Source organism: Solanum dulcamara, chromosome 10, assembly GCF_947179165.1.
Source record: "Solanum dulcamara chromosome 10, daSolDulc1.2, whole genome shotgun sequence".
NCBI lineage: Eukaryota > Viridiplantae > Streptophyta > Magnoliopsida > Solanales > Solanaceae > Solanum > Solanum dulcamara.
Genome location: NC_077246.1, coordinates 25,348,399 through 25,420,487, shown reverse-complemented (window position 1 = coordinate 25,420,487; position 72,089 = coordinate 25,348,399). Strand labels below are relative to the sequence as shown.

Genomic DNA, 72,089 nt, shown 5'->3' with positions numbered 1-72,089 from the left:
AAAAAATGGGATAATTTCCTCTTACTAAACTCTTCTCTTTTTGGTAATTTTTCTTCTTTTTTTCCAGTTTTTTTGTATTTATAATTAAAAAAAATAATTGGTATTCGGTATTTTCAGAATACCGAAACCGAAATACCAAATTTTATATTTCAGTACCGAATATCAAACCGAATTACCAAATTATCGAATACCGAAATAGCCGGTTCGATTCGATAATTTGGTTTTGTTATTTTATGCCCAGTCCTAGATGTATGTACTAGCCTCTAGATGCAGCAATAGCTACAATAGACCTGACTGTAACCATATTTGCTACAAGACTGAATGTCTCACTATAATCAAGTCCCTCTTTTTGACTGAAGCCCTTGGCTACCAACTTGACCTTGAATCTCTCAACCTCTCTTGTGGCTAAGTATTTGATCTTATAAATCCACTTACACCCTAAGGGTTTCTTGCCAGGTGGTAAGTCTACAATGCTCTAAGTATGATTGCTCTCTAGTGCATCAATTTCTAACTACGTAGCTTTTACCCAAGCAGGATCAGTAGTTGCCTCTTTATAAGACACAAGCTCGGAAAGAATAGAGTAAGCTTGCAGTAATTGTCTATATGTAGGAGATAAGTGAGAATATAGATAGTTGTACAGCAAAGGGATATGCACATGTACTACTTTTAGTCTTAGTGACAAAGTCCTGCAACCATAGAGGTGGTCTAAGGTGCCTGCTGGATCTTCTAGATGATTCAGTTACTGAGGATACAGATAGAGAAGGCAGATTAGGTGAAAATGAAGTAGGAATGATGGGAGCTTCTTCAATAGGCTCAGAAATAGTAGTAGGTGTGACAGAAGTAGAAAAGTGGGACAATGTATCAGTACTTGGTGGCACTAAGTCAAGTACAGGAAAGATAGGATTAGAAGAAGCCTGCATAGTTTTGAAGGGAAATATATTCTCTTGGAGCACCACATGCCTATTCACAAAGAATGACTAAGCATAAATATCATAAACTATACATCCCTTTTGTGTGGATGAATAGCCCATAAATGCTGTAGGAATACTCTGGATGAGAACTTATCCAATACTTTAGGACAAGCAGCATAACATAAACATCTAAACACCTTGAGATGTGATAGAGAAGGAGGATGCAAATACAGCATTTCAAATGGAGATTTGAAACCAAGAACCTTGGAAGGTAGTCTATTGATAAGATATACAGCAGTGGAGACATACTCTCCCTAGTACCTTAGTGGTATGGATGCTTAAAACCTTATAGACCTGGCCATGTTCAAAATAGTCCTGTGTTTTCTTTCAGCAACCCTATTTTGTTGTGAGGTGTACACACAAGTTCTTTGATGAATAATACCAAGTTCACACAATAGATCCGAGAAGGCATGGCCAAAAAACTCACATCCATTATCAGTTCTCATAGTTTTAACACTAGTAGAGAATACATTTCTTACTTGTGTAAGGAGATTTTTTATTACTACTACAGTATCAGCCTTGGAAGCAATTAAGAAAACCCATGTGTACCTGCTGTAGTCATCCACAATAGTCACAAAGAACCTCTTTCCATTATAGGTAGGAAACTTATAGGGTCACTAAATATCACAATGTAGCAATTCAAAGACAGTGTGCGATACATGTGTGCTCACAGGGAAAGAAAGTTTTGTATGCTTGGCTAGAGGACATATAGTGCAATGGGAATGATTTTTACTTAGTGAGCTAAGGGAGTCATATCTTTTTATTATATCTATAGGAGCATGACCTAATCTTCTATGCCATATATCTATTGATTCAGAAGTAGACATAAAATTAACAGACTGAATATTAACAGACTCAGACTGAACATGACTTTTACTACTATTGACCAACTTCTTTAGAGCTTGATTGGGTCATCCTTGTAGTATATAGAGTCCAAGTTCCTCCTTGCCAATCCCCTTCATCTGACTAGTGTAGAGGTCCTGGAAAATACAAAGTCAGGGAAGAAACCTACCATACACTATAATTCTTTACTTATCTTGGATATTGACGATAAGTATACTTTAAATTAGATAAGTATAGGACATTAGAAATATTTTGGTTTGGAAGTATGCAGGTACTTCCAATATGTGAGACTGAAACAACTTTTCCATTTGGTAATGCACCTTAGTTCTTGCATTATCAGGTGTTTCTTTAACTCTATCTAATAGTTCAAATTTAGTTATAACATGATGAGTAGATCCAGTATCTACTATCCACTCATCACCTTCATATTTACATAAGAAGGCTTGAAGAGAACTACCTGCATCGGCAGCAGCTACCTTGGCTGGTAGTTCTGCTTCACTCACTCCACCAATTTTGGACAACAACTAAAGGATTTATTGATATTGGTCCTGGGTGAAGAAGGCTCCAGGATATAAATTTGACACTGATTTTCCTTGATTGGTGTTTGCCCTCAGCTCTTGACCAATGTTTTGTGAAAGTTCAACAAGATTTGCATAGTGCAAAGATTTCTTCTTAGACTTGAAATCTGGGGGATAACCAACAATTTTGTAGCATTGATCTTTGGAATGACCCTTGCATCCACAATGTTCACATTGTAGAAATGTCTTTCTGGATTTGTAGCCTCCTCCAGAGGAATTTACATTACCACCATAACTTCTCCTAGAACCACCACCTGAGTAGGAACCAAGAAATATCCCTTTGGATGTATCTACTCCACTGTTGTAGTGTGATCTTTTATGACTGTAGAGTGTTGTGCCTTCTATCACCTCTGAGCTAGATGACTTTACTAGGTTTGTCTGACTCTCTTGATCAATTAAGAGAGCATAATCTTTGTTTAATGTGGGAATAGGATTCATCATGAGAATTTGACTCCTAGGAGAAGAATAAGACTCATTTAACCCCATTAGAAATTATAGTAACCTCTGATACTGATACTCACTGTATTCACTAAACTTTTTTGATTCAGGACATAGACACCCAGGGCAAGGCATGAGTGCATCATACTCATCCAAGAGATCCCTTAACTCAGAGAAGTAATTAGCAATTAACATTGTACCTTGTGTGAGAGTGTGAATTTTCCTATGTAAATGAAATATTCTAGATCCATTTATCTTATCAAACCTATCTCTCAGATTAAGCAACACCTTTCGTGCATCAGATGGATAGACAACTGAACTAAGAAGACTAAGTCGAACAATATTCAAAATCCGTGATAACACTACTGCATTACATTTTTTCTATTGATCATGTAGTTCTGGCTCAAACTTATACTGAGGAAACCTACCATCTACAAATCCTAGCTTACTTCGACCTACCAAACCAATCCTAAACAATCTACTCCATAGAGCATAGTTCTCTGATTCTATCAATTGCAGAGAAATTAGGGAGCTACCTGGAGTATCTGTTGACTAGAGAAAGAGAAGGTGATTGTGATCAATCACAGGAAATGCAGTTGTGTGTGTGCTCCTAACATCATTACCAGATTCTTCAGCTGCAATATTATCTGCCATTGTTGTGAATTTGAACTTCTTTTTTTGCTTTTGTTTACATATTTACTTGCGATGCTTCCTTTCGATTCACTTTTTTTCTCCTTACTAAGAGAATCTGAGCATCAAGTAGTCATTTCTAAATGCGAAGCCACCTAGGATCGGAAGTTATGATACCATGTTAATTTAGGCCATATACCTAACTCACACCTGTAAAGCTGGCTCAAAGGGGGGGAGGATTGTCCAAGCCTTATAAGAGTCCACTCATCTCATTAACCGCCAATGTGGGACTTTTGTCATTCTTCAACACCCCACCTCACGGCTAGTGCTTAGCATCTGGTGCATGGAAAATTTTAATTTTGAGGGGCCCAATATTGGGTGAGATGGGTCCTGCTCTAATATCATGATAACTCCATTGATGGAGGTTTAGCTTGACAGATTTACATAGAAAGGAAGAAGAGAAAAGAAAGAACGAGCAGAAAGAGAGAAACGAAACTGAGAGCTTTGAGCTAATCAGTGTTACATTGGTTATGATTACTTGCTTATCACATAATGCTACATCATATATATATATATATATATACACACACATATTTCTACTAACAGATTTATGTCAACTAGCTTGTAACTAACTTGTGCCAACTCAGTGTAATTAATTTCTTAGCTCTAACAAATTAATCATTATAGACACATGATTTTTGACCGAACTTAAGGTGTTACACCATTTTTAGTTTTTAATATTTTTTTAAAATCTAAATTAAACATTTTGATTTTTTATCTTATTTTAGTAAGTTTATTTTAAAAAATTCAAAAACTATAAAAATTAAGTCATATTTTAGAGTAAGTTTTGTTTTTCAATTTTATTATTATTTTTTTTCAAAAGAAACAAAATTTTAAAAAATATTTTTATTTTAATTTAGATTTTGTAAATGAGCTAGTGTTTATTAATTATATTTTTAGATTAGCTATTTAGCTTTTTTATATTTTTATTAGTTCCAAATAGTTAGCTAATATTTTTATTATTATAATTTTTATATATTTTTAATTTTAAAAATTAACTAACCCATACTACCCACTCACCCACATTCCACTCCACACTACCCCAACTCTTTCCACTCACCTGCACACAAAAAGATACACTCCTCACATGATCCTCTCCATTACTCCCTGCACACCCCACACAAACCAAAAAAAGACACCCACTCACGTATAACAGAAAAAAAAGAAGAAAAAAATACACACACAAAACACAACTCCCTATGTCAATCCCCATAAATACACACTCAAGCAGAAAGAGCACAAAAAAGAAAAATGGATTGGGCACAATTGGAAAAAATCCATTCACCTACACACTTAAAACATTTTTTTGCTTTTCCAGCCACATACCAAAAGAAACAACAACACAACATTTATATATCCAGACCCACAAAAAAAAAACTCACGCACAAAGTGAGCTAAAAAAAATTACACAGGTTGAATTTTAGGTTTGCTTTCGTGATTTCTGATAGTAGTCTTGTTTTCTTGTGAATTTAGTTTCACAAAACGTAACACTTGATCCTCATTATATGACTTATTTCACAATTATATAAGACCTGATTATAATGTTATGAAGTTGTTTAGATTCTATTGTTTAACTTTGGCACTATAATATTAAAATATATTTGAATGGTTGCATCATTGATTTTTCAATAATGGATTTAAATTTCTAAATAATTTGTTATTATTTTTTTATTTTAATCGGGTTATTCGGAGCATGTTTAGTCTATTAAAAATCATAAGCAAACATTAGGATAAATCAAATGTTAGGAAGATTTTAAGCATGTCTTATATTCGTAAACTAAGATCATGGTTATGTGTTTTAGATAAGGATTTAAAAAAATGAATGGCAAGGTCGTTACGTCTCGGCCTAAATATTTTTTTTCAAATAATACTTTTCGGTTTAAGCAAACAACTAATTGCCTTTAGCATTAGAAGAATCTAGGTCTTTTCTTAAAAAATGATGGTGATGGTGATGGTGATGGTGATGGTGATGGTGATGGTGATGATGATGATGATTAGGTGTTGTTTGATTAGCTCCGATAATATTTTCACTTTCAGCCACATCCCAAATATATATAGTGTATGTTAACATAATAAACATGCACATATAGTGTTTAAGAAAAAAAAAGATTTTTAAAACTTATGATTTAAGCCGGGAAGGGGCTGAGACTTAGGATTCGAAGACCAAAGGAGGTGGATAGGGTCAGCGAATCTTTAGATATTTTGTCACTATAAATCATGTTATTAAGGATAAAAGAAAATTTGTAAAGTTAACTTGTTTTTAATTATTAGTAAGGTAACATTTCTTTTTAGGCAAACTAAAATAAAGATTGACACATAAAATGAGACGGAGGGAGTATAAGTAGTTTTTTTTATAAGTTTTATGCCCAAAGCTATGGAAGACAGGATTCTTTGTTAAAAAGACAACATGTGTTGGGAAAAAGCACTGACTAATTTTCATTCATTTCGGACGACCTTAAAGCAGAAAAATAATAACAGAGAAATTAAAGAGAATAAAAATAACACAAGATATAACGTGGAAACCCAATGCGGGAAAAACCATAGACTACCCAGAAAAATAGTCACTATATGAAAATTATTACATCATATATTACACAATATTTTTTTTCACACATCCTAATTCCTAAAATACTATTCCCAAAGAGATTTTCAAGAGAATTATCTCTAAACCTCTCCTCTGATATATGAAATTGAATTTTTGGTGATGATCTAAACCAAATGAGCAAATCTCATTTTATAAGTACAAAAATAATGACCCATTTTTCTTTTTCCGGTGTGGGATTCTATTGCTTCAACTTTTCTTTGGCTTTTCTTCTTTTCAAAACCAACATCAACAAATCTCCACCTTTTGAAGAGAATAAAATGTAATCCGTTTGCCTTTTACAGTTGTCTAGCTACACATAATAGAATTATTTCTCCACCTAACTCTAAATTTGGCCAACCATATGCAATTGCAACTTTCACATTGTCTGCTACTGACAATCATAATTCTAAATTCAAGAATTATCATACCCCACCCACCCACCATAAAGAGTACATCCACTCAGATTAAAAAACCAATCCAAGAATTTTCATTTGAAATCACTTTTCAATTTCAAGATTTTCAATTTCGACTCATGTTGAAAAAACATTTGCTAATAACTTATGGTGCAACCCTATTGTTAATTTCTTGAGAGTTCATTAGCCATCAACATCTTTTCCATCACACACCTTGGCATCACCAATCAACCAATGCCCATGTGCAAATCGTGGACACACTAGAATTATTCCATCATTTATCATGACGACCTTGGAGAACATATCATAAGAATATCTATTCCAGTGTACAGTTGGAGCCTTTGTCGAACAACTCCTTACAATCCTACCTTGTTCGAGTCTACTAGTTGTTGACCAAAATTTTCAGTCCATGAAGATTTCAAAATTTCACTAGTCAAATCCTCAATTTTATTTTTACCATTTGACCAAACTTGAATCTCTGACCACCTCTTTAGATTCTTCCCTGCTTTAACAGAGAATCACAAAAGTCTAAAAGCTACATCCCACTGCAACCATATATGTCATAAATCACAACCGTCATAGTTTGAGAACCATCGCTGAAGCTTCTTCATCTCTTAGTTAATGCATACCAATTTTTGATAACACTTGCGGATAATTTTTCATCAGCTTTGACTTTATCTTCTCATGCAACCAGCTTCAAAACTCATTCTCTAATCAAACTTCTCAAATTTTGTCCCTACATGCTTAACGTATGCTAATAAATGAACAATAAAAATGAAAAATATCCACTAAATTAGTTATCGGGAAAAGAGTCCAAAAAGCGATAGAACAAAAAGCGACAGATCAAAAAGCGAAGGACAGTGTCGCAAATAAACTGTGATGGATAAAACGACGTTGTCCGTCATTTTTATTTATTTTTATTATTTTTTAAATAAAAGCAACAGACAGGAACGCCTAGTCTGTCGCTTATTTTGGCAATTTTTTGCGCTAAAAATAAATATTATTTTTATATAAATATTTTATATATTTTAATAAAAAATAATTATTTATAAATTAAATATCACAACGCCATCCATCGTAAGCATTTATTTTTTATTTATTAATTTTTGTTTGACATAGCGATGGACAGGGTCGCTATTGGTCAAAAGATTTGGTCAACAAATTTAAAATAGCGGCGGACTGGGTCGCTTTGTCCATCGCATTTTGGTCAAAATGGCAGTCAAATAGTTTTTAAAAAGTGACGGACTTAGAGATGTTGTTCGTCGCTTTTATTAAAATATGTGGGAGTTAGATCGTATTTTTCTGTTTTGTCTCTCTCTAAACTCTCTTTCCTTTCTCCCTTCTTTGTACAAATCCACCACCTCCGCCGCCGCACCGCCTCCCACTGTAGTCCCCCCACCCCCGTTGTATCTCCCGTCAGTCCCCCGCCTCCGCCGCAGTGTCGCCGTCGTCTTGTGTGTTATGACCCGTATTTTTAACATTAGAACATTTTGAGAATAACTGTAACAAGTCTAGGGAAAGATTATATTTGATTTTATTGGATACAAAAAATTTATGACTAAATTAGGATGTGGAAATATTGGAAAAGTTAAAGGGTAAAATTGGAATTTCACATGTGGAAATACCATAAAAGGCTAAGGACAAAATTGGAATTTCAACTTGGGAATATTAGAAAAGGTGAGAGGCAAAATGGTAATTTCACCTAGGGGTCTTATATCTTCCAACTCCTAGAATGTTCAAGAGAATTGGAAGAAGATAGAGGAGCCAAAAACACTAAGGAAAAATAAGAGAGAGTTCGGCCAAGGCAAGGAAAACATAACTTCTTGAAATTTCATCCCAAAAATTACTTTCTCTTAGTATTCCTACTATATCAAGGGTCCTTCATAACATGGTAAATTTATTTTGGAAGATAGAAGGCTTGTTTGGTTGATTTGGAGCTTTGGTTAAGTGAAGAAGTTAGAAGGAAAATGTAAGAATTAATCCAATTTCTTTGTGTTATGAAGTTTGTTGATGTTGTAGTAAGTAGGGGTGTGTAGAATTTAAGGAAATATAAAAGTTTGTATGGTAATATGGTGCCATGTATACATGTTCTTATATGAGTAAGATTTACTCAATTTTTGTGTAGTATTTTTGTGTAGTATTTTTGGTGTAGTATTTGAATAGTAGTATGATAAATATTTGATGTTGAAAATGGAAGTTGGATGAAATTAATTGAAGTTGGAAATATGGGTTTGGTGATGAGATGGGAAAAATTAAGGTTGTATAGCTTGTTAATTATTGTTGTGATTCTTGAAACAAAAGGAAAGCTTAAATGGTTTAAGTTGGTATTAAAATGGATTGTAGGGAATTATGTATTTTTAGTATGATTTTATAATATTATGGAAGTAAAGTTGTTCAAGTATGGATTGTTGTTGTTGATTATGTAGTTGAAAGAAGGAAATGAATTTGAGTATGAAGTTGAAAGAAGAAAATGAATTATAATTTTATAAAATTTTTGAGTGAAATATGAAATTGATGAAAATTGGATAGCTTACTTGGAATATTTTTCACCTATGTTGGAATGAGTTGAAATTAATTATGGACATGAAATATTCATATTTACTTGGAAATGCAAAGTTTGGTTGAAAGTTGTTGCACTAGTTGGAAGGAAACCAATTTATGTTATAGTGTGTTTAAATTGATTATTGATGGTATTGGTGTTATTGTTGGCTTGGTTGTTGATATTGTGGCCGAGTTGTAATCTCGGGGTTGTCATATATATAGGGGAGATGCTGCCGAAATTTTTGTAGACAAGTATTGGAAAAATTGAATTCTTAATGTCTTATGAATAGTAATAAGTAAATGTGACCAATTGTAGATTTTGGTGGAAACGGGAATTGAAGTTGGACAATCGTAAAAAGCCAATAAGGTATATAAAGCTTTACCTTTTCTTCACTTGGCATGTCCTAGATGTTATAGGAGTGGATACGAGCCTCGGGGATCACTCTATTCTTCGGAATCAACGCTCAAAATATCCCCTTTTCTATTCAGTGGAATTGAATTAGGCATTTATGAATATTTTTGGAAAATTTTTCTAAACTTCTAGATTTAGCATAAATGAATTCCGACTACCTTGAAACTCTTATAAAGAACGTTATGAAGTTTAACGCACATAATTTGTATACGCCACCTCATTTGACCGAGGTGGGCCCTACTATTCTGAATTTTTCTTTGTTATTCCGTTTGGTTTATGTTAGATAGTATTTGAGAGAAATTCTTTGCTACTCTTCCGAATATTATATGACTAATTATTACGTTAAGTCCCATAATATATTTTGAAATATGGAGACGATTCCAGAAAACTATTTTGACATAGACTATCATGAGGTTGATAAGATTTGCGCTATTATTATTATTCAAGTTCTTTTTATATATGATTTGTTATCAAAATCATGCTATCGAGTCTGTATAAGTATTTTAAATTTTAAATTGCATTTAGTTTCTCACTACTCTACTCGTGTATACTGTAACCACTCTTTCACTGAGCCTGGGTCAGGATATATTTTCGTACGTATTTCTCTGCATTGTTCGCCGTGTCCCGATGTGAGGGGGCAGGTATGACATGTACATGGGGTGGTGTATGTTATGTCACGGGGTTATGTTGTGCCATGTACACCTATGTTTGGGATATGATATGATCCGATATGATATGATCTGATATGATTAGCTATGATTTGATATGGCCATCTGATATGATATGATTTATTACGAAGATATTTTTTACTCTGGTGTTATACTGTGCCATGGCGCCGACGATGGGAGGGCGACCATATTTTGTTCACCGAGTCCCATAATGGGGCCGGATATGGCATATGTTTTTGCATATATAATTTGAGATTATGATAAGCATATTGAAATACTGAATATTTATTTTGTATTCTGTACATACTATTCAGATTATGATTTTATCTAGTACAGTTCATGCTTTACAAATTCGGTACATTTTTCGTACTGACCCCCTTTCTTCGGGGGTTGCGTTACATGTCCGCAGGTACCGAAGTTTGATTTGTTGATCCACCTGTTTAGGACATCTGCTGTGTTATTGACAGTGCTCTCTTGTTCGGAGCTTGTATTTTGGTACTGACTTTATCTTTGTATATTTGGATATGTTGGTCAGGGGTACGACGGGGCCCTATCCCGTCTTATGACTATGCTATCATCTGTAGAGGTCTGTAGACAGAGTTGTGTTGTGGGTTTTATATATATGGTTTGGGTTTTGTGTGTTTTGTGACGGTCTATCAACCCTCGTGCCTATATCTACTTTTATGATATATTTAGCAATTTCTACTAATCACCACATATGTTTATTCGGTTAAAAAGGCTAATTTGGGATTAGGGTACGTTTGGGTGCCCAACTCGGGCACTAGTCGCGGCCTACGGGGTTGGGTCATGACACTGTGGTTCTTTAGAAGTATTTATTCATCTTTAAGAGGTTAGGGCTTTAACCTTATAAAATATTTTAATTTTTTTATTTGTCATTTGTTAGTTAGTTAATTAGTTGATTACATTTAGTTTGTCGTAGTTCATTTGTATATTGGATTGATTTTAGGGCTTAAGTTAGATTTGGATTGTTGAATTAGATTTTAAATGTTTTAGTAATTTGTGATGTTAGTTAGCTAATTAGTTTATGCCATTTAGTTTGTTGTAGTTTATTTGTATATTGGATTGTAAAATTAGTGAATCTAGTTATAGTTTTGATTTTAAGCTTTAAATTAGATTTGGGATTTAATTAGATTGTAAATTGGATAGTAATTTGTGACTTATTAGTTAGTTAATTAGTTTATTCCATTTAGTTTGTTGTAGTTTGTTTATATTGGATTGTAACTTAGAAAGTTTTGAAGTTTGAAACTTAGAGGAAAATATTAGAACTTAATTAGAGGCTTGAGTTTTAGGACTTTAGAACTTATAATTAGAATAATTTAGATACTTGAATTTTAGGATACTTAAATTTAGAAGTTGAACTTAATTAGAACTTTGAAGTTGAATTTTTTGTTGACTTTAGAAATCTTGTTGAAGTTAAGCTTCCTTTTGAACTAATTAAGCTAATGTTGAACTTTAGAATAACTTAGATACTTGAATATAGAAAATTTTGAAGTTTGAAACTTAGAAAAATATTGAAAATTGGATACTTGAATTATATGTTTAATTTAGAACTAATAATTAGAATAACTTAGATACTAATTTTGAACTTTAGGATTGTATAATTTTTGAAATCTTTAGACTTTAGAACTAATTAAGCTAAGTAGAGTTAGATATTTAAAGTCATGAAGTTGAACTTTAGGACTTTTGAAGTTAAACTTAGAAATTATTTAGGTTTGTATAAATTTTGAACTTTGTAGACTTTATATCTAATTTGAATAACTTAGATACTTGAATTTTAGGATATTTGATTTTAGAACTTTAACTTGAATGTCATGAGCTTTGAACTTAATTTTTACTTGAATTAATTAGAATATGAACTTAATTATAACTTGAATTAATTAGAAATTGAAATTAATTATAACTTGAATTATTTAGAACATGAAATTAATTATAACTTGAATTAATTAAAATATGAACTTAATGATAACTTGAATTAATTAGAACTTTGAACTTAATTATAACTTGAATTAATTAGGACTTGAACTTAATTATAACTTGAATTAATTATAACTTGAACTTAATTATAACTTGAATTAATTATTATATGAATTAATTAATTATAACTTGAATTAATTATAATTTGAATTAAGTAGAACTTGAATTAATTATAATTTGAATTAAGTAGAACTTGAACTTAATTATTATATGAATTAATTAATTATAATTTGAATTAATTATAACTTGAACTTAATTATTATATGAATTAATTAATTATAACTTGAATTAATGACAGTTATAGTCTCGATGAATTGTAGTCTTTATGAAGTAATTAAGCTTGAATATATATAATTTTATAGATGGATCATCGTTTGTGGATGTATAACATGCATTATTAAGTTGGTGGTAGTTTGAAATCTGAATATATTGACGGTGTAAGAAATTTTATCGATCATGCAATGACACTTGATATTTTTAAGAGAAATGAATTGGTTAGGTGTCCTTGTCGCTAATGTAGGTGCTTGAAATATTTTAATTCAAATATAGTTATGGTTTATTTGTATGGTAAGGGATTTAAACCTAGATATTTTGTATGAATTGATCATGGAGAAATAGATGGATTGAATAATATATTTTATAATTTGCTGCCCGTGGATGAATATAATATGCTTGCACCACATGGTCAAATTAGGATTGAACATGATAGTGTTCTACACGATAGAGTTCAATATGATACATTTCAACATGATATAATTCATGAAATGGTCAATAATGTTTTCGGGGTTCAAGGTGGGATGAAATCCGAACTATATTGTGATGAAACTCCTAATGAAGAAGCAAAACACTTCTATCAACAATTAGAAGAGCCTAATCGTTCACTATGTAAAGGGAGTCCGCATTCTACTTTGTCAGTGGCAGTTAGGTTAATGTCCTGAAAAGTTGCTGGAAAGTACTTTAGACAGGATGGAGGAAAATATTTCTGTTATTATTATAAAGCTGGAGAAGATTTTTCCATGTGGTGTTTTTGATGTGATGGAGCATCTTCCGATTCATCTTTTAAAATAAGCCCGCCTTGGAGGTCCAGTTCAAACAAGGTGGGTGTATCCATTTGAGAGGTAATGTTTTTCTTATATAAGTAATTAAGTTATTTTTCTTATATATACTATAATTATTAGTTAACATATATTGATATATACATTCAGAAAAATTGAAAGATGCAAACAAGCAATTAAACAGAGAGGAAAAATCGAAGGATCAATTGTTCAAGCTCATATTGCGAGACAAACTGGTGACTTTTATTCCTATTACTTTGCGTAAAGATAAGGCTAATTAGTGGGTTGTTATTAAGACAAAGCCTATGGGAAGAACTGAAATTAAAAATGTATTAGATTTGGCATACCAAAATGATGTTGCACTTGTTCAACAACAAGTTGATATTGAGTTGGAAACCACACTAGAACATCTTCAACACATACTAGAAGTGGTTTTTGATGATGAACTTATAATGCCAAATATTGAGGAAGAAGTAAACGAGGAATATGAATTATTTGAGGAGGAGGAATGGGATGACAATGAATATGAAACAACTGAGGAGGAGGGATGGAAGGATGATGAAAATGAAACAAACGAGGAGGAATAAAGTGGTAAATTATAACTAGTATGTGAGTTATTTATTTCGTTAACCCTAAATTTATTTAATTTATGTTTTTTATATATTGTATTGTTACTTTACATACAAATGTCATCTGGTGATGGTGATAAATCCCGGGATCATCTTGGGGTTAGCCATTTTGGTAGGAGTACAAAGAAGTCTAGGAGACCTGTTGATCCTGAAGATATCCCAGGACATATTTCTTCAGCGTCGTTGAGCTAGTCCTACACATATTCTTGTTGTGCCTTTTGGGACTATGGATCTTTTAGTTTACCATAGTCAGTTTCGTAGACCACGCGGGGCTTCTTATTCTTCACATGTACGATATACTTCATATGATCAGACCTATTAGCTACCCATAGAGGTTTAATGCTCGACCCCAGAGAGTAGCATCTTCGTCTACTCCATCTTCCACAATTCCATCTCCCGCATCTCAATCTCCCCACCTATCTACTTTGAGACTTAGAGATTCTAGTGTTGAGATTAACACTCATACAATATTAGCTTCACCTTCTTCTGCTGATAGACCAGTGGCAGCACATGATGTGCCTGGGTTAGTTCCTGGACAGAGGGACAGACTTGGGAGAGTCATGATTGAGCCTCATGAATCCTCGTAAGTTTAATATTTTATTTATTTATTTTTGCTACACATTAATAAATTATTCATGAACTAATTACATGTTTATTATGTGTCTTGCAGGTGACATCCTTTGAAGGAGGCTGCTAGGGCTCATCAGGAGAGTGTTAGGAGGCTATATACTGAGCCCTATCACTCTTAGCGGGAGATTCCAAACAATATCCCCAAGCGATGTTTAATGAATTCAAGGTATATATATGTTTAAATCTATTTTTTTAAGTTAAGTTTAATATTTTTACTATACTTTACTTAACTAAGTATTTAACGTTATTCATTTTCTTCAGACTTTATGTACCTGAGAGTCAAGGTACAATATGGTCATTGCGATCACTTTTGAAAGAAAAGCGAGCGCCAAATTGTCTAGCTGGCTAAAGAAAGCTAAGGATGATTGGGCACCTTCGAGTTGGACGCTGCCTCTTATATTTGAAAAATTATGCCGATATTGGGATACCAAAGAATTCTCGATATTGCATTGTGATATTTAATTTATAAATAATTATTTTTTATCAAAATATATAAAATATTTATATAAAATAATATTTATTTTTAGCGCAAAAAATCGCCAAAATAAGCAACGGACTAGGCGCCCCTGTTCGTCGCTTTTAATTAAAAATAATAAAAATAAATAAAAACGATGGATAACGTCATTTTATCCGTCACAGTTTATTTGCGACGTTGTCCGTCACTTTTTGTTCTGTCTCTTTTTGGACTTCTTTTAGTAGTGTCTCTTTAGATTGTACTTATTCCCACTATTACCAAATATTTAAGTACCCCAAAGCACTCCACTAGAATACCAAATTTCACTAGAATCAAACTCTACTTGTTACTCCACTAGGATGGAACTTCTGCTTGAAAACAATAATTCTAATTCAGAATTTTTTTCTGATGTGGAAGATCAGACAAAGCTGCAACCACAGAGTATACTATAATTTCAAAATAATTATTTCACACCTAAGGCTCTGATACCACTTGTTAGGAAAAAGTACCGATTAATTTCCGTCTCTTCCAGATTGCCTTCAAGTAGAAAATAACAAAAACATTTAAAGAGAATAATAATACAAAAATTTAACGTGAAAAATACCCCAATTGGAGAAAAATCATGGGCCTCCCAGAAAAACATACTATATGAAAATTATTACACCATACAATATACAAACCTTTTTCTCACACACCCCAATTCCTAAAATGCTATTTCCAAGGAGATCTTCAAGAGATTTATTCCTAAAATGCTATTTCCAAGGAGATCTTCAAGAGATTTATCTCTAAACCTCTCATCTAGTATACAGAGAATTGAATATTTGGTGATGATCTAAACCAAATGAACAAATCTCATTTTATAAGTACAAAAGCAATAACCCATTTTTCTTTTTCCGATGTGGGATTCTATTACTTCAACTTTTCTTTGGTTTTTCTTCTTTTCAAAACCAACATCAACAACATGCAGATAAAATAATATGAGAAAATCATTTTTTTTGCTTGCAAACGGGATATTTTATTTAGTTAATAAGGTTTGTCAAAAAATATACAAGTTGGAACTGATCTATGATAAACAGTTCCACAAGCATCTCTATCGAGAATAGTGGTAACAAAAGAGGGAGATGCTTCAAAAACATAAGGTTTGTTGATTTCTAGATCATGTCTTCGCCATTTTCTTCCATAGTTTGTCAGCATATCCGCAACCATATTAGCTTCTCTAGGAACGTGGTCCACCATCGGTTGTTACCTTTTGCTTTCAATTGCCTTAAATATATGTCATATCTTTCAACACAATTTTTGATCTATTTTTTAAATTTAGTGTAGTATTGAACTCTATGCTAAAGTAATATAAAGCCTCCATTTGTAAAAGTAATAAAATTGATTGTGTTAGCAAAGTAACGAAATGAGCGAAACCTTAAGCCAAGCGGTTCTATGTGGGGCGATGCGCTGGTTTAAAATAAAAAGAAAACATACATATACCAGGAGGGTTGAAATTTTTGCGAATTAAGATTCAACCCTCACCGCACCCACTCATTGTCATTCCTAGATGTGGGGTGACCAAGTCAACTACTATTGGCAAACATGGTTACAAAACTTACAAGTTCGTACTATAGTTATTCTTAGGTCCCAACATGTAGAGATAATTACTTGCGATCACATAGACTTGCGTGTCTGTTTGGTAAATTTTTTATATATGGAGCAACGAACAAAACGTATTAGTAAAATTCATCAAAATTTTCCAAATTTTTGTATGACCATCTAAGTCACATTTATCAAATCTATTCTTGGGTCACATATAGGAACGGTTACTACATTTCAAACTAAAACAAAGAGAACCTGCTCTTGACTATTCTTAATACATGTATTACTCTGACAAGTGACAACAACCATTTTAGACATTTCATCGGAAATATTATGAGCATTATTCCTTTTCTCAACTTTCGTGAAAAGTGAAAATAGACACTTGTCTTCTAAAGTATCTAAATCATTCTCAATAAAATCATAATTCACCTTTTGGTATTTTATCAAGAACCTTGTGAGCATTATTCTTGCTCCCATCTTTCATGAAAAGTTCAGCTACGAATGTGTCTTCCAAGGCATTTATGTCATTATAACTCTCACTTTTTTTGTTTGTAAAAAGCAAATTTAAAAACACATGCTCCAAAACATCACGAGGGAAATGATTTGGTTCATACGTAAATGTTTGACTTTGTACCATTTTGTTTTGAAGAATATCGATAGAGAGGCAGAGTATAAATGTCTTTTAGTTAATAAATGAGAGCAAGTGGGTCAGGTAAGGCAAAGTAGTACTAGTAACCCAGAAAGTAATGTCTTTCTAATTCCGACCTCTTACTCCTCTTCACCCAATGTCCATTTGAGGAAAGGTTGGTATTTGGTATCTAATGTAATGAATCATTCCGTAGTCACTGAAATATCTACTTTCAAGGCATAAGAATTTTCATTATAAAACTTTTATCTTATTTACCTTAAATATTTTGCGTGTCTAGTCTCATGATGGTACCGTATGTATTTAAAATAAACTTTTCATATTATTTAGCTTAACTTCCATCTAAAGTTTGTTAGAGTAAAAGAGAATTTATTATTTATATCACTCTATTTAAGCATATATCACTCTTACATTAAAAATTATTAAAATTAATCTTCAGATATATAAAAATACAAGCTTTCAAGTGATTAAAAAAATATATAATTAAAAATATGTAATTCAGTAGTAGATAAATCAAAATATCAATAAACATAAAAATTAGTTAAATAGATTCATAAATAATAATTATATTTACATATTGTAATTTTTAATAGAAAAATATGAAGAATTATCGTAAAAATAAGGAGTAGTGAATGTTATTATACATAATATTTAAAATAATATGAAAATAGTGTGAAATTGATGTATAAAAAGAATTTAAAGAAATATCTTTGTCATTTTAATTATTTTATCTCAGAATAAGTTAATAATTTATCTTGAAATTACTATATGACCTAAAAGGAGGGAGAGAGAGTTTATCTAGATATTAATTATTAATCTCAAAATAAATTATTTTGAATTTATGGATCATAATTTTTATCAAAATAGTCTGAACTCTGAAGTGAGGAAGAAAAAATTGGGACTTGTTTTTTTTTTTTAAAAAAAAGTTGAAGTGCATATACAGCCCCTGAGCTCCATCTTCCACAATCGACCGTTTTCTCCAAGTTCATCATCTCCATCTTGTGCCTAGGGTTCGAATTGGTATTATCTGCACCGTGCGACTGCCTAGGGTTTCTATAGATGCATTTATAAAAAGCCACAAACCCCTTACGTTTGCCTTCTTTTTCCAATCTTAATGTTTGTGTAAAGACATAATTTCCTTTGCCTGTAGTTGAGTCAGTGCTCCCTTGCCTGCGCAGCTTCACCTGAAAACAGTGAGAAAGAGTCTAGAATTGTCAAAAACAGTGGTTTGTATTCTAGTTATACAAGGGCAGCTGGCAAGTACTGCTAATAGGAGAATTGAGCATTTGGTGCTAAATTTCACCTTATCATCTTGTTTTAAAACCAAAAAGATTATCTTTTTGTAAATTTACCTTACCAGCTTGATGGTTCCTGAATTGCATGTACTAATTATAGTGATAAATTATTTTAAGAAAATGCGGGGCGGGTGTGGAGAGGTTTAAAGTTTTTTTGGGAAAATGACATGAATTAACAAACATATACAAGTTAATTAATATACGTAACTATAGTTTAAGTTAATTCCCACTCACGACAAACCTTTTTTAGTAATTAATATGCATAGCTATAGTTATCCAGAATTTGTATAATTAAGCTCCTTGTATAAATTCAGAATTTGTTGGTATATATTCAGAATTTCCTAATTGATAAATTCAGATTTTCTATATGCTTACCCTACCATGTATATAATTATAATATTGATATATTTGATTTGTATAAGTTCTGAAAAATTCCTAAAATGTATAAATACAAAATTTGTATATACTTACCCTGTTTGTATATTGCCAGTGAATTATACAAACAGCTGCTATAACTATAGTTACGAAATGTAATTACCTAAACTGTAGCTATTTCGGCCTGTTAAGATTTTTATAGTAGCTATTTGTGAAATTTTCACTTTCAAGTTTATCTGGGGCGGGTTAAATTTCACGGGTTAAGATAGAACCTGCCCCGCCGCCCCATTGCTAGTTTTTAAAATTTGAAAGCTACTTGTAATGATGTTTACTCGATAGCTTTTTTCTTTATTTAATATGTATTCGAAAAAAATAGTTTTTAAAATTTGAAAGCTACTTGTAATGATGTTTACTCGATAGCTTTTTTCTTTATTTAATATGTATTCGAAAAAAATAGTTGTTATTGATTTAGTTTGGTTGTTGTTGTTGTTGTCTAACTTGTTAATTTAGTTCTTGTTGCCTTGAGGTCACTGTCAACTATAGTAGACTTTTAGCCAGCTTACTCTAATCCTGAATACTGATGTCTACTCTCTTTCAGAAATGTATTCACCAAATGAACATACTCCCATTGACGCACTTGCAGAAAACAATCTTCAGGTTCATAGCAATACTACTTTATCCAATTTCCACTTTTTTGTAGTAAATATTTTGTTTAGAGAATGTAACTGCTTTTGGTTGTTTGCTCCTGGGGAAATTCATAGCCATTCTTCGTGCTGCACAAGGCATCAAAGTCTTCAGAGTCTACTGCAATATCTCCTGGAAAACCCACCAAAAGAAGACTTGACTCTTCACCAAAAGTATCATTAAACAATGAAAACATGAACGACAAAGTGAAAATGGAAGCTTTCCAGTGTGTATGGTCAAAAATTGAATCCAAGATTAAGGTTCTTCTTTCCCAATTTTGTTTCCTGAAATGTTATAGATATTTTCGTTAGTCCAATTGAGTGTAAATTAAGTGATGCTAAATTGTTTGTTTCTTGCTGTTTGAGAATTGAATTTAGGATGTCTTGAGGAGTATAAATGCAGATGTGTTTGGTGAGATAGGACGATGGGTTTGTGAATCTTTTAATGAAATTTGTTCGTGTAGAGGGCCTGTTGATCCATCAAAGTCAAGTCTTCCATACCCTTTTGTTCATAATGGTGGTTTAGTTAAAAAGCTCTTCACTGGTCTGGTCTTCACCAGTAAGTTCATTTTTCCATTTCTTTTGGATGTTTAGATTGCAAATATTAAACTATGCTGATGGTAACCAATATTTGAAATCTTCTATTTTGTTTTCTAAAAATAATTCTTATCTCAATTCATCCCATAAATTTTTCGTGTTTCTTTTCAAGAATGTTGTTTAATTGTGTGAATTATGGCTAGACCATCTAACCCTGATTTCCAATTCCCAACTTTACATGCGCTGTTCTGGTGGATGACAGTTGAGTGTTGATAATATTTTATCAATGGCTAGTGGTTCATGTGAGAAAAAATTTTGGAGAAAAATATTATTGAATTGTTTTGTATTTGCATTATTATATTGAGACCCTACTAATAGATACTACATTACAATCTTTTTCCAAGTAGGATTTTCTATATTATTCCTCTTCCTACTAGGATGCTATATACTATTCCTATTCCTACCAGGATTCTAACCCTCCCCCTTGGCCAGTTAAGGTCTATCACGTTCAAAAGTTGAAAGTTGCCGAGATGAGAATGTTGAGATGGATGTGTGAGCTACCAGGAGCGACAAGATTAGAAATGAGGCTATTCGGAAAAAAGTAGGAGTAGCCTCGGTGGAAGACAAGATGTGGGAAATGCGACTGAGATGGTTTGAGCATGTGAAGAGGAGAGACACAGATGCCCCAGTGCGGAGGTGTGAGAGGTTAACCATGGATGGTTTTAGAAGAGGTAGGGGTAGGTCGAAGAAATATTGGGGAGAGGTGATTAGACAGGACATGACGCACTTACAGCTTACCGAGGACATGACCTTAGATAGGAGGGTGTGGAGGACCCATATTAGGGTAGAAGGCTAGTACATAGTCTCGTTATTCTTTCATATTAGTAGGTGCATTAGCGTACTATAATTTCTTGTGCTATGATTTTTGTTATTATCCATTACTTTCTGTAGTTTGATTACTCTATTTTATCTGTGTCGTTCGTTATTTGCTTTTCCATATCGCTTTGAACTTCTTTGCCTTATCTGACCTCTTTTTATGCTTTTATTGAGCCGAGAGTTTCTCAAAAATAGCCGTCCTATCTTGGTAGGAGTAAGGTTTGCGTACACTTTACCTTCCCCAGACCCCATGTTGTGGGATTTCACTGGGTTGTTGTTGTTGTTGTATTCTGACACACCCCCTCAAGCTGGAGCATTCAAGTCATATGTACCTATCTTGTTACAGATGTAATTAATATGAGGACCGGTGAGGGACTTGGTGAAGATATCTGCAAGTTGTTCACTTGCTTGTTATAGATGTAATAATTAATATGAGGACCGATGAGGGACTTGGTGAAGATATCTGCAAGTTGTTCACTTGACTTTACAAATTTTGTAACATCTCCTGCGAGTATCTTTTCCCTGACAAAGTGACAATCAATCTCAATGTGCTTAGTCCTCTGATGAAATATTGGATTTGATGCGATATGAAGGGCTGCTTGATTATCACACATAAGTTCTATCTGATCGATTTCTCCAAATTTTAGTTCTCCAAGCAACTGTTTGATCCAAACTAGCTCACAAGTTGCTACAACCATTGCTCGATATTCTTCTTCTACACTCGATCGAGCAACCCCATTCTATTTCTTACTTTTTTAGGACACCAAATTACCTCCTACTAAAACACAATATCTGGTTGTAGAACGTTTATCAGAGGGTGATCCTGCCCAATCAATGTCTGTATATCCAATGATATGCTCATGACCTCAATCCTCGAAGAGTAGTACTTTACCTGGAGCTGACTTTATATGTCGCAAGATGCGAACAACTGCATCATAATGACTATCACATGGGAAAGTCATAAACTGACTTAAAACATTCATAGAAAAAGAGATGTCAGGTCTAGTCACTATGAGATAATTCAACTTTCCAACCAACCGCCGATACCTTCCAGGATCACTGAGTGGCTCCTCCTGTCCTGGCAAGAATTTAGCATTCGGATCATAGAAGTGTCAATGAGTCTACATCCCATCATTCTTGGCTCCTCAAGAATGTCTAAGGTATATTTGCGTTGAGAAATAACAATATCTGATTTAGACTGAGCAACCTCAATACCTAGAAAATACTTCATTCCGCCAAGATTTTTAGTTTGGAAATGCTGAAAAAGATGTTTCAAATTAGTGATACCTTCTTGATCATTGCCAGTGATGACGATATCGTCAACATAGACCACCAAATAAATACAAAAAATTGGTGCAGAATGCCGATAAAACACAAAGTGATCAGCTCCACTATGAGTCATGCCGAACTTCTGAATTATGTGCTGAGCTTACCAAACCAGGCTCGAGGAGACTGTTTCACACCATAGAGTGACCTACGCAATAGACATACAAGGCTATTAGAGAATCAGAACTGGACAAGCTATGGAGGAGTTAGGAGACGTAAGGTAGTAAAGGCCTTGTGATCATATCCTACACCAATTGTTTGTCCGGTAATACGGTCATGCATGACAAAAGGGCCCTCAAGAAATAGTATGCCACATTTTAGGGCATAAGTCACATGGCTGACCGATGTAAGATTAAAAGGACAACCAGTGGCATAAAGAACAAAATTTAAAGTGACAGAGGATATGGTATTAGCTTGTCCAACTCCTTTTGCTTTGGTTTGGTTACCATTGGCTAAAGTGACAGTGGGAAGAGACTATGAGTAAACAATATTTGATAGAAGTGATTTATCACCAGAAATATGATCAGAAGCGCCAGAGTCCACAACCCATGATCCAAAAGCAGGAGATTGTGCAGTTGAGGCTACTGGTAGAGATATCTACTTGCTTGCTCAATTCTGAAGATACTCATTATATTCCTCTTCAGGTAAATAAACCCGTTTATTACTTGTGATGTTAGATTGAACAACATGCGCATTTTTGGGTGGTCGACCATGCAAAGAATAACATGTTTCATGAGTGTGTCCAAGCATATCACAATAACTACACTTAGGTCGAGAATAACATACATCACGGGTGTGTCCAAGCCTATTACAATAACTACACCTAAGTCGAGATCTTCCAAAAGGACCTCCCCCTTGTCGATTCTTCATGGACAGTAATATTTGATTGTCTGATCTCCTCATTATGGGTTCTGACTTAATTGAAATCAATGATGAACGTTTACAAGAAATTGTATGGAACTGCTGAAAAAAACATCGAAAGAGGTCTTGACAGATCTTACCGGAAAACTGACAGAGGTCGCCGGGTTATTAGATTTAACGACTGAAAAATGATCAAAATATGAAAACAAAAGAAAAAAAAGAATTACATGGGTAGGGTCGGATGATGACACAACCCTACTGGAAAAGAGAAGCACAACACTGATAGAAATAGACTGACGCAAATCAGACCTGACAGTCATCAGAAATTGATGCACGGTGACCTGTCTGATTGAGTTTCTCACCAATGCTTTGATACCACGTGAGAAAAAATATAGGAGAAAAATATTATTGAATTATAGTGTAGTTTCATTATTACATTGAGATCCTATTTATTGAGATCCTATTTATAGATACTACATTACAATCCTTTTCCAACTAGGATGCTATGTACCATTCCTATTCCTACTAGGATGCTATATACTATTCCTATTCCTACTAGGATTCTAGCAGTTCACTCGTGTTGATCTGTACATTCTTGGATTATTTGCAGAGAATATTGAAACTGTCGATGACATATTAACTTTTGCTGAACTCGGTTTAAGCTTGAAATCTCGTGGATGCTATGTGGCTAATATTTCCTCCTTGGATTTTTCTACCAAGAATGGCATTGGGGGCTGTCTTAGAACATTTCTGAGACAATTGCTTATGGTTGACATTGAAGTAAGTAGACAATTTAAGTCTATAATTATGCACATATTTAAGTAGAACTAAGTCTCGTGTGACATCTTTGTTGTTATTCACTATCATTCTTGTTTTTGATTCTAAGGCAGCTGATGTTTCGCTCTTAGCATCATGGTATAGTGACCATGGCAAGTATGAGAAACCAGTGGTTGTAATTATTGAGGATATGGAGAGGTGTTCTGGGGCTCTCTTATCAGATTTCATCAATATGTTAAGGTACTGTAATATATTGTCAGCACATCTCCTTTTTACACCATAGCTATCTACTTTTCAAGCATAATTAAAGCAAGAGTCGCTCAGAACTTCTTCAAGATGGTGTATTTTACAATTTTAATTATGGAAAAGGGTCATATTTGCCCCTTTACTTTCAAATATTATTCATATTTACCCTTCGTTTTACTATTGAAATATAATTATCCCTACCGTTATGCTTTGGGCCAAATATACCCCTTATCCGTTAAATGTCCGGGTCCCAACCTTAAAATAGACACATAGAGATTTGAGATTAATTTAAAGGACCCATCCCACTTTTGTTTTCTAGTTAATTTTTTTTACTACAATCTGGTTTCTGCAGGTATGTGTCATTAGAATTTCGGGAACTTAGCGATCTGATTCGAATTTTGTGAAGTTTTGTTGGTTGCTGCCTGGAAGGTTTCTCTTTCAGTATTTGTTTTGGCTACTGTAGATTTGTTTAAAATAGTGGATAACAAGTCTGTTGTTACTGATATAGTCCCTGCCGTGTCCAAAGCCACAGAATATAGACTATATGGTTCTAATTATTTGGAACCAAGTAAGACTTTAGTCACCAATTTCAAAAAATTATTTGGGATGAAGTTAGACTATTGGGTTTATTTGCGTAGTTTTGGAAATATGGTCATTTGGTTGAAGAACACTTACAAATGAAACTAAAAGAGCCTATTTGGATTGGCTTATTTTAAGTGCTTTGAAGTCAAAATAGCTTTAAAACACTTTTGTAGTGTTTGGGTAAAATTAAAAAGTGCGTATAGGCACTTGTTTTTAAGCCAAGAAGACAAAAATAAGCCAAAAGTCATAAGTAAGAATTCCTTACTTGTGGCTTATAAGCCAAAAGCTATAAGCCCATCCAAACAGGCTCTAAAATAAACATAGATGAGAGATGATGCATGATTACTTTTGCAAATTAGAAATCCTATTGATAGTGAAGTTGATTTGACTACGCATTGCGAATTTGTCAAAGGATTAATGGATTATTTCGAATTTTTATATTCTAACAAAAAGGGAATATGTCTCGAGTTTATGATGTGTTGAGAAAGGGGATTAATTTGTCTCTGCTTATTTCATGGACTTCAAGAACTCCTATGAGGAACTGAATATACTTCTGCCATTTAATACCAATATCAAGAAGCAATAGACTCAGGAAGAACAAATGGCCATAATGAGTTTTTTAATTGTCTCCCTTTTGAATTTGAGACTGCTAAATCTCAAGTTCTTTTTTTTTTGAAATTGGTAAATCTCAAATTCTTTCTAGCTCCAAGATTACCTCTCTCAAGGATGTCTTTATTAAGTCAGAGAGTACTTCATTTTCAACAGAATATTCTTGTTGTCAAAGAAGGAGGAAATGATATAGGAAGAAGGTACGACCATAACGAAGGAAAGAATTAAAACTATAGAATCTAGTAGTGACATTTGTAATCATTGCCATGAGTCAAGCTATTGGAAGCATATCTGTAAGAAATTTCTAATCACAATCAGTGTTATCAAAATAAAAAATAAATGGCCGTTGGGGCTTTAAGCGCAAATAAAGCGTGATCTGTACTGAAGAAAGGTGCAAAGGGAGTAAAAAGACAAATATATATGTTTAGTCCAAGTCAAATAATTATAAGCATGAATGACAAATATATGAACAAAGAAATTTAAAAAGTTTACAATAAAGTGAAATATTAATTGTTTTGAGCCTCGTTTCAGAGCTTAAGCATGCCTTTGACAACACTGATCACAACCAAAGAACTCAATCGGGTCATGTTGCAACTCCCAGTCCATCTTCTGATAAAACAACTCTTGTTTTGGTTGACGAGTTTGTTGAATTCTCTTAGTATTAGGAATCGCTAAAGGAATCCACTTTAAGAGCCCGTTTGGATGGGCTTAAAAAAAGTAGCTTTTATGTATGAAGTGCTTTTAGAACTTTGAAGTGCTGAAAGTTATTTTTATAAATAAGCAGTTGAGTGTTTGGATAAAAGTGCTTAAATGAGGAAAATTATGTGAATTTTAGGGTTAAAAGAATAAAAAAAGGTAGTTTGAGAATTTAGTTAAAATATAAGGGATATAAAAGTAATTTTCATGGTCAAAGAAAATGACTTTAAGCACTTTGGAAAAAAAAGTTAGGAATCCTAATTTTTCATTTTTGACTGACTTTAAGAACTTTATGGCTTAAAGTCAGCATTAGACAAACAGGTCCAAAAGCTAAAAAGGGGCTTTAAGTTGATTTTGACCAACTTAAAGCCAATCCAAACGGGCTCTAAGTCATTGTTGCTGACTCAGGTAAACCATGTTTCCGTCTCTAACAAATGGGTGATCAATTTTGGTGCCTTGTATTACATGGCAAGTAATCCAGTACCCTTGACAAATTTAATCCCCTTAAATTACCGTTTTTAGTGATCATAGCTGATGGTTCAACATATAACATTGTGGGTCCGGTATAGTTAAACCAACCTCCTTTATTATATTATTATTTGTCTCAAGTCTATCAAAAATTGTCTTTAATATAATCTTTGTAAGTAAACATACTAAATGTCTAACTTATTTTATCGCATTCTTTACTGATCGTTGTTTTGGTAAAGGATATGTATCTGATAGTCTCTACATCCTTAATGAGCGGGTACCTCCATCGGTTGTTGGCTTCAGTCCCGTGTCACCATTTGGCTCATTTCTGGTTAGGACATCCTTCCTACGTATATTGAAAAAGCTTTGCCCTCAATTCCAAAATGTTTCTTCACTAGAGTATGCGTCCTGTTAGTTTGCATAACATCATCGTGTCTCGTTAAGTCGAGGAGTTATAAATGAGCTAACTCTGCTTTTGAATTTGTTCATTCTAATGTATACCAAGTTCAGTTGTGTCCAAAATTAGGTTTAGGTATTTTGCTACCCTTGTGGATAATTTTTTTGTTATGACTTTGATTTTACTTCATGAAAAATCGTTTTGAAGTATTTTTCCACTTTTGCGCCTTGGAGGATCCAAGCTGCATTCGACGACATTTTTGAAGTGTCAAAGCAACATAGGTGAAAACTCAATTTACTACAGGGAACATTGACATGGTATGTAGCAATAAAGGAGCATTCTCACATTGAATGTCTTGTAGATGAGGATTAGACAATCAACTACTATGTCTTTGTTGGTGGAAACGTAGTATCATGCAGAAGTAAGAAACAAAATACACGGTCCAGTGCAAAATCCTAGTATAGAGCTATGACACAATCTACGTGTAAAATTATGTGAACATCATCTTTCAAATGAAATTCGATTGAAGCATCTAGTAAAAACTCTTGGTGTGACAATCAAGCTTCTCTATAAATTGCCTCAAGTCTAGTATCATGAAATAACCAACATGTTGATGTTGATTGTCATTTTATTCTTGAGAATATTCCCATTGGCTACATAAAGACAACACGGCAGCTAGATGATTTGTTCACTAAGGTGTTGACCAGAGCTCGAGTTGATTACTTTTGTAACAATCTAAGTATGATCAATATTTATGTTACATCTTGAAGGGGAGTGTTCTAGATGGACGTGGACGTCCTTTGGTATAATGTACATAGTAGCAAATATTACTCCGTCCGTTCCATTCCATTTTATGCGACACTGTTTGACTTGGCACGGTGTTTAAGAAAAAAAGAAAGACTTTTAAAACTTGTGGTCTAAAACAATTCTTAGATATTTGTGTGATTGTAATTCATTTCATTAAGGGTAAAAGGGGAACTTTTAAATTAAATTGTTTCTAATTATAGTAAGGTAACACTTTTTTGAGACGGATTGAAAAGGAACAGGTGCCACGTGTAATGGGATGGAGGGAGTAGAATATTCAGATTTATTATTTTAGTCTCCCTTTGTTAGAACCCACTGTATACTTATTTATACTGTACATCTTTGAACAAGAAACAAATCATTCTCCCATACCTGATCTACTACATATATCAAAGCTATGTGAGTGGCAATAATGCATACTCCAAATTAAAAAATGGAGTTTTCTGTTGCAGTGCTGACAAAAGCTGGAGCAAAAGTATAAGGCAGCAAATCATGGCTATGCGTAAATTATCTCTAATTTGATACATTTTAGTTACCTTAAGAAAGGGAAAAAGCTTTTCTTAGTTTGGTCAAGGGAGGAATATGCTTGTTTTAGGGATAGAGTTGTTTTAATTGTACTTGCTACAAACAAATTGTTTATGGTGCACGTATTGACTGCATGATTTTGTGGCCGAGCTTTACCTCAATTTCCTTTTCTATTTTAAAGTTTCTTTACCAAATTATATTAGCTGTTCATATAAAATCACTTCTGTAGTATGATTCTTATAAGTAATGTCTGCTTTTATCAGTGAATGGTCTGTTAAGTTTCCAATCATCCTAATTGCTGGTGTTGCTACAAGTGCTGATGCTCCCAGAAATGTGCTCAATTTCCATGCACTTCAATATTTGTCTACATCAATATTCTTCCTGAAAAGCCCAGCTGAAAGGTTGGATGCAATCATTGAGGCTGTTCTAGTAAAAAATTGTGCTGGCTTTAGTGTTGGCCACAAGGTGGCGACTTTCTTGAGGAACTATTTTTTAAGACAAGATGGAACAGTTACTTCATTTGTTAGAGCCTTAAAGGTCTGTAACATATTTTTGCTTTCTTGTAATTATACATTAGAACTATACCTGTCATGTGTGTTTCAGATCTGCTTGATTAGAAATATGAATGTATAAATGTACCCAATCATATACTTACAAGTAACATAATGGTTTCTCCAGATGGCAATAGTCCAACAACTTTCCATCGAGCCTCTTAGCTTTGTGCTCAAGCTTTTAGTTGATGAGGGAGATGGTAAGGTGAGAACTACTTCTCAAGCTTTACATTTGTTGGGTTCTATTGTATTTCTGTTTGGTTGGTGTCTAGGTCTAAATGGGGGATCAAATATTTCTTTGAAAGAGATAAACTTCTGCACTCTTGACTTCTATATGATTTAGTCTATATATTTTCCTAGTTCTTCAAAGAGCCTTTCGTAGTTGTTGAGATTGAATAGGTGAAACATCCCAACTTAGTTAGAATGTTTCAGGCTGCGACCTTAACCAACTTACAATTGCAGGTTATGTCCATGATGTCAGATTGTCACTATCCAAGCTATCCCCCCTAGACGTGACATGTAGAATAGGATCCCGAAAGACCCTAAACAAGCCACTTGACATAAGCATGACACTAAAGAAAGCAACATAAGTAAGTAATTTGCAAAGTGGAAGATAAGTCTCAAAATAGCTATCATAATAACTGATAATGTGGAAGTCCTACTAAGTCTGACATAGCCTCTAATATCATAAGTGTGGCATAGTACAAGCTCTAGCTCATGAAATAATCTGAAAACAGAAGAAGTCTGAAAGAAAAGACATAAAAGAACTCATAATGTGTCCATGCCCTCGAAACATGAGGACTCACCAAAGCAGTGTACGCCGATAAGATCCAATACTAACCGTGGTAGTGAGATGGAGCGTCGTGACCAATGTTATGAAACAATATAGGCAAAAGAAGTATGCGATCAGTAGTATGGAATGTACTGAGTATGGAGAATGTGCAATGCATGAGATAAAACATAATAATGCAATGACTAAGCTAAAACATGACAATGCTTTAAAACATCGTTAGAAACATGAAACATGGTCAATGCAAAAATCATAAGAAAATCATAAGCTTGACATAACATAATTGAGAATCATAAGTCTTTGTGAGAGATACCGTTAACCGACATAAACCATGTGAGCTATAACATGGAATTCAGTGTCTTCCCCACACCGAAAAGAGGTTGTCCTACTTGCCAGGTAACTTCCCCACACCGAAAAGAGGTTGTCCTACTTGCCAGATAAGAACCATGACATGAGCTATATGTGGATCCATTAGCTTAAGCTGATTTGTCAAATTGGGACGTCCTATGGGGCACACAAAGTTATGGGACTAGGGGATTGCTATTAGAAACCCTGCCTCTACTAATGGGAGAGCCTCTATCCCAAAGTCCGCTCGGTGCTAAGTAAACTCTCACGGAATATCATACATACCATATCGTAAGCATTGCAAATGGTAAGAATTTAGTAGTACCAAATTCATCATAACATACTTAAAATCATAGAATAGCTCCTTTCAACACACCATGGTATCATAACATATTCATAAAAGTACACTTATCTAAGCATCTAAATCATGATAAAACATATTCATAAAAGTACCCTTCATGATGAGAATGCTTCACTTTGAAGCAACCTTACTTTCATAACTTGATACTTTATCTAAAAGCATCCTTGAAATCATAGTTTTTTCAATTCATGATGCAGGCTTAGTTCTCAAACATAGTTCATAATCATAAAATAGGCATAATGCATGGGCTCAAGAGAAATTCATTGAAAGCATGTAATTAAGATCAAAACATGCATAACAAGATCAATAGGAGTGGCCAAAATCATAATTGATTGAATCCAATGCATAATCATGAAAATCCTAGGTTTTTGAAAGACATCATATAATGAAATTGAAGATTCTTTGGGACTCCATGGATGGAAAAAGATCCATGGATGAAATTCCACATATCTTAATGAATCCTAGCCTTGAAACTGAAAGAGGAGACTTGAATCCTTAAACCCTAGCTTGATTGGATAAGAAGACCTTGAGAGAGAATTTCTTGAGAGCCCTAGGGGTTTTGAGTGAATGAGGGGGAATGGGAGAATTTTGAAGAGTAAAAGTAGTTATAGGTCTTAGGAATAGGCTTAAAACGACATAGCTTAGGGGTTAATTGGGTAGGAAATGACAAAAATAATCTTGGGAAATAACTGCCGGAGGTCCTACTTGGCGACTTCAGTCGAGCTCGCCGATTCGATCGACGAGTCGCCTAACATACTCTGCATCGCCAACTTTCCTTAAGTTCTAAGAAGGAATCTCTGATCTTTTAGGCAAGATCAGTCGTGCTCGCTGACATCAATAGGCGAGTCGCCGATTCCATCTTCTCTCGCCAACTTGGCTTCAACTTATGACAGGACTCTCAGAAAATTTCGAAGAGAATCCATTAGCTCGCCGAAGTCGCCAATCCCGTCCTTCCTCGCCAAACTTGCTCGAGTCCTGAGCCAAACTCTCTGAATATTTAGGCGAGCTTGTGTGCAATTTGCCGACGCCGTTTCTTGAGTGCTTTTAAGACTTGATTCTAACTTAGAAATTTTCTAGGGGTTACACAGATACTATGGAATGATAGTTAAGCCATTTTGACATTGATATTCTGCTCTAACATGTAGTATTAGTGGTTGTTACATTCGCATGGTTACCATGTGAAATCAAGTTGCATCATATAAGTTACAACTTCGTATAACTATTTTTTTCCTTACGTTTGTTAAACCTTTACAGAGGTCATGGTATGAGGAACTTGCTAATTTGCCAGAGGAATTGATTAAGCATTCTTTTGAGCTTCCATCTTACAGGAAATATTTAGTAAATCGGTTTGTATCATAATATGTCCCTTTTTAATGATTAAATATTGAACTTCATATTGGAGGAGAATCTCTTTAAATAGCCCATGAATCATCTTACCAGGAATAATCATGTAGGACTAAATGCTATGAGTCTAGGCCATGGACTATCAGAACTGCAGAGGCTGCAGGAACTATGGAGATCTCGCCTTATGGTAAGGTTTTATTTATTCATTGGTTCTTTACGATTAATGTAATTCATGCCGGTTCCTAGTTCTGGGCTTCTGGCAATGATAAGATTTGGAAAATTATTCCACAACTTATCAGTTGTCAATGCACCGTGTCTTTTTGTAGGTTCTTTACTACTTTGGTATACTTCTTGTTTACGGCCGATTTTGGCCTTGTGATTAGTGAAATTGTTTACCTGAAAAAAAATGCTCCTGTTAAAATTTCTCAATAACTTAAAGTTGGAAAGGCTTCATCATTTTTTAATTAATAAATGTAGCTAAATATATCTGGAAGTACTTGGAGCCTCCTTCAAATTTTAAGGTCTGACAGCTAATATCTAATGAATCTCTTTGTTTTTCTACAATTGTTTGTATTTGCTGCCTGAATATTATGGACATGCCAACTTATGGCATTGAATGAAAAAGCTAGTTATTTGTGCAATATGGGAAAGATTTTTATGTCCCGACTAAATTATTATTTTAGTGTTTACATGAAGCTGGACGGTACCATAAAGTTGCATTGTTGGACTTGTATTTGGAGGCAATGGATCCTGAGTTATACAACTCCAGGTTATCTAATCATGGCTGTGATAGAGCAAAAGATAAGAGCTTGTTGTCAAATAATGATGGATTTTTCAAGATACAGAAGGCTGAGGTTACCAATCAAGTCATCCGCAAAATAAGGTAGTTGCAAGTCTTAGCCTTATTTCTTCACTCAGCATTAACATGTTCTTTACTTCACCTGGAAAGTAAACTAAGAAATTTCAGCAGACGGAATTTTATTATAGTACTTCTCTATTCATTATGGCTGTGAGGAGAAAACTACTTCATCCATAACTAGATTCTTTAGTGAAAATGGTGTTTGCAGGAAAACTGAAAAGGATTCAGATGATTCCTTGTGTTAAAAGTTCCTGTATTTTTTGTCTTATTCCTCCAACCCTTCTCCCCCAACCAAATGTTGCACATGATGCTTGAGTTTTTGGTGAACCAGGGATCTACCAGCTGCGAAGCTATCCCAGTTGCTTAAGAGTTGGGAGAGGCTCACCAAAGGGACAATTGAGGTATAATCACTGCCATTTCATTTTAAGGGGAAAACCCTTTATAGTAGTTATAGGTAACAATGCAATTAGGTTTGTGTACATATGGGTTTTATTTTTAGAGGAATAAATATGGAAAAATGTAATTGATCAATGAAACATGTTAATACTTCAGAAAAGGAAAATTAAATACCCGCTCACAAAGGAAAAAAATGGTCAATAGAAGAAGCTAACCAAATGTACTGTCAATCAGAAAGCATATGAAGATGCAAACATATTTTATTTTGGAGTTTAAGGAACTGTTTTCATGGTTAGGAAAGTCTTCAAAAGTTTTCCCAGGTCATGCAAGCCTTAATGATCTTTTCTTTCTTTCATATCTTTCCTCATTTAGCTTAGGTCTATGGAGGATGCATCTTCCCCAGAAAGAAACTCCATGACATAGGATGCCGAGTTGCTAATTAAATAACAAGAGGGAGAGATCAAAGAAAGAGAGGAGGTAGGAGGGAGCTCCTGAGCTGTTTTCATCAATAACAACATACTTAATGTATTCCCACAGAGTAAGGTATAGGGAGGGTAGAGTTTACTTTCCTCTACCTCAGAGGTGATTTAGAAAGGCTGTTTCCGATAAACATCCTAAGCTCAAGACAAAAACAGACTAGAAAAAGATGTAATGGAAGTACAAGAGACAATAGGTAGTAACAAAACAATTGATAGTAGCAGAACAATACTATAACCCTATAATACTACAATCGAAGTACAGGAAACAACAAATATCAACAAAATCAAAGAACAAGAAACTACAAGCATAGCACTATGACTACTAGTAAGGGCACCAAGCCTATGCACTCCTACTTACTAGCATGGACGCACTCCTACCTACTAATCTTCTACCCTAATTCGCGTCTTCCACACCTTCCTATCTAAGGTCATGTACTCGGTAAGTCACAATTGTGGTAGTTGCTATCTAATTACCTCTCCCCATTCCCCAATACTTATTTAGTTTACCTCCACCTCTCTTGAATCGATCCATAGCCAACCTCTCACACCTCTGCACTGGAGCATTCATGCATCTCCGCATCACATACCAGAGCCATCTCAAGCTCGCTTCCTGCATTTTGTCTTCCATTGAAGTCATTCCCACCTTGTCTCGAGTATACTCATTCTTAATCCTATCTCTCCAAGTAAACCCACACATCCATCGCAACATCCTCATCTCTGCCACCTCCATCTTCTGAATATGAGAGTTCTTGACTGGCCAACAATCTGCCCCCATATAACATAACAGGTCTAACTACCTTTTTGTAGAACTTGCCTTTAAGTTTAGGTGACACCTTTTTATCACACAAGACTTTAGATGGGATCCTCCATTTCATTCACCCTACACCAATACAGTGAGTGACATCTTGTCTATCTTTCCATCTCCCTAGATAATAGACCCAAGATACTTGAAACTACCTCTCTTTTGGATGACCTGTGTATCAAGTCTCACTTCCACGTTAGCCTCATGCGTCATCTCACTAAACTTGCACTCCAAGTATTTAGTCTTGAACCTGCTTAGTCTAACCCCTTTAGACTTTAGGGTCTATATCCAAAGCTCCAACTTAACATTAACTTCTTTGTTAGTCTCGTCAATCAGAACTACGTCATCCGCAAATAACATAAATCATGGCACTTCACCTTGAATTTGCCGCGTCAATACATCCATCACCAAGGCAAATAAAAACAAGCTAAGGTTTAATCCTTGGTGCAACCCCATCAACATGGGAAAGTGCTTCGAGTCTCCTCCCACTATTCTTACTCGGGTCTTGAATCCATCGCACATGTCCTTAATCAACCTAGTGTACGCCATAGGTACGCCTTTAGCCTCCAAGCACCTTCATAGAACCTCCCTGGGGACTTTGTCGTAAGCCTTTTCTAAGTTGATGAACATCATGTGTAAGTCCTTCCTCTCCCTATACTGCTCCACAAGACTCCTTACGAGATGGATGACTTTTGTAGTCGAGCATCCTGACATAAATCTGAACTAGTTCTCAAATATAGTCACGATCCTCCTCAACCTAAAACCGCCACCCTCTCACAAACCTTCAAAGTGTGGCTTAACAACTTGATACCTCTATAGTTGTTGCAGTTCTAATGGCACCCTTTTTCTTGTACAATGGAATCATCGTACTCCATTTCCATTCTTTGGGCATCTTTGCCGTCTTGAAAATGACATTAAGCAACTTAGTCCTGTTGGCAGTTTTGTTTTCCACTTTTCTAAATTTACCCGAACTGAGGAGTGTTGTCATTGGTGCGCTTAAGTTCAGAAGCGAGGCTCAAAACATGTTGAGCACTTTGCCCCGCTTAATGTGTGCTTTAGTGTTGTATTTCCTTGTGAATGAGGGTTTCATGAAGAGGCGACACTAAACAATTGGTATTTCACTTTATCGTAAAAAAATTTCAATTTCTTTGTCCATATATATATTCATACTTATATTTATTTATCTTAGACTAAACATAACTATATAACTATATAACTATATATATATATATATATATATATATATATATATATATATATATATATATATATAGTTGTACTTTTTTTATTTTTGCTTTTTTCACTAAAGCTCATGTTTTTTTCTTTGACAAAAGTATTGTTGTATTCCTCAGCATTAAGAGATGCTGACCACCTTCAAAACTTTTTACAAAAAGAGAATAGAGTCTAGATTTACAAAGCTCCTAAGACATCTACAAATTCATCCATTTCCTCTATACAGTTCTCCTTGCAGCAAAAAAATAGTGTAACTAGATATCTCCATTTTACATCATGAATGGACTTAACTTTGTCTTGAAAGCATCTACCATTTCTTTCTTTCCACACTGACCACCAAATGCAGGAAGGTATCATCCTCCACTTCTTTTGGCTTTTGCTGCCACCTCTTCTGATCCAACATCTCAACATGCTTTATTTGCACTTTGCGAGTAAATTCGAATGGACCATAGAGCTTTTTTGTGCTTTTTGCTTTTGATAACACTTTTGAGTCTAATTTTTACAACAACATACCCTGAATAGTCCCACAAGTGGGTTCTGGGTGGTTGTGGTGTATGCAGACCTTACTCCTACCTTTTTGGGTAGAGAGGGTGTTTCTAATAGAAATTAGTTAATCCCTTAGTTCACATCCTATCTTAAGTCTGTTTCTTTCAAATATATCAAAACCATATAATTTGGCTGTCTGTGTTTAGCCAAACGTAGTAGTGCACCCTTTATTCTCTATATATAGAAGCCGCTTGGGAAGTAGCTGGCAGTTGTCCTACTAGCTTGCCTCCCAAGCGCTATATTGGTCATTCCAGGTACTACATCTACTTTTTCCGTTTTAATTTATTTATTTTATTTTTCTTTTTAATATATTATATATTTGAAAATTACGTAAAAAGTACTATAAGTTACAATAATTAACAACTTAAAAATTTAGAAGACATAAAAAATTTAGTTGACTCCTGAATTTTATCAGTGCCACATAAATTAGGATACAGGGAGTAACATATCTTATTCGAAAATTACATAAAAAGTAATATAAATCACAATAATTAACAACTGAAAAATATCTAAAAATTTGATTGACTCTCCAAATTCTATATGTGTCGCATAAATTGGAATGAAAAAGTAATATATATTGGGCCCGTGCTAGCGCGCGCTCCTGTATCTAGTTATTGACAATGGTGTATGTGGTAGAAGGGCATACTTTTTTTTTTAGAATGGTAACTTTACTTCTCTATATCCACACGTATACTACAACAAAACGTAGTCCCCCATCACAAAAGTTGTCACTTTACAGAATCCTAGTAATTCTAGTTACAACCAGTCAATTGCATCAAAAGCCTCTTCTGTACCATCTATAACTACTTGTTTACACCAAAAATAATAAAGGCCTAAGCAGTCTGTCTTGATCTTGTGTATATTGCTCTTTTTGCCTGCAAAACACCTCTGGTTCCTTTCTTTCCAAATAGTCCACCATATACATGCCGGGACCAACTTCCATCTCTCCTCCTTCTTCACTGCATTCCCATCTCTATTCCAGCTTCTTGACACTTCTTTAATTCTCCCAGGTTTCACCCACCTGATCTTCCTCTTATGAATGAACATGTGCCACAATTGGTCTGTCCATTTGCAGTGCAAAAAGAGATGCTTGACAGTCTCTACCTGTTCTTCACATAGGTAGCATCTAGAGCAGAGGTTGAATTTCCTCTTGTTCAGGTTTTCATGAGTGAGAACTGCTTCCTTTGCCAATAGCCAGGTAAAATAGTTTACCTTATAAGGCACTTTGGTCTTCCAAATCATTCTCCATGGCCACCCTATCTCTTGTGTATTTGTTCATGTCTAGTCTTTGTAAGCTGACCTGACAGTAAAAATACCTTTGCTATCCACCTTCCACACCAAGCTGTCTTTCTCTGCAGTAAGATTGAAACTCTGAGGGACTGAATTCTGAAAATCTGCTACCATGGCCATTTCCCAGTCATTGAGGTTCCTTCTAAGATGGAGATTCCAACCTTGTCCTGTCCATAAATCTGCCACAGTAGCATCCTGAAGTTGGCATAAGTTGTATAGCTCAGGGAAAGTAGCAGGGCATAAATATATGACTCACATTGTATGAATGATTGAATGGATGTCCTTTATGTCATAAATCTAACTTTTAATCATTTTGTTTTGTCTTGAACTTTAAAACACTATTTTCTAAGTCCTAAGGCTTTGATATCATGAATATGGTGGATATTTTTGAGAGTGCTATCTTTGCAGCTATGGTGTACTTGGGTAAAATGCGACATTTAAGCATTTAAGACTGCCTTGAGTGTTGCGTTCCATAGAGTTTTGTTCATTTATCTGTCATTTACAATTTGTGTATAGTGGTCTGCAACCATCAGACTTATTGATGAATTGGAAATCTCTTTTCTGATTTGCTCCTATATGTTAAGGAAATGAGGATATATTACTGCTTTCTTCAAGAATTGATTTCTTTAGGTGTCCTATAGGGTCATGTACTGTCATGTGCTAATAGGTCACTTTTGGGTACAACAACTATTCCTTGATCCCAAGCAAGTTGGGTATATGAATCGACTCCTAGATGCGGGAAAGCCACACTTAGAATACGTAACTCTTGGATATGATTGTCCAACATGGCATTTTCTGGTATTAATGATTTAAATTGTACTGCAAAAGAAACCATATCAATCCATATTATTTAGTCTATGAACGATCTACCCAAGTACAATAGCTCATTCTTCTTTCATTATTGAGCTTCTGTGGACAAAACCCTCCTTAAAAATAATTGCAAGGGACTGCAAATATTGTATCTACAATATTGCCTTTCAGGTCCAGATTCTAATGGGCCACTAATTCTGTTGTCTGAGTTTCTGTATCTACAACCAAGAAACTTCCAATAACCTTGTTGTTTGACATCATTTTCTTCACATACATGTTTTCTTTAGCATAGTAACTAGTTAACAGGAGATTTGTGCAGGGAACTGGGACTTGACAGCAGCGGCATAATGCCATATAGGGATCTATATATAGATATAAAATAACAGATATATGTGATGAAAATGCAATGAGTATGATAGAGGTATTCTTTCCTATTTATATGTTATGAAGCTAACACAAAGATTGAAAGTGCTATCCTATAAAAGCAGATTATGAAGCACACGTAAATACCTTATTTCTCTAGAAGGTACTTGCTACGCCTTATTTTTAGCTGAAGTGAAAAGGAAGAATGAAGCATCTTATTTAAATGTTGATCCTGCTACTTTAACTTTCAAACTTTTTTATCATGGTGATTGAATAAGATTTCAATGATAAGTAGGTTATTGAATTGCCTCTGGGTTGAAAGGCTACTGGGAAATCTCTTCTTACAGCGGAAATCAGATATTTGGATTGACTTATTAGCTTGATTTTCCATGTTTATCTTGTAGTTAATTGCCTAAATTTTCTGATACTTCTGCAGTGGTTTAATCTTACCATTTTACATGATGCTACAGCTTACATCGAGTGGATTCTGATATACTGCTGTGCTTAGTCATTTTATAACTCTCTGGTCATTGCTTCAGGTTCATGAGAAGATTATGGAGCTACAGTCTCAGATGGTATCAGAGGATGTCAAAAGCCACAAAGCAGAATTAATTGATATATCAAAGTATGTCATGAATTCATAATAGTATGTGTTCTATCCTTGCAGCATTGTATGGATAACTTGACACAGTTTGTTGAGTTGTAAGATTTTGTTTCCGCTTTCCGGCATGTCAGTTGTCCTTGGGCTAGATTTAATATATAGGAGTGCCAGTTATTGCAAGATAGTTTTATTAAGGTTGTTATAGCCATTGGGTTAGCATCTCTTCTAATTTTTTGTCTGCTTGTTGGAATGCCATTTTCCTGCCAAAAAGAGTTTCGCACTGTGAAGTCCAGATGGCCAATTTAAGTCCATTAATCTGCTCTATAGATTTTGGAACCTTATGGTTGGTGACTTGTGGTGAAGGTTGCGAGGAAAGTTATGTGTATAAGCAAACCAAAGAGGAAAGAAAAAGTGGAGGGGTTAGTACCCTCCATGTCAGGGTTTCCACCCATTGGATGTATATAACTTGTACTCCACCTAAGGAAGTAAATGCATTAATTTCCTCCCTTACCCTTCCACATTGTGGAACCAAATAAGCAGAGATACTTTGATACAAGTAGTTGTGATTCTTCTGAATATATCTTAGAGCCCGTTTGAATGGGCTTAAAAAAAGTAACTTTTATGTATGAAGTGCTTTTAGAACTTTAAAGTGCTGAAAGTTATTTTTATAAATAAGCAGTTGAGTGTTTGGATAAAAGTGCTTAAATGAGGAAAATTATGTGAATTTTAGGGTTAAAAAAATAAAAAGGGTAGTTTGGAAATTTAGTTAAAATATAAGGGATATAAAAGTAATTTCCATGGTCAAAGAAAATGATTTTAAACACTTTTTGACCAACTTAAAGCCAATCCAAACGGGCTCAATCTTTTTCTTCAATTGATGATGTTATGACTTGTGTAACAGGAGACATATCAATCGACGCTGTTTAAATGTGGAGAAAGATGCATGCACATCTAATGACAAAGCTGTGACTTTAGCAGGTCAAATGATAAGGTAGGGGCACATAACCCGTAGCTTCTACCTTTCTGTCATCGCTGTGCTTGATAATGTGAATAGTGGAGGTGGATTTCTGCTTATCTTGCTTTCCTTTCTGACCTTTGGAGGAAAAAATCCTTTGTCTAACTACATCATGGTCCCTTTCTTTGATGGCGTGCCAGATAGGAAACTATTCTTTTTTCACTCTCTTTTTAAGCAGAATATGTTCTTTAGCCAGCAGAAGACCCTGAATTTGTATAAATTTACCACACATTTGCTTTTAGATGATGTGTCGGCTACAGTTCAGGTTTTGTAAAGAAGCATGAAGAATGCTTGCTGATCATTTGAGTAGAAGGCGTAGGTGCTAGAATCATGTCAGCAATGAACATAGACATAGTGATACTCTAAGATTGAACTTTTGGGGCATGATACAAAGGAAATTAAAATCCTATTCTTATGTTATAGCTGATTTAAGAAAAAAGGAAAAAAAACATTTGAACAATGTAACACTCCTTCAGGTACATACTTTGTCACTTCCATAGGTTGTAAAATAGCTCAAAGTATGATAAAGAACTGTGAATATACGTGTAAATCTACAAAGAGAATCCTCCTCCTCTGCCCTCTTATTTAGGACTTGTTAGAATGGTAAATAAAGGATAGGGAACTTGGTGTTTCATGAATGTTGTGTACTGTTGTTAGAATATCATGAGAATTATTTGTAAATGTAGGCTGGAATTGTCTAGATTCATTGTTATCAGAATAGAAGAATATGTTAGGATAATCCATATGATATTCTAGAATACTCTTTTGCTTGATTGTTCAGAAATAATTACTTCAGAAATATAAAGAGTGTTCTTTTTTACGAAAAAAAAACTCCTATACAGAGAATCCTTCTTGAAATAACTGAACCTACTTTTTACAATAAAAATATGTCCCTCTTGTAGTGTCAACAACTAAGTTAATAAGGGTCCATAAAAAACAACATCTCTACTCTCACAAGGTAGGGGTAAGTCTATGTACACCACCCTCCCAGACCCCATTCGTCGGATTATACCGGGTATGCTATTGTTGGAAGTGGAAGAAGGAAAGAAGGAACATGCAAGCTCCCTTTAGCTTCAAAAACATGTGGCTAAAGGAAAAAGACTTTGGAGATAGAATAGTTGTTGCGAAAGACTTTGGAGATAGAATGATGCATGGTAGAACATCTGTGACATTACATGTGATCTATTTTTCCTACTCGCAATGAAATTAAAGTTACTATATTGGGACATAAAGGTGTGGAATAAGGAGGTCTCTCTAAGGGTAGAGGTGTAGATGAGGGAACTAATAGATGAGTTGGGGAAGGTGGAGAGGGTGAAAGAGGTGAAGGAACTAAGGAGAGAGAAAAAAGAGGAAAGAGGAATGGAGGAGTTAGCAACATTGGTTATACCTCATAAGACTAGCTTGGGGCATAGATCGAGGACATTATGGTTACAGAAGGGAACTTGAGTAGTTTTTTATAGGGTACTAATGGCGAATAAAAGGAGAAACTTTATAGTCTATGGAAGTAAATGGGGTGCGGTGTACGAGGGGGAGGAGGGGGTAAAATGAGCAATAGTGAGATTCTATGAATATCTATACATGGAGGGTGTGAGGTGGAGGTCCAAGTTTTACAAGAGGGGGATAGTGTTTAACCAAGTATGAGAAGATATGGTGAATGTTGGAAAACGTTATCAGGGATAAGTAGGTGTATTGGTGAATTATGTGGGTAACGAGGCACCATGGTCAGATGGTTTTACTTTGACTTTTTCCTACCTAATGCTAGAGTATGGTAAAGGAAGTTGTGAAACAATAGCTGCATTTCAAGAGACCGGGGACCTCGATAAAAACTTAATAAATTCTTCATCACTATTGTGCCAAAAGAGGTGCAATGAGCATCATGGACTACAAAGTGTAGTGGAGAACATCTAAAAGATAATTTCTAAGGTACTCGGTACTCCCCAACAAACTATAAGAAGTGTTGCAGTTGCTCGGACTCGGGTGCGGGTGTCCGAGACGGATGCGAATCTGAGAGTTGGATTCGGCAAAATCTAAATTTTAAGATTCGGAGATACGAATCCGAGTATGGATACGGGTGCGGGAATTCGGCTAAATATATTCAATAGTATAAAAATATAGTTATAAAGATAAAGATATTCTTCCCCTCAAAAAAGAAAAAGAAAGTCATTTAAGACCTTCCACCAACTCCTCCTCGGTCTCCAGTGTCTCTTCTCTGTAATAGTCCCGTGTTGCAGCCCTCGCACGACCTCTAGGTAGAGTCTCTATCCCTAGTTGGGGCTCTATCTGCGAGCTCGGGTGGATCATATGTGATTGCTGTGCCTCGCGTGCGAGCCATCCTGCAAAAGAGTGAAACAAGTAAGATTTTAATGAACCAATAAGACGCATGCTGCACAAAGTGAAACAAAAGGAGAAATCTTCCTAAAAACATCTTGTAGCCTCCCGAAGATAAGTTACGGATGTCTCCGCACCGATCTGTAACCCAAAATAAGTAATGGATTTAAGGGTAGAAACAAAACAAGAATAAGAAGTTCTAAGATAAACAAGATAGATCAGCGGAAACAAGAAAAAATAAATATATACAACTGATCCCTCCAGAACATGGAAGTCACTAGCATAGAGCTAACTAAACAAAAAGAGTACAAGTCCCAAAAGTGGCCACAGAAACAAGACTTGTCTCAACATAAAAAACTAGTCATACACATACACACACACACACACACACACACACACACACACACACACACATATATATATATATATATATATATATATATATATATATATACACACTCACCCCCATCTCTGGATCAGATTGCTGAAAGCTTGAATCAATGTTGGCCGCGGGGGCTCGAACCTACATGGTATATATATATATATGGAGACTAGATCAATACAAAGCCCCAAGTGCTCACCCCCGTCTCTGGATCAGACTTCTGCAAGCTTGAATCAATGTTGGTCGTGGGTGCTCGGACCTGCATGGCTAAAACAGATGCAGAGTGTAGCATGAGTACCAAAATAATAAGTACCCAATAGGCATCATAGGACGACTGATCTTGAAAAGTAAAAGCAATATGAGAAGAAGGAATAGGACAGATCAAAGGTCAAGAGTGGAAGTCAAATATAAAGTAATGAAATGTAATGCACACGAGTGTAGAACGGTCCTAACTAAAGTAATCTACAAGCAAACTACAACTAACCGGACCCCCAAAAGCCTAGAAGGTACACTAGAGTGCAAGTTTAAATAAAAAGTTGAACAGACTCCCATAAGCCTGACGAGTACACAAAATAGCTATAACTAACAAGAGCTAAATTTGAGAACCCAAGAACGGAGAATGTAGAACTAGAACCTCAACCGAAGCAGTAAAATATGAGAAAATGGAGGTCGGACCTCTAATCGGATTCTCACCAGAAGTATCAATTAACCGATCAAAAGTGCCAAGTATTGAGGTCGGACTTCTAACAGATGCTCTTTATAAGGATTCAAATGATCGAGGTTGGACCTCTAACCGGATGCTCTTCCAAAGAGTCAAAGTGGTTGAGGCTAGAGCTTGAATCCGGATGCCCGACAAAAGTATCAATATAGCTACTGCAAGTGCTCCCAATGGCCAACGGTTACTAATTTTCATGGATCGTCGTCCACACTTATCCAATCAATTAGACCATATAAGCTGAACCAAAAATCAAACTTGAATCGTAGAACGAAACTCAGTATCACCGTCGAAATTTATAAAGCCGTAGAACCATGAAAGTGAGGATAGAATGTCGCCGGAACAAGCGTACCGCTAAGCTAAGGCTCAAACTTTTATACTCAAGTCTGCTACACTAGTCTACAAGGATCTAAGTCGGCCGAAGCAATATCGGGGCAAAACTAAGGCTTGTCGGGTCTGAATCGTGCATTTCTAATTAAAGCACTAGTCAAACCTAGACTAAGGCCAAACATGCTTCAATTAAACAAGACATTAAGTATTCAAATACACAACAAGGCATGGATGATCAATAAAGGCAAGTAGCATGCTCACAAGTACCTGATAAATCCCTGAAATAGACCTAAGATATGCTTTCTAAACTTCTAAGCATGATTCAATAGCTACCCAACCCAAATTCCAACTAATTAACAAGCATTCACATTCTCAAGGTCAATCTAAAGAGGGGGGGGGGGGAGTCAGAGCCTACCTGTAGACCGATCATGCGCGCTCCAAAATCACTAAACCAGAGATTTCCTGTTCCGGACAACCTCCAAATACTGCCACACTATCAAATATAGGTACACAACATTAATACGATCGTTTAAAGAGGTTATGTGATTTATAGTTAAATAAATTTTTGTGCTCATATTTAAAATTAAATCTTTCACTTGTCTTCTTAAAATATATATTATCATTTAGACATCAATTCAAATTGTTGTTATGGTGAAAGAGTGCGATTAATAATATTGTAATATTATCCCTATAAAGCAACAAACATTTTAAGTCCTTTAAAAAATATTCTCTCGATTACTTTATTTAAATCCCGAAAACATTTACTAGTATAAAATCAGTTTTATCACTAAGTTGTCTTTGTTCTTTTATTTGTTCGAGGTAGTTAGTATTATTTTTAGAATTTTGTTATTTCATTTGTGTAAATTGAGTTGAATCATTTGTTTGTAATTATATAGCTTTAAATTCCGTTTAATAAAAATAATTGGTCTCTCTTTAATTTACTATTTTAAATTCTCTCTTCTCTCTTATTTGATATTTTAATCTCTCGTATGATTAATCACTTAATTACTAAGGCTTGTATTAATTAAGAACCAATCAACTTTACATATTGGTTCAACTTACTCATTTTAATTAATAAATAAGTTACTATGTCTAATTACCTTATCACCTACGGTTGCATCAATTAATTAATAATTGTACTAACTCTTTGTCCATTTACTTGTTCATAATAAATGTTTAAATGCTTAACCACATAGCCATTTAAACTTTATAAAATCATTGACCCTTTGTTTATCACGTAATTCCGATATAATGACTGAATTAGGCAGGGACCCATATTTGAGGACCTCAAAGGATGCTTAACATCTTTCTTTTGAGATAACTTGAATCCGTACCCAACCTCTGATTGTTTAAACTAATAAATAAATTTATTCATAATATAATCTAAAATAGTGCCCTAACACACCTTAATTCGTTGGTGACGACTCTTTCTTTTCTCTTTTTAATCCTAAAAAAAGAGTTGGCATATCGATTCCCCTCTTTCGCAAGAAAAATGGGGGCGCGACATGCTTCTAACTAAATCACTAAGTTTCATTTTCAAACTTAATTACTGATCAAAATTCGTTGCCAAAATTAATGTGTAAGTTTAAATTTCTAACTTTGCTTCTAATAATTTTACAATATCTTCCTACCCAAAGGAAAAGAAATCTACTCTTGCAAACATGAACAAAATAACTATTTTCCTATCGAAAGAAAATTGCATATAAATATCTTAAAATCAACCACGCCGCAAAAGGAAATAAAAAACATAAATTCCTATAAAGCAGTTTCAAACAAATTTAAAATATAACATGAATAAATTTCCATATTATATTCTCGAACAAACAAGAACATTATATTGGAATTTAACAAAATAAATCTAACAATAAATTAAAAATGAAATCTAACAATTCTAACAATAACATTAACAATAAAATCTAATTAACTCTAACAATAACATTAACAATTTAACGACATACTAACAGTGAAAATTAACAACAATGAACAATTTAATTGAAAATATTAAAAACCCAAACCTTTTAATCTGGGGCTAAAACAGTGAAAACCGAGGAGGAACGAAGTTGGAGGGATGGAGGGGTAATGAGGTGGTTGGAGGAGGTGCGTCAGTAGTCGGTTGAGAGAGGAATGGTCGGAGAAATTAAGAGAAAGAAAAGAAAAAAAAGGGGGGAAAAGACGCGACCTAGTCTGATACTCTGATTTACTTAGAAAAATCGATGGACAATGTCGGGTTGATCGTTGATTTTTCTATTAAATGAGTAGATCGGATGTTATATTCCGAAATTTTTTAAGCTAAGACCCAATCCATTCTTCTTATGCGTATAAGTCCGAATCCGATGACTTCTAATTGTATATATATTTTAGAATCAATTCCTAAGTATTTGAATTGTATTTGAGGTGTATTAGGGTCATGAAAAACCTCTAGCTAAGTGGAGTTCAAAGATCCTTTACCGATTAAGTTTTCGTATAAGATCTTATAAGGGTCCTCTTTAAACAACCATATCTCTCAAAATATTAAGAGTTAGGTGGCCTATGACCTATCAAATTAAAGATCTACGTGTCCTCTTTCCAACGCCGTCAAGTTTGCCTCATTTGGAGTTCAGAGTAAAACGTTATGACTGTTTTACTAAAGAAGCTCCATCCTAGTAGAAGTCCGCGATGGCTCCGCGATGCGGAGAGGACACAGACTCCACTGCCTAAGCCGAACGACGCCTCCTTTATTTTTTTAGGGTATTTTTGTCCTATAACCCTTTGGAGAGTTATTTTAATATCCCTAAACGTGTAAAAATCAGTTTTTCCTCACTAAAAAACCCTCTCATTCACTCCTAAACATTAACGCTCAAGAATTTTCAAGAAAGCATCATGTTAGAGTTCTTTTTCAAGATTCTTCAACAAGGTAAGTCCTTCATAGATTTCAAGCTTTCCAAACCAAACTTCTTCATCTATTCATGAATCGCTAAGAGAAATCTTAAATCCTAACCATAGGGTTTTCAAGAAAACAAATTCAAGAATTTCAAGAAAAGGTCTCTTGATTGTTGTTCTTCAAGTTAAGATTTTTCATCAAAATTTGTGGAGCTTTTAAGGTATGTAAGGCTACCCATAACGTGGATTGAGTCCATCCATGTGCCCAACATCTTCAGTTTTCTTAGTTGAGATGAGTTTCAAAGTTCCATGAATCGAGTTCTTGAATTATCTATCATTCCTATTGAGTTCGTATATAATTTCCTTATGTTATTTTACATGTATTATGATATTCTTTGATTAGTTTCTTGAATTGAGTCTTGTTGAGAGTGTGGGTTCGTATTTGTATTCATATGAACCCTAATTGAGATTTCATTGTACATTTATGGAGTTTTAAAGAAAGATTTGTGAACGTTTTGCATTAATTAAATTATGAATTATTTTAAGTTTAAAGAATGACTATTTCCATTTTCAATTGAGAAAAAGTTTGATCATGGGTTGAGTTTGAGAAGTCTCTTAATTATTATTTTGAGCATGAGTTTAAGAAATTTCTTAATTATTATCTTGAGCATAGGTATTTTAAGTATAAATGAGTTGAGCATTATTACATTAAAACATCTATTTTGATATTGAGTTGAGGAGATAAAATTATGTTTTAAATACATTCATTGAGTTGAAATTGTATCTAATTTAAATAGAAGAGATGAGTTGAGTTTTGAGCTAAGTCAAAAAGAGACTAAATGAGTATTTTGAGTATTTTACTTACTTAATGTATATGAGCATAATAGAGTATTTTGGGAGTAATATTGAGCACCGATATGGGGTGAGTCCATAAACTATGTAGCCATCGTAGGATAGAGGCCAAGCCTTTCTTGTCCCTAAAAAGGAATTTTATATTGGATCCATGAGGTTGAGCGTCCTTTACCCTGGCAAGTATTGGACGACTGCGGTAACGACAACTCTAAAGCGTTGTATCATCACTAGCTCATAAGTGATGGTTGTCAGTTAGAGAACCTCCCAAAGAGTAAATTATCATACTTTCATATATTGAGTTATATCTATTATTGCATATCATTTAAAGCATTATATTATTCTACTTTATGCTTTATTGAGTTGAGCTATTTTGAGAGTTGAGTCCTATGAGTTGAGTTGAGTATCTTGAGCAAGTTTCCTTTCAACCATTTTAAATACTCGTACATTTCATGTACTGACGTCATTTGGCTTGCATCGTTTTATGATGCAAATACTGGTATTAGAGATCATCAACAGACGTATCATTGAGGATCTACTTCTCTAGTTTTGGTGAGACCTCTTTGCATTCGGAGGAGCTCCTTTCTTTCGAGTTGTTCCTTTATTATTTAGTAGTTCTTTGAGGTAGCCGTGGACTTGTCTCGACACCTTCTTATGAGTCAGTTAGAGGCTTCATAGATAGAGTAGATTTGAGTAGAGGGATTCTTTCAGAATCTGTTTTTAAATCATAACTTCATTATTGAGTTTATAACATTGAGTTACATTATACTTTGAGTATTTAAATCTATTATTTATTTATTGATGATGACATTTTCTAAATGCCCAATTGAGTAAATTGTCTATTCAATCGAGTCTTCCACTGAGTATTTGAATGAGTGATCAGACCAAGTGATTCACTTGGGGGTCAGGAATGATCTCCGAATGTCGATCACGCCTAGAATACCCTCTCGGAATATGTCATCGGATCTTGACCATCCAACTGAGGGACACCCTGACCTTGTCATCATCCCTTTTCTATTAAATAAAACATAAATTAATTTCTATATTATTTACATTTATATATTAACAAAATTAAATAATTAAGTTCGAAAAACAACGATATAAGGTTAGGATTATAATTTTTTTTATAAGGATCGACTTTGTCCGTGGGTTTATCAAATTTTATCTCAATAATAATAAATCGCACAAATATACGCAAAACCAAACACGGATAATCTGAGGGACATAGCTGGTGCAGTATTTAAATAATTATAAAAGAAATTAAAAAATAAGTTAACCGAGGGACAATCTTTGTCTCTTTGGTTTGTTTGACCAACCTATAGCCCCTCGGTTTTGCATGGGTCGGTTATGAGAGAGCGGCTTACCTTGATTTCGAAGATCAAAAAACACAAAATGGAGAATCACTATGGCACTCATAAATTCAGGTACACTACTGCATTTAGTACTATATTATTGATGTTTTGACATGATAGGTCTTGAAAAAAAGATGATGTCTTCATCGCTTAAAGTTTGATCCTAATAGTAAGAGTTTAATTCTCTACTTTATAATCTCTTCCTCTACTTTTTTTCCTTGTTCCAAATTGAAAAATAAATAAAACTCCTTAACCTATTGAAGGGTGTTATAATCGAGTTCAAATTGAGTTCGAGTCAACTTCATAAAATGCAAGAAGCAAATAAAATGGCAGACAAAATGCGGACCAACTTATCACATGGTTACCGTACATATCATAACATGGATATAAGTGGGCCATGACGGGTGAAGTACACATCTCATCTTTCCTTAAATCATTGCGGAATTACATGTAACCTATTATATTTTAAGACAAGTTTCTAAAGTCAAATACCCTCCATAGTACTTCTCACACAATATAATACGAACATTACATAATTAGCGTTCAAAGTTCAAACTAGCTTTGGGATCAGGACAATATTCCCATAAATCCTTCAAACTTAAAAACTTCTAAACCATTTATTCATTTATAACTTTCTACATTCTCGTGATTAACAGATCTAGTCTATACATTAAATTTGTAAAACTGGCAACTCACATGTTGATGTTGTACTCAACTGATACATTTCTTGCGATCTTCATGGATCTTATAAATTAAAAGGAATCTTATTTAATCCCATGATCCTTCCTCTTCTTAATTTTTCTAATCTTTTTAATATAACATGCACATGTATATCCCTGGAATTCATCGTTCATGTCCGTAGTACGTGACGTGGGCTTAGCATTTAAGTCACTTTTGAAATCTGCATCCGAGCTAATTAAGCAAAAACCAAATTATCTATTGTCATGTGGACATAAATAAATTGTCATATGGCCACCCTATGAATATAACTATAAATAGACACATGCACAAATCTTTATTTTCAAAACCACTATAACGACCAATCAACATGACCAATTTCAAAACCATGACATGTACGGTTGTTTCTTTGTTGTTCTTCTTTTGTTTAAATATTGTACCTTCTTGCTTAGCCTACAATGTGGTTAGTTTTGGGGCAAAGGGAGATGGCAGGACAGATTCAACCTCTGCTTTTCTTCGCGCTTGGTCTGCTGCCTGCCTCTCTACTAGCCAGTCCAATGTGTATATTCCACGAGGAACATATTTGGTAAGGACATTGAGCTTAAATGGTCCTTGCCGGAGACGTATGGAATTCCGAATTGACGGTACGCTTGTTGCTCCGGCGAATTATAACGTAATTGGCCGTTCTGAGTTCTGGATTATGTTTTATAAGGTTAGTGGGCTTACAGTGTACGGAGGAACTATTAATGCCATGGGACATGGTTATTGGTCTTGTCGAAAGGGTGGAAGGTCTTGCCCACAAGGAGCTAGGGTACGTATCCTCTCTTTGTTGTAATTTAAATCTGTTATTCTTAATTTTTTGTTCACTTTTACCTATCCACTATTTTAAAAATAAATATTTTCATTTTTGATATATAATTATTTTTTTTCATATTTTACCTTTAGCATTAATTACTTATTCCTAAATCATTTTCCAACATCTAACACTAATTAAACATAAATTAATAGAGATAGTGTCATAAAATAAACAAGTCAATTATTTTTTTAATGGACGTGTCAAATTCAAATGTGACAAGTATAGTAATAGTGAACTGAGGGAGTATTTCTTAACTGTATCCCTAACTCTGATGTGTATATAAATCTATATATTGCAGTCAATACAATTTATGTGGTGTAACAATGTACTACTTAAGGGTTTGACATCACTGGACAGTCAAAGAGTACACGTAGGGATTGGTTACAGCAGCAATGTCAGAGTTGAAAATGTTAAGATAACAGCTCCAAGTGGAAGCCCAAACACTGATGGCATTCATGTCCAGAACTCAAGGGGGATTACCATTAAAGGCAGCATTATCAAGACTGGAGATGACTGCATTTCCATTGGCCCTGGCTCTATGCACATGTGGATTGAACAAATTGGATGTGGACCTGGACACGGCATCAGGTAAAACTATACAAGAAAAACTCATTTTTTATAATACTCTTACAATATTAGTGAGTAAAATCTAATTCAATATTTTAAATCATAAGCCAAATAGACAAAAAAAAAAAAAGAAAAAGAAAAGAAAGCAAATACCAATAGGAATAAAACTAGTTGTAAATTAGAACTTTAAACGGTCATAACTTTGGCTAGTTTGTGAGATTGATGTGATTTTTTTTATTTCTTGTATTTTTTTAAAGATCTTCACGGAGAAACCGCCATTCGCTGAGCCAATTTTGAGAAAACCTACCATTATCCCTTTCAATTTATATTTCCCCCCAAATAAATACTACATGATTTTAATTTATATTTTCTCATAGCTTATGTCAGTGTTATATATATATATATATATATAAACCTGACCCATCTAACCTGGTTATATCTCTTAATGGATAGCGTGTTTGGTCGTACACCCATTTCCCCTCCCAAATCCAACTCGATGTGTGGCCCGCCCCAACCCACCAGGACCACACTTTAGTGGGCTGGTCAATCTGACCTGACCCTATTGACACCCTTACTCTATGAGAACAATATATAAACTCATAAATGTTTTTAAAATTAGGTGGTACATATAAATATCTTAAATCTGAAAATGTTTACCCTTTAGTTGTAACAAATTAAAGATGTGGCCAAGTTAGGTGGTTCTTCAAAAACCATATACTTACTTTAATTATTAGAATTGCCAATTTGAGTTATATGAGTCTGGTCGTAGAATATTTTGATATTTTGTTAACTCATTTATTTAAGGTCGTAGAATTTTTTGGTATTTTGTTAATTCATCTATTCAATTATTTTTTTAATTAAGTTTGTAACACCCTTATGGTCTGACTCTTTTTTATTTGACAAACCCATATATATATATATATATATATATATATATATATATATACTACCATAGTATCATATTGAATTTAGGGTAGGATGTAGTGCTAATGTTATGGATTCTTTTGAACCAAGTAATTTTGACTTACCCTTTTTATGTGTGAAAAAATCAACTAAAAATAAGTAGAAATAATAGATCTAGAACACAACAAATCAAATCTGTTGTGACAGTCTTGAACTTGAACTCATAAAGTTCAAGTGCTAGATCTGCTTCAGATTAATTTATTTGATTACATAAGCTAAAAGTTTAATTAAACAATTAATTATCTAGAGGAGATGCATTTATCTATCGATATTAAATCTATTACAAATCATTACATTACAATTATTTTGTATCCAAGCATAATAACTGCTGAATTAAATATGACGTGTTTATGATAGTCCAATTCTAAAAATTTGCTTATGCCAAATATATCATCTTGATAATTTGTTTAACTCTTGCAGCATAGGAAGTTTGGGAAGCAGTAATAATGAAGAAGGAGTTGCGAATATAACAGTAACAAATTCGGTTTTCACAAAGACACAAAATGGCGTTAGAGTAAAGTCATGGGCCAGACCAAGTGGTGGCTATGCTAGAAATCTCATGTTCACAAATCTTATTATGAGGAATGTTGGGTATCCCATACTCATTGACCAAAATTATTGTCCCACTAATAATTGCCCCCGTCAGGTATATAAATAACTTACTCTATCTCACAACAAATAGTAAAATCTTAGTAGTACACAATTAGACAGTGACTTCTTTCTAAATTATCGTATTAATATTACCATTCATGTCATATTTTTTTTGCCTAAATTTAATTAGAGTTGCTATTTATTGTGATACGAATGTAGAATTCAGGAGTAAAGGTGAGTCAAGTAACATACAAGAATGTGAAAGGGACGTCATCCACACAGCAAGCTATAAAATTTGATTGTAGTTACTCAAATCCATGTACTGGAATCAGACTGCAAGACATAAAGCTTACTCACAATGATCGCTTAAGAAGGCCAGCCGTAACGTACTGTAGAAATGCAAGGGGAAGACGTGGTGGCACAGTTATTCCAAGGAGTTGCTTCTAATTAAAACACAATATAAATTGAAAATGAACTTCTTGTATATACTTTTCATATTCAAGTTGAATGTGCAAGTCCAACTCATTCCCAATCCTCCCATCTCTATGAAAAAGAAAAGAAATAAAAGTCTAAGCTATGTCTAATTGTTCTATTGGTTATTTGACTTTATAGTATTCTTAGGGTCCAGACTAATATAGAGTGTCCCATATTGGCCTATTTGTTCGATGGTTTGATATCATGTAAATTGGTGATACCTCTGTCTAAAGATATATAGATGACAAAAGAGCATGATTAATCGTTATCGTATTTCTTTTTTCTTTGGTATTCCACCTTTTATCCGCATTAGAACTTGATTAATTTATATTTTATTATATTTAATTTATATAATTTTAGAAAGCATTAATAATTTATTTAAAATATAGATATCAAAATGTACTGACATAAATATACGAATCTATTAAAGTTGAATTCAGATAATGGGAGTCACTGAAAGGTACTTCGAATTCTAGTAGGTATCAGATTTAAGAAAATGACAACAAAATTTATATATACGATTTATTTAGTCTTGCAAACATGTCATAGTAAAACAAGGAGATAAATGTCAAAAACATATTTGAACTATCACCCCTTTTTGAGTTTTATACGTAAACTATTGAAAATATAAGTTTCATATTTAAACTATTACTTATTAGTTTGAAAAACACGCATCTCTCTTTTATTACGCTCTCATCATGGTGTGTGCTCTACACTCTCTCTTTTATTTTAAAAAAATTATCACATCACACTCCACATGGACAAGATATTCTACCTTGACAAAAATTAAATAAATTATTACTATTAGTTAAAGTTAAATATTAAAGTATCACTATCCCAAAAAAATATTATAAAATAAAATATAAAATATTTTTCTTACCCACTCCACAACTTTGTCTCACAGTACCCCCACCCCATCCCATAATTTAGATATTGTTTTAATTTTTAAAAAGAAATAATTCTATCATATCCACCTAATCCTTTGCTTTAAATTTTTTTCTTGTTTTGTGTTATATATATACACACACTTGCTACAAGACTCTTTTTAAAATAATTTTTTTATATTGTTATATTCGGTATGCAAATAGAAAAAAATATTTTTCTAAACATATATGTACATATCTAACACAAAACAAGAAAAATGTAAAAAAAAAGTAAAAATAAATTAGGAGTTGAGGCTTAGATGGGGTGGGTAGACTTCTATTTTTTTTTAAAATAAAAATAATATCAATTTTTTTAGGAAGGAGTAGGGGAGGAGGAGAAGTCAGAATTTTTTAAAAATATTTCATAAAAGAAATTTTAAAAAAATATGGAGGGGGGATTGTTGGGGGTGGGGGTGGGGGTGGGGGAAAGGGTGGATGGAGTAGGAGGGGCGGTGGTAGAGTTGGGTGACAAAAATAGTTTAAATTTTATTTTTTAAAAAATAATTATTTTTCTGGATAGTAATACTTTGATCTTTAATTTTTAATAATATTAAAAGTTTATTTTATTTTATCAAGGTGTATTATTTTATTCATGTGCAATGCCATGTAGCAATGTTTTTTAAAATAAAAGAGAAAGTGTATTACACACACCACTGATATGTACTTTTTAAACTAGTAAGTGATAATTTATATATGAAATTTACACTCCTAATAGTTTAGATATGAAACTCAAAAAAATGTGATAGCTGAGGTGTCTTTTGATGCTTCTCTCTAAAATAAGAAAATAAATAGAAAAATATGAAAAATCATCATCATGTCAACTATACTATAATCATCTATTCTTATTTTAGACATGTGACATATATACCATGTAACTTCTAAAGATTTTAACTAGGGCCAACTATAATATGAAGCAGCTGAAGTTGTTAGGACAGGCCCCAAATTAGGGGGGGGGGCGCATTTTTCAGCAATCATGATCAAAATAAATAGTCCTATGGGGTAGTTTTTGTAAGTTTTAGGAAAGATAATCTTTTAGATCTGTTATGTTTGACTATTCATGATTCATTAGAATGGAAAGTTGATTGAACATCAAAATCATAACTTTATATTTTTATTATTTATCTTTTTTTTTTCTTAGAAAATATGAATCAACCATTTACAACTCAAAAGGAAGAGAAAAGTTGAAAATCTAATAGAATCTCAAAAGGAGCTCTTAATAATTTTTAAACAAATAATAAAAAAAATGAGTCCGAAAATATTTGAAATATTTTTTTTCTTACAAATAAATACATTAATGCCTCTCATTGGAGTTTCACTTTAGGCCACAAATAGTATTGAGCCATCCCTGATTTCAATTAACGGCATGTAGGGCTGTACAAGACAAACCGATAAACCGCACCAAATCGACAAACCGAACCAACCCGAAAAAAAAATCCGACTAGTGGTTTGGTTTGACTTGGTTTGGTGTTTGAAAAAAACCCCCGACCATTATAGGGTTGATTTGGTTTTAACTAAAAAAAGTCAAACCAAACCCAAACCGACCCGATTATAGATATACTACTTTTAAATTATGTTATACATAAAAATATTTATTAAAATGTAATTTATAAATATTTTTTAAAATTTTTTCATAATTTTGTTTTCTTTCTTACATTTAGATTTGGACTTGAGTAGCCCATCTAAATAATATACAAAAAAAACTTATCTTATAAAGTTATATTATAAAGTTAAAACTTCAAACAGTGTTGTGCCTCCATCTTATATGTTGATATTTTGTACTAGAACTCTATTTAAGAAGCACTGCTTTGTGCTTTTTATTAGATACTATGAGAAACCCGAAAAAATCCGAAAAAACCCAAAAAACCCGAGAAACCCGAAAAAACCCGAAAAACCCGAGAAAAATTGATATCGAAAAACCCGAATTTTATTGGTTTGGTTTGGTTTATAGATTTAATAACCCGACACAAATGATTTGGTTTGATTTGTAAAAAATCCGAACCAACCCGGTCCATGTACACCCCTAACGGCATGTATGACATGTAAAACATTAATTTATGAGTACTCAACTTGAAGGAGTACTACAAATACTTCCTAGCTTTAAGAATAAGACATGTGAACATACATAACTGTAACACCTCAAAATTCTAACTTAGATTAGACCAATAAAAACCCAGGAAGAAGAGAATTTAAGTTTGTAGAAGTCAGTTTTATGAGCAACATTTATGAACCGTAAATGGAACTACGGCTCGTAAAAGTGCCTTGTCAAACAAATTTCAAAATTTGTGAAAAGGGTCTGAGATTTATGGATCAACGTTATGCATTGTAAAATTTTTAACGAGTCGTAGACTTAATTCGTAGATCAGGTTCAGAAACTCAACACTTTCATGTGAACAGGACGAGCCCGAGTTATGAGCCGTAGACCATTCTACGGATCGTAGATTGATCCGTAGATCAAAGTCCTGAAACTCCTCTTTTACATAGTTTTTACGAACGTGTAGGACGGTCTATAAAAGGGTACAACCCATAAAAGGGTCAGTAAACCCAAATTTCAGAAACCCCCAAATTCTTAGCATGCTTTCTACGGAAGACATCTACGACCCGTAAAAGTAACTACGGATTGTAGATGGCCCTATAGACAACATCGACAATTTTCAAAGAAAGTTATTTCAGTCTTTTTCCACCCATTTTAAGCTTAAACCTGAATGGTTTTACACTCAATTAAGGTCCTAAACAGTACTATTCGACCTCAGTACTCTCAAAATCATTCCCAAGGCTTAAGAGAAAAAATCAAGAGGAGAAAACTAGGGTTTTAAGCATCTTTTTCAAGTTTCTTCTAGAACTTTGTTCTTTCATGTATGTAGATTTTCATAGTGATGGACCAAGTTCATCTTCACACCTTTTATCCAAATTCAGTTAGTAGGATTTAAGCCTAGGTCTTTTATGCCAAGTTTCTTGTGTTTCAAATGTGCCCTCATTTTCTCATTATTGAATTCGGAATATTATCATTGAGATTGTATTTCTTTATGTATTTCTAGTCCTTGAATTGTTGTTCATGCCTATTTTATGCATTTCTAGTTTTTTTTATGTCTTTTGATTTGACTAATACTCTTGCAATATTTGTGGATCTCATGAACAGAGTGTTTAAATAGTATCTATACATGTTTGTAATTGTGTCCATCAACGACATCTTGATCGACTCCAGAAGTGAAAAGGATCACGCCAGTCATATTAGAATAGTTCTCTAGACTCTCAAGGACCATGAGTTATTCGCCAAGTTTTCTAAGTGTGAGTTTTAGCTAAAGCCTGTGGCATTCCTAGGGCACACTGTTTTCAGTAAAGGTATCTAGGTTGACTCACAAAAAATAGAGGCAATCAAGAACTATCACAGAACCTCATCCCTAACTAATATAACGAGTTTCTTGGGTTTGTCTTGTTTTTATAGAAGATTTGTGGAAGTATTTTTTTCTATTTACTCTCCTCTAACTAAGATGACCCAGAAAAAGACTAAGTTTCAATTGTTCAAAGCTTGTGAGAAAATCTTTCAGAAATTGAAAACCCGTTTGATTTATGCTCTAGTATTGACCCTACTCGAGGGTACAAAAGGTTTTGTTGTGTATTGTGATGCATCCAGAGTGGGACTTGGGTGTGTTTTGATACATAATGGTAATGTTATACCTATGCTTCCAAGCAACTTAAAATCCATGAGAAGAACTATTCGAATCATAGTAATGTATTTGACCTCTTTTTATGCTTTTATTGAGCTGAGACACTTTCAAAAACAGCCATCCTACCTTAGTAGGAGTAAGGTCTATGTACACTTTACCCTCTCCAGACCCCACGTTGTGGGATTTTACTGGATTATTATTGTTGTATCTCAAATTAGCGGCAGTGGTATTTACATTGAATATATGACATCATTACCTTTATGGCGTGCATGTGGATGTGTTCACTTAACACAAGAGTCTCTAATATGGTTTTAGTTAGAAAGAGTTGAACCTTAGTCAGAGAGGATGGCTTGAAATGCTTTAAGGACTTCGCCATAAGTATTCTATACCACCTAGTTTAGGCTAATATTGTTGCTGATGCTCTTACTAGATTATTCATGGGAAGTACCGCTCATGGGGAAGAGGAAAAGAAAGAGTTGGCTAAGGAAGTGCATATACTTGTATGTTTGGGAGTCCGCCTCATAATTTGGAAGAAGGCAGTATTCTTGTTCTAAAGGGGGTTGGATCGTATCTAGTGGTGGAAGTGAAGGAGAAGAAAGAAAAAGACCCCATCCTACTTCAGTTAAACGCTGAAATTCACAAGCAAAAGGTGATGGTTTTTGAACAAAGGAGAGATATTGTGTTTGAGGTACCAGGGCAAATTATGTATTCTCGATGTGGGTAGTCTCCGAGATAGGATCACGGCAGAGGACTAAAGTTCTAAGTATTCAATTCATCCACGATCCAACAAGATGTACCATAACTTGAGAGAGTTCTATTGGTGGAATGACATGAAAAAAGATATCGCAAACTTTGTTTCTAAGTTCCCTAATTGCCAACAAATCTAAGCTGAGAACCAGAGTCCATGTGGTTTGGCTCAAAGTATAGCCCTTCCTGAGTGGAAATAGGAGATGATCAAAATGAATTTCATTACTGGCTTACCACAATCTCGCTGGCAACATGGTCCGATCTAGGTGATTGTAGATCGGATGACTAAGTCGACCTATTTCTTGCCAGTCAGATTATTGATTCAGTAGAGGACTACGCCAGATCGTATATCCACGTAGTTAGACTTCACGGAGTTCTATTGTCAATTATTCCATATAGGGGTGCTCAGTTCACCTCCCAATTTTGGAAGTCATTTAAGAAAGTTTGGGCTCGAAGGTGAATCTTTGTACCACTTTTCATCCTCAGACAGATGGTCATGCAGAGCGCACAATTCATACTCCAGAAGACATGTTTATGGCTTATTTTATTTACTTCAATAGAAATTGGGATACACTTGTCCATCATAGAGTTTGTGTAGAATAATAGTTATCACTCCAATATTGGTTCATCAAGTTATGAAAAAGGTTAAGATTATTCAAGAGAGGCTAAAAATCGCACATAGTCGTCAAAAGTTCTATACTGATATTAGGTGAAGAGACTTAGAATTCGAAGTTAATGATAGCGTTTACTTGAAGGTTTCACCCATGAAAAGAATCACGAGGTTTAGAAATAAAGGGAAGCTCAATCCTTGTTATATTGGCCTATATTAGATTATTAAGAGAATTGACAATGTAGCTTATGAGCTAGAGCTACAACCTGAGTTAGCGGAAGTCCATCCAGTATTTCATATATCCATGCTTAGGAAATGATTAGGTGATCCTTCACTCATTGTACCCACAAAAAGTATTGGTGTAATAGATATTTTGTCCTATGAAGGGATTTCAATTCTGATTCTTGATCACAGGGTTTGCAAGTTGAGGAACAAAGAGGTTACATCAATCAAAGTTTTATGAAGGAACCAAATTTGTTGAAGAGGCTACATAGGAAGTCAGAATATCTGAAAGAAAGATGCCCTAATCTATTTATTCCTCCTAGTGATGATACTAAAGGTAATGATTCTTTCCGTATTTCAGATTTAACATCTATTCATGTGTTTGAATGTTTCAATTTTTACATTGTGTTCGTGCTTTGTCTATTCTCCTAGCTTGGTCATCATTCAAGGATGAATGATCCCAAGGAGGAGATATTGTGTAAGAACCTAAAATCTTGTAACTTAGATCAGTTTAGAAAGGGAAGAAAAAGTTAGAAATTTTATAAAGTTAAGTGTCGTAGATGGGGCTTGCAGTCCACAACCTGACTTAAAAAATTTAAGTTACCTTTCAACTTTTATATGGAGGGCTTCTACATTCATAGGAGTCCCTATGGGTCGTAGATGGTTTCTGTAGGAAGAGTTTAAAGAATTAGGAACTCAAGTTTACAGTACGAGTAGGGTCCATGAATCGTAGAAGGGTCTACAACCCGTAGAAGGGCTCATACACCCAACTTCAGGTCCCCCCTCAGTATACTACAACTACTCCCCTTGTACAACCCGTATAAAGGGCCCATAGACCTAAGCCTCTGAAATTTCAGTAACTCCAATAGCTCAACCTATGTTCTACGAGAGTGCTCGTACGACCTGTAGAAGCTTCTACGGAGCATAGGAGGTACCCGTAGATGACTTCTGTGGATTTTAATAAAGGGTAATTCCATCTTTTCCCACCTATTCCAAGTTGAAACCTTGATTTCTGGGACCGAAATAAGCCCCTTATCAGTATTACACAATGCTTTCCTCCTTATAATTATTTCCCAAACTTAGAGCGAGTTTTCAAGTGGAGAAAAGTTTTGCCTAGAACGTTGTTATTCCAGGTATGTAAGGCTACTCGAAGTGTTGGACTAAGTTTGTCCTCATGACCAATAATTAATTTAGATGAGAATAAAAGTAAAGAGAGATTTTCTTATTGATAAACTATCATAGTTATATCAATTAAGATTCTTATTGTGATGTTATATACAAACTTCTAATCCTCTAACAATATTCTTTTTTACAGACTTCTAGCAACAAATATCTAACTGCCTAACCACCTATATGACAACTTAGCTAATCATTTACAATTCTAGCCATGTATATTTTCTACCCACTTTTAACACTTCCCCTCAAGCTAGTGTGTAGTTGTGAATATATTTAGCACTACTATCTTGGAAGTAAAACCCCATTTTGTGATCATCATATGTAATGATTCTTAAGACCATTTTTGGAATTTTTTGGAAAATTTCTATTTTACCCCTCTTGAAAGTTGCATTGAGTCATTTCTGGTTAATTGGTATGGTTAATTTGGAAATCGTAGTGAAAAAATGGTAGTTTTGAAAAAGAGTTGGTTTTTGAAGGTTTTAAAGTTGAAATGCTGATTTAGTCAACATTTAGAGTTTTGAGTATCAAAATGGAATTCTGTTAGTTTCATCAGCTTTGGAATATGACTTTTAGGTTAGTAAGATTATTGGCTCTGGTCCTGAGGTATTTAGATGAGTGTTGGAAGAGTTTTTGTGTTTTAAAAGTTGAAAGCATAATATAGTTAACCAAAGTCAATATATGGTGATAGCAAACTTGGAATGGGATTCTAACAGTTCTGTTAGCTCCGAAATATGTCCTTTGCTCTATATATACTATTGGTTTGTGTCCCAAGGCTTTTGGTTTGATTTTGAGCTATTAGATGAGATGAGAGAAAAGTTAAGGCTAAAGTTTGACTTTAGTCAACATTTGAGGTTAAAAAGTTATTTTCTAGTTTTAATGATTCCACTAGGTATGAAGGTTGACCTTTGGTTTAGTTGAAGGCTTGGTTTAGTTTTTTGAAACTTTTGGATGAGTTTCAAGTCATTATTTGAAAATTTTGGATATTCTTAAGTTAAAGTTGGCTTTAGAAAACATCGGGTTAAGCTGACCCTGTTTGGGTGTTTTGATGATTTCATTGAATTCGAAATATCATTTCAAAGCTAGTAACTAATTTGGTTTGTGTTCAGGAGGTTCCAGATGAGTTTTGAGTGAGTTTTTAAGTTTTTTGGGTTTTTTACGTTGTTTCAATAAATTGTGTCAACTAAACGGTTTGTTATTCGATTTAAAGAGCAAAAAATTATTCTAAAACTTCTGAAATTTTGAGCATGATTTATAGGATTAATCTGCAAAGTTGGTGCATTTTTGCTAAGCCGAGATTGGACTTTTATTGTAAAATATGAAATAACTATTTATAAAAAATAATATTTGACCGTAAGACCCTGAAAGTTGAAAAGTCAAAAAATAAAGTTCTACATGAAAATCACAGAAAATTCACACCAGATAGGGACGACGAGACCCATCACTTGCCATACTCAATTTCACGGCCTATGGAGAGGGGTCATAGAAGTTCCAGGGATCAGGGGAGAAGTTCACGAGGGGTACCATGACTCATAGTGAGCACCACAGATCATAGTCCCTTCCGTGGAGTTGCCCCCCAGGACCCGAATTTCCTCTAAGGACCACGATAGGGTACATGGACCATGGGGACCTTTATGGACCGTGGTGACTTCGTAGTGGCAACCTCTGCCAAGTAAAGATCACCTTTCTCACCATGACCCGTGGTGGTCCTTCAGTGCAGGTTCCATATTTAGTTAAGTTAGGGGTGTTTTGGTGTTTTTCCTAGTGACTCATTAATGAATGTGGATGATTTTTGGGTGTTTATTCTATCCTATTAACTACCCTAAGCCCTCCTAACACTCTCATTCTCACTCTAACACCCAAATCCCAAAATCTTCTCTGTAAAGCTCTCTCTCAAGGGTCTTCTTTTTCTCAAGAAAATTCCAAGAGTATTCAAAGTCAAGTCTCCAATTCATTGTATTTAGGGCTTCTAAGTGATCAAGGTATGTAAGAATTCATCCATGGATCCTTTCATCCATTGAGTCTCAAGGTTTCTCCAAATATCTTTTTTGAATTCTTCTTCTAAGCCTTAGATTTTCATGGATTTGCATTGGGTCTTCTTAATTATGACTTATCTTATGATATTTGATCAAATTATGCATAATTCACATCACATTGCATGATTTAAAGTTGAATTTCAATTCCCATGTTATATGCTATTTTCAAGTATATTTCAAGGATTTGTGACCATGAACTATGAAGAATTCCAATGAATATTTTATGAATGATTGTCAAGGCTCATGAATGACTCCTGACAAGTAATGAATGATGATGAACTATGATGTTCCAATGATGCTTCAAGTAAAGTATATAGGTTGTGATGAGATTTTCCTCACACACTTATAATAAAGATGATAAATAAGCTATTCTTATGATTATTTTATGATGAGGATTGATATCTATTGTTGTCTTTCATAATGATGTTAATGACTATTTTTCATGAATTCTGTTAGGATAATGGCCAACCACCGAGGGCTTTGAGGTGGGGATCGGTCCGGTAGCCAAAGTAGCTACCCAAGGGAATCCTAGTACCAATCTTTAGTCCCTAACCACATTGACCTTATAGGTTTAATGTGCCAATATGACTTAGCTAGTGGATCCACAAATATCTCAATGTTAAAGAAAAGTCCAATCACGGAGTCTACCTTGGCAAGTAGCCTCCCTCTTCTCGGTGTGGTAGTACATCGGATTCCATCTTATAGCTCGTATGATTTTAAGTGTCAGTTAAGGTCCTATCCTACACAAAAGGTACATGTAAAGGTATAAGTTCTCATGATGATGTTTTGATGCATTGGTCATATGATTATGATGTTTAAATGTTTCCAAGGTTTTACTCATGTTTTAAAGATATCGGTCATGCATCCCATGTTCATATTGATTATGTACTATTTTCATTATTCATGCATACGTCTCACATACTTAGTGCATTCAATGTACTAACACATAATTTTTGCCTATATTGTATCATAATGTAGGGATCGACGGTCATCACACACCTCTCACTCATGGCTAGAGATTTAGTACTACTTCTGTTGTTGCTAAGTCCTCATTCTTCGAGGACAAGACACTAATATTTTCATTGTTCGTTATGAATTTTACTTTAGTATTATGAGTGAGCTAGGAGCTTGTCTTATGCCCTTATCTAGGCTAGTAGAGGCATGCTAGATGTTCATGGAGCCTATGTTGTCGCATCTTTTGATGTTGTTTTCTCCTTGTTTGAGATATTTCTATGGAGACTTTACTTCTGCTTTCATGATTTAATCTTATTGCTTTAATTACATTATGTATGCTCATATATGATATGCTAAGAGGCTTGGTTGGGGTTCTTTAGTGTTAGGACCTGAATCCGGGTGTGATGATACTTATCCATTCCCATAGGACAAGTCAACTTAAAACCCAATATTTGCGAAAAATAATGTTGAAACAGTCTAAATAGATAGATAAATATACAAAAGTGAATGTCTTAGTCAACTACAATACTTTCAAAGGACTGGTTGTCATATGTACATGCCTCTAATATAACTAAAATGGATATAAACACAAGTCTCAATATCTTTATAACTCGAATGGAACACATCATAATAAAAAGAAACAAGGAGATCATTGAAATCGAAAAACTACCTCCCTAGTCTCCTCACACTAGCCTCAAATGAAGGATTGGGAACAAAGGTACTATCCGGACTCGAGGACCTACACAAGTGTAGATAGAAAGGAGTGAGTACCAAATAATACGGTACTCAGCAAGTCAACTAATAAAGCTAAGTAAATCTAACAGATACTAGAGCTCCTTTTCTCCCAACCGAACCTCCTCAACTACAGAAATCAACCCAATCTACTCTACACAGTTTATACAACACATAGGTCAACAATTGCTCAAGAGTATCGCCAAATAAGTCATATAAGTTCCAAATTGATCAATCACAGAAACACAAGGGGCATATACACAGTTTCACGGTAACATATGAGATGCAAGACAATGCAATTTGATGTTACATAGAGTGATCCATGTCTTTCCTATTGATGCACATCCGTTATATAACAAATTGAAACCTACGTGGGCAGCACAAGGAGCATGTATCCACTGAAATCATTTTCCATCAGCATCATCATCAATTGTCAGAATCATTTTCCATCGACATAAGTATCAATCCACTGGAACCATTTCCCATCGGCATAAGTATCAATCCACCGAAACCATTTTCCATCGGTATAGTCATCAATTGGGTCTCATCACAGTTTTCCAAAACCAATGAAAATAAACATGTTCACACAAATAATGAGAGAATGATTGTGTCCATAGTCACAACGCAATTCATATTAATGCAATTCACGTCACACTATTAATAATGTATTAACATCAGCAAGTACATCATTCACATCATTATAAGTTATCAAGTCTCAACTTTGATACTCCTTTATCATATTTAAGATCAATTGGTGAGAAAGGATGTCCAAGTCAATTCCCATAATCAAGAATGAAGAAATTACAAATTCATCAATGCCATAATCATATTTAGGCTATCATAGCATTTCATCAAGTTCATGCTAAGTTCAAGTCAAGTAGTTTACATTTCCGTTCAACTTCATAGCACATATAATCCGTTTATTACCCCAATATTTTCTTAGGTACAATTAACATGATCATCATCCCAAAACCTTATTTCCATTTCACCCCAATACATATACGAAAGCAAGTTCAATTAATCTATAAGATTTAGAAGTTTACTTGCCTTAATCAATATTGGGTCAATCAACTATTTAGGCCTTTCACTTTTGAATAGCCTCCAACCCACCACAATCTAGCCATATTATGATTCACAATCAAAAACCAAGTCTAATGGCACCAAAAATACAAAATTCGGGCAAAAAGGGTCAAAATGACTCAAAAATCCAATTCCAAAAAAGGGTTTTAAATTCAGTAATTTTTGAATAAAAATGATCCTCAAAGCATTAAAAATCCATTAGAGAAATCCATTTCAAAAATGGAGTTCAAAATAGTCCATAACCCTTCAGGTCTTGCTTTCGTGAAACACGGGTCACTTTTGCGGGCTTCGTGATTGTGACCCAGTGTTCTCTTAAGCGAACCCCGATAAAATCTTTCCCTTTGCAAATGCAAGCGACTTCCTCTAAAGCGGGTGTCACAAAAATGGTTGGCCCTTTCCAATCGCGACCGCACAAGAACTCAACAATCAAAAATTCCATAAAGTCACAAAGTCTCTGGATCGATCCTCGAGATTTATTTGGAATTCCGTATGCACAAATCATATATGCTACCATACTAAATTTGATATTTCGGACTCAATGGAACCGTCATAATTTAAATTTAAGCTCTCCTTGATCTGAAATCTAATAAGTCACAACCAAACTAACTTTAAGCCTCAAAAATATAAAAATGCCCTCAGAGCTTTCAAAAAATGCAAAGGAACTCTTGTTAGGCCTAAATTCATCCCTCAAATCCAACGGAGTTGTAGGAATTCAATTCCAAGTATCTGAACTCCAAATGTTGACCAAAGTCAACTCTAAAGTCAAAAACTCAATCATTTCCAACTTAGTACATCAAATCCTTGATATAACCTTGAATTTGATTCCATCAACTCTCCCAAATCAAATGCCACATTTTGAAACTGATGGAATTCCATTCTGAGAGTTGAAACTCAAAATGACACTGAATACCACTGTTTCACAACTTAAGCTTTTAAAACTCAAATCTTTCCAAAAATCTCAGCTTTTCATAGAATTTCACAAAACCGACTTCAAATACTAATCAAACATGAATCGGGGAAACTACCAGGATGGGTAAAAGTGCTATTTTGTAAAAATACTAAAAATAACCTTCAGAGTCATTACTGTTAGCACCAAAGTTGTTTTGTGTAATGACTAATGGCTGAATCTTACCTGGTATAGGAAGATCAATACAACCAGCTCAAAAGGATGGATGACTGACCATGATAAAAAAGAAAAAGGATTACTCATATGGAAGGAAGATCAATCAAGGAGGATTCACGCTTTGCTGACATCGAGAGCCAAACAAAAGAAGATTTCGAAAGGGAACACTAGTTTGGCAAGAAGATCAATCAAAGAGAAATCAAGCATTGTGACATCAAGTGTCAAATTTTAAAAAGGAAGGAAGATTTTCTTACATGGAAAATAAGATTTCTATACAAGGCAGAAAAGCACTGAATATCCCACGGCTAAAGGAATACATGGATATATCTGATATGGATATGTACACTCAATCAAGGAAATATTATAAATCCTTGATTGAAAGAAAATCCCTTGTTTTTCACATTTAGAGCTAACAACTACCTCTCCAAAGCCGGATATAAAAGACCTCCCAATTCCATCAAAAAGACTACACAACTTCATTTGAACTTGTACTCAATTAGTTTCTTTCATCTTTCATTGTACTCTTTAATCTTGCAAAAAATACAAGTGTAGAAGAAAAAGAGAAAGAAAAGAACAGTGTAGGTTATACAGGTTGAGGTTGTGTCAACAAAAGACTCATCTGGTAGAGATAAGATTTGTTAAATTGAAACTAATCTGTACTATCAACCATCTACAAAAATCTCTAAGAGAAATCCTTGTAACCCAAGAGGACTAGAAGTAGGCACCACATCGATGTTTCGGACCAGTATAAAAACATTTCGTCTCTATTTACTTTACACATTATATCTTGTGTTATCTGTGATATTAATTTGCAGGTTAAGTTGACTAGACTTCTGGGATAGTCAACTACATAATTTTAATTCACCCCCTCTTAACCTTCAATTGGTATCAGAGCATGCCTCACCCTTTGAAGTATTTAACTACATATGAGAAAAGATATGTGGCTAATTATCAAACCGCCGATGCAATCCTTTAAGATGGCCACTCATCAAATCGACCTTTCTACTTCAGTGGTCAACAATACTCTCACTGGAAGGACAAATTCATAATATTTGTTCAGCCAAATGAGTTTCAAGCATGAGTCGTAATCAAGAAAGGACTAAAGCCTATTTGAAGTCTCATTGGAAAGGAACTTGATCTTGAATCTTTCAACATAACAAAGGATCAACATGAGGTAATCCAAACTAATGCTAGAGCTACAAGTATATTGTATTGTGCAGTAGCAGAGCGGAATACGATAAGATCTCAATATGCAATACTAAAAAAAATATGGGACAAACTTAAAGTAATATGTGAGGGAACCAGCAAAGTAAATGAAGTACGAATTAGCTCTCTTGTGAACGAATACGAATTATTCAAAATGGCAGACGATGAAAATGTTGAAAGCATATTCTCAAGATTCAGCAAGATTGTATGTGAACTCAAATATATAGGTATGGTATATTCAAATGGATTACAAGTTAGGAAGCTCATCAGGAGTCTTCCAAAAGCATGGAAAGTCAAGGCAGCATTTCTTGAAGATGGAGATTTGCAGAAGATAACCAATGATGAACTTAGGGGAAACCTTATGGCGTATTAACAAAATCACATCAACAGATATAATAAGGACAAAAAGAATAAAATTATTGCTTTTAATGTAAAGATTCATGAAGCAAAAAAAGAAGTCAATGAAATAAAAAATGAAGGAATGACCCTCATAAATCGAGATGTAAGACAAATGTTAAGGCAAAGAAGGCAAAGACCTTAGCATGATTCAAAAAATAGTAACTATCCACGAAATGGCGACGAATGTTATCATTGCGGCAAATCTGGACACACTAGGCAAAACTGTCCTGAACTAAAAAAAGAAATCTTTTCGAAGAAGTGAAAATCCAAAATCTCTTGGAGCCTGGAGTGATAAAGATGTATCAGAAGAAGATCCCGCAGAGATAGCTATCATCTATTTCATGGAAATAGGTGTACCATGTGACATAAAAACTTCTATGTTTTAAAATTGTATTGATTTACAATATTCTTAAACAAGATCACTAACGAACTTCAAAAGGTCATTGATGACTATTACAAGCTTGCTAAAGAAAAGAAAGACCGGCAAGTTGTTCTTCAAGTAAGTCAAGTGGAAGTTGACTTATTATATGAAGAAATTGGTGAACTCAAAATGCAATTAAATAGCATTAAGAAATCACTAAGTCACAACCAAGTTCAATCAAGCAGATCTTCCCAAAACTCTTCTTAAAATCCATCCTTTTACAGTGCTAAATCAGCTTTTAAACCCTGCTATTTCACTTTTGGAAAAGTCGAACACAAATCCTTTAACTGTATGGCTTATTCTTCCAATAAATGGATTTGACACCCAAATGATGTCAATCCTAACCATCAAGGACCCACGAAGACCCAGAGACCTAAAAGAAATTGAATTATCAGTTTTGTAGGAGTGTACAAAGAAGACTTACAAAAAGGGAATGTGGGTAATCTATAGTGGATGTTCTAGACACATTACTGAAAAGAAATAAAATTTTAATAAAGTTGAGAAGATTGATGGAGGCTATGTTAGATTTGGTGACAATGCTAAATGAGAAGTCACTGGAATTAGATCAATTACCATAAGTCCTTCATGTAACTTAGTTGAAGTATATCTTGTTGATAGACCAATACATAATCTGTTTAGTATTAGTCAACTATGTGATGCCACAAGCTCTGCAATATCGCTCTTCATTCCATTCCACCAATAAACATCCCTCAAATCACGATACATATTTATGGAATCGGGATGAATAGATTGCCGAAAACTATGAGCCTCAAAAAATTTCATTTCCCTTAAACCATCTACATTGGGAACACATAATTGGACTTGATATATCAAAACACCATATCCTCTCGAAAGAAAGCCTCAATGGCTTTTTCGTCAACCACTTTCTTCAACTTAACCAAAGTAAGATCATTATCTTGCTTGGCCTTAACATCCACCACAAGAGATAATTCAGAGCCATTTTAGACAATAACACCAACATCCTCGGATCAACCAAAAAAACACCCAAACAGGCTAATTTATGAATATCCTGGACTAACTCTTTCTTCTCATCCTCAACATAGGCAACACTGTTCATGGATAATCTACTAAGAGAATTAGCAACCACATTTGCCTTTTGCAGATGGTATACTCCACTCATATTATAGTCCTTCAACAATTCAAGTTATCTTTTTTATCGAAGATTCAAATCCTTTTGAGTGAACACATATTGCAAGCTCTTTTGATCCGTGAATACATCCACATGGATATCATATAAATAGTGTTGCCACAACTTTAAAGCAAATACCACTACCGCTAATTTCAAATAATGGGTCAGCTAGTTCTTTTCATGAACCTTGATTTGCCTAGAGGCATAGGCTATCACCTTAACATTCTGCATTACAACACAACCAAGACCAACTCATAAAGCTCACGATAAACAAAAAACCTATCAAAACCTTTTGGCAAAGTAAACACTGGAGCGAAAGTAAGCATATCTTTAAACTCTTGAAAACATTTCTCACATGCCTCGGACCATTGAAATTTCACCTTCTTTTGAGTGAAAGTAGTCAAGGGTGATTCAATAGAAGAGAAACCTTCCACAAATCATCTATAATAACCGGCTAAGCCTAAGAAACTCTGAATATCAAAATAGATAATGATCTAGGCCAATCTTAACCGCTTTAGTCTTCTTTGGATAAACCATAATACCTTTCCCGAAGATAATATAACCAAGGAAAGCAATTGACCTCAACAAAAAATCACACTTGCTAAATTTGACGGTCCTTGAGAATTTGCAAAATAATCCTCAAATGATTGGCACGCTCTTTCTCACTCAGAGAATACATCAAAATATCATCAATGAAAACAATTATGAACATATTCAAGTATTACTTGAACACCTTGTTCATCAAATCGATAAAAGCTGCGGGAGCATTCATTAGTCCAAAAGACATAACCAAAAATTTAAAGTGACCATACCAAGTTCTAATTGCCGTCTTCAGAATGTCATATTCCCTTATTCAGAGTTGATAATAACCTGATCAAAAATCAATATTTGAAAAGTAACTTGCTCCTCGAAGTTGATCGAACAATTAATCAATCCTTCGAATGGGATAGTTTATCACGCCCCGAGAGGGTACCCTAGGCGTGGCCGGCACTCAGAAACCATTTCTGACTTCTGAGAGAACCACTTGGTCTCATTTCTTATTTATTCATGAGCGGAAGACTTAAGAATACTAATGTGGGCTTGTCATAATCAAAGGAAAAATAGATAATTATTAGAAGAAGTAGTTTCTAAGGAGAACTACTCCGATTACATCATCAGACTCTGTGTATGAAGCCTCTAATACTCTTAGATGGTGCCAATGACATGTCCATGGCTACCTCAAAAGAAACATCACACTCAACAATAATAAAAGGATAAGGAGTTCCTTCGAATACAAGAAGGACTCACCAAATAGCTGAAAAGAAATGATCTTCAACGATGCGCCTGTTGAGGATCTCTAACACCTGTATCTGCATCATAAAACGATGCAGGTCGAATGACGTCAGTACATAGAATGTACGAGTATGTAAAATGGCAGGAAGGTAAGGACAGATATCAAGAAACTCCTCTCAAGAAAACTCAGCTCAGAACTCAACATCATCTCAACATGAATATGTAATGCAAGTTTAAAATATAATAATAAAAATAATAGTAATAAGCAATGCTTACTCAGTTGGGAGTTTCTCTAACCGACAACCATCACTTATGAGCTAGCGATGATACAACGAAGCGATGTCGTTGCCACATCCATCCAATACCTTGCCAGGGTAAAGGACATCACCATCTTGGATCCATTCATCAAAGTCCTCTTTTTGGGACTTAAGAGGCATAGCCTCCATCCTACGCTGGCTACGTAGTTCTGGGGTTTGAGTCAATTAAACTCTTACCCAACTCGGTGCTCAATACTACTCCCAAAATATGCGCTCATATTAAACTCATCATCTAGTCTCATTGGACTTTAATTTAAATCATCAAACTCATCTCATTTCATGTTCATCAATCATTATACTTCCAAAAACATCATTTACATCTCATCAAAACATCTTGCTCAAAATATCATTTTTCTCAAATTCATTCAAATTCAACTCTTTTACTCTTTCAAAACTCAATAAAATACATATATAGTATTAATTCATATAACTCTCTTTTTATCAATAAAAATAATAAAAAGCCAACATCTTTACTCAAAACATATGTAAAAATATTCATGAACATCAAATCAATTAGAATTCATGGGAAAGTAGCCATGAACAATAATTCCAATAATATGAGAGATAACAATAATAATAATATTAATGCATAAATATATCAAACTCAATAGAAGAAGAATTAATTCATCTAGAATTCAAGATTTGAATAAAACTCAACTATAACTCAATTATAATGAATTTAAATATTGGGCGCATGGACGAACTCAATCCGATGCTATGAAAGCCTTACATACCTTAAATCCGAAGGTTTACTCCGAATTGGAATACTCTTGGATCCCTAGCCTTTTCTTCTCGCCGGAGCGTTTTGTGTACTACCCGGAGTATAAGAATAACCGGAGTAGTATTTTTATACTACTAAAACTAAAACTATATTTGAGAAGAAGTATATAGAGAGAAGAAATGCTTAGGAAAGCTTGATGAATAAAATGAGGAAATAAGGTGGGTATTTATAGGTGGGAAAGAGGGACCTAACAATAAATAAAATAATTATAAAGAAAAATCTGAAAATTTAATGGAATATATTGATGTCATGGATGATGTTAAATGGAGGACAATTTATGTCATGCATGATGTCAAATGCATCTAGATGTTTCCATGGTAGGTAAGATGAGTTCTTTTTAACAGAATACTCATTTTCGAAGCTA

General features: G+C 34.4%; 2 protein-coding genes across 2 annotated transcripts; both read left to right on the top strand.

The window, feature by feature from the left end:
* Positions 1 to 19,336: 19,336 nt before the first annotated feature.
* On the top strand, positions 19,337 to 40,001 carry LOC129870784 (origin of replication complex subunit 3-like). The gene is made up of 13 exons (XM_055945646.1): positions 19,337 to 19,455; positions 19,560 to 19,742; positions 19,860 to 20,040; positions 23,692 to 23,861; positions 23,968 to 24,098; positions 28,449 to 28,722; positions 28,864 to 28,941; positions 31,487 to 31,578; positions 31,673 to 31,763; positions 32,260 to 32,459; positions 32,767 to 32,836; positions 38,894 to 38,979; positions 39,857 to 40,001. Exons 1-13 carry the CDS (start codon positions 19,399 to 19,401, stop codon positions 39,948 to 39,950), a joined length of 1,707 nt encoding a protein of 568 aa, XP_055801621.1. The 5' UTR covers positions 19,337 to 19,398; the 3' UTR covers positions 39,951 to 40,001.
* A 9,737-nt stretch (positions 40,002 to 49,738) lies between these two features.
* On the top strand, positions 49,739 to 53,162 carry LOC129871022 (polygalacturonase-like). Its single transcript, XM_055945885.1, has 4 exons — positions 49,739 to 50,274; positions 50,618 to 50,907; positions 52,270 to 52,495; positions 52,660 to 53,162. The coding sequence occupies exons 1-4, from the start codon at positions 49,834 to 49,836 to the stop codon at positions 52,885 to 52,887; spliced, it is 1,185 nt and encodes a 394-aa protein (XP_055801860.1). The 5' UTR covers positions 49,739 to 49,833; the 3' UTR covers positions 52,888 to 53,162.
* The last annotated feature ends 18,927 nt before the right edge of the window (positions 53,163 to 72,089 follow it).

What these genes read in the sequence shown, in the direction of transcription:
- LOC129870784 (XM_055945646.1), top strand. Translation starts at nt 19,399, where the DNA reads ATGTATTCACCAAATGAACATACTCCCATTGACGCACTTGCAGAAAAC. An exon ending in TGCTTATGGTTGACATTGAA is followed by an intron (nt 23,862 to 23,967) that starts GTAAGTAGACAA and finishes TTTGATTCTAAG; the next exon opens with GCAGCTGATGTTTCGCTCTT. An exon ending in GATTTCATCAATATGTTAAG is followed by an intron (nt 24,099 to 28,448) that starts GTACTGTAATAT and finishes TGCTTTTATCAG; the next exon opens with TGAATGGTCTGTTAAGTTTC.
- LOC129871022 (XM_055945885.1), top strand. Translation starts at nt 49,834, where the DNA reads ATGACCAATTTCAAAACCATGACATGTACGGTTGTTTCTTTGTTGTTC. An exon ending in GGACCTGGACACGGCATCAG is followed by an intron (nt 50,908 to 52,269) that starts GTAAAACTATAC and finishes TAACTCTTGCAG; the next exon opens with CATAGGAAGTTTGGGAAGCA. An exon ending in CTAATAATTGCCCCCGTCAG is followed by an intron (nt 52,496 to 52,659) that starts GTATATAAATAA and finishes ATACGAATGTAG; the next exon opens with AATTCAGGAGTAAAGGTGAG.